General features: G+C 39.5%; 6 protein-coding genes across 6 annotated transcripts in view; all 6 read left to right on the top strand.

Annotated features, from left to right (window-relative positions):
• Positions 1 to 8,693: 8,693 nt before the first annotated feature.
• On the top strand, positions 8,694 to 10,500 carry LOC128610597 (5-beta-cholestane-3-alpha,7-alpha-diol 12-alpha-hydroxylase-like). The gene has a single exon (XM_053630009.1). The coding sequence runs from the start codon at positions 8,834 to 8,836 to the stop codon at positions 10,370 to 10,372; it is 1,539 nt and encodes a 512-aa protein (XP_053485984.1). The 5' UTR covers positions 8,694 to 8,833; the 3' UTR covers positions 10,373 to 10,500.
• A 4,028-nt stretch (positions 10,501 to 14,528) lies between these two features.
• Positions 14,529 to 16,632, top strand: LOC128610595 (5-beta-cholestane-3-alpha,7-alpha-diol 12-alpha-hydroxylase-like). The gene has a single exon (XM_053630006.1). The coding sequence runs from the start codon at positions 14,670 to 14,672 to the stop codon at positions 16,206 to 16,208; it is 1,539 nt and encodes a 512-aa protein (XP_053485981.1). The 5' UTR covers positions 14,529 to 14,669; the 3' UTR covers positions 16,209 to 16,632.
• Positions 16,633 to 20,466: 3,834 nt separating this feature from the next.
• LOC128610596 (5-beta-cholestane-3-alpha,7-alpha-diol 12-alpha-hydroxylase-like) lies at positions 20,467 to 22,576 on the top strand. Its single transcript, XM_053630008.1, has one exon. It carries the CDS (start codon positions 20,609 to 20,611, stop codon positions 22,145 to 22,147), a length of 1,539 nt encoding a protein of 512 aa, XP_053485983.1. The 5' UTR covers positions 20,467 to 20,608; the 3' UTR covers positions 22,148 to 22,576.
• An 8,969-nt stretch (positions 22,577 to 31,545) lies between these two features.
• LOC128610762 (5-beta-cholestane-3-alpha,7-alpha-diol 12-alpha-hydroxylase-like) lies at positions 31,546 to 33,487 on the top strand. The gene is given in 3 exon segments (XM_053630178.1): positions 31,546 to 31,762; positions 31,765 to 32,249; positions 32,291 to 33,487. Coding segments are annotated over 3 exon segments (1,062 nt in total). The 5' UTR covers positions 31,546 to 31,668; the 3' UTR covers positions 32,774 to 33,487.
• Positions 33,488 to 41,127: 7,640 nt separating this feature from the next.
• LOC128610594 (5-beta-cholestane-3-alpha,7-alpha-diol 12-alpha-hydroxylase) lies at positions 41,128 to 43,168 on the top strand. The gene has a single exon (XM_053630005.1). It carries the CDS (start codon positions 41,178 to 41,180, stop codon positions 42,714 to 42,716), a length of 1,539 nt encoding a protein of 512 aa, XP_053485980.1. The 5' UTR covers positions 41,128 to 41,177; the 3' UTR covers positions 42,717 to 43,168.
• Positions 43,169 to 56,790: 13,622 nt separating this feature from the next.
• Positions 56,791 to 60,948, top strand: part of gjc2 (gap junction protein gamma 2) — a 21,117-nt gene continuing 16,959 nt past the window's right edge. Inside the window, exon 1 of the mRNA XM_053630001.1 lies at positions 56,791 to 56,805. The gene's annotated coding sequence lies outside the window, so the exon portion shown is untranslated. The remainder of the gene's footprint in view (positions 56,806 to 60,948) is intronic.

Below are 60,948 nucleotides of genomic sequence, written 5' to 3'. Positions count from 1 at the left end.
GGAAGGACAGGGAGAGGAGACACAGTCGTATGAGCAATTTACTGCCATGTTCAGAACTGTATTTGATCAGCTCTCACAGGGCAGGGTGTCAGGGGAAGAAGTTTTTTAATTAAGTCAGGGAAACCAGTCAGCAGCAGACATTCACTAACCTTTGGCACTCTGGCAACTCAATCTGGTTTGAATGAGATGGCACTTATCCCAGCCTATTGCCAGGGCCTAAAACCAGAGCTACAAAGGAGATATCCTGATGTGATGATGACCTGACCCTGGACCAGCTGATTACCCTTTTGATCTGCCTTGACCAACTGTTACTGGAACGCATCTCAAGGACATCAGCAATGGAGCCACTCTGTGAGTTCTGGAATTACCACATCTCTTCTAATTCCCTAACAGTGGATGTAAGGCTAAACTGGAATAAACTTTTTGTAAATGTTGCAGGACTGATTGATTCTGGTGCAGTGGGGAGCTTCATAGCTGAGCACCTGGTATGAGCATACAACACCCCTGTCTGTCCCTATATGCCCACACTTTGAGTAAAAGGGTTAGATAGTCAACCTTTGGGTTCTGGGAGGGTGACAGAGATAACCATACCACTGTCACTACAAACTTGTAAGAATCATATTGAAAACATCTCCTTATATGTGTTTGGGTCACCTGAACATTCTGTGGTTTTAGGATTTCCATGACCCCAACAACATGATCTAATTATTAACTGGTCAATCATCAGCTGGTCCTCCAAATTCTAAGACCATTGTCTCCAAATGCAGTGTGGCTCTACAGCCAGAGAACTCTGCAGCCCAGGGGATGGAGTGTGTGCCTAAAGAGTACCAACAACTGGCAACTGTGTTCAGCAAACAATTGTGTCCACCAAACTCCCACCTCATCGATCATGGGACTGTGCCATTGACCTGTTGCCTGGGACCACTCCTACGAGGTCTATAATTTATCCCCCTGTCCATCTAAAAGACTCTGACCATGGATGAGTACGTTCAAGAAGCCCTTGTGCAGGCATTCATCAGACCCTCTACATCGCTAGTCTCCACAGATTTCTTCTTTGTGGCCAAGATGACAGAGGGTTAAGGCCATTTATAACAATAGAAGACTGAATGAAATCAGTAAGAAATTCCACTACCCCCTGCCTTTGGGTTAACCCATGCCATAGCAGTGTTCCAATCATTCATTAATGAGGTACTACGAAACATGCTCCACAGGTACTATATGTGATAGTCTACATTGATGACAACTTAGTGTATTCTCACAACTTGGAGGAACATGTTTTTCAGGTGAGTTCTGTGTTGGTGAGACTTTGGGAACACAGTTTACATGTGCAGGTAGAAAAATGGCAGTTCCATCTCTCCTCTGTCTCCTTCCTAGGATATGTGATTATGGCAGAAGGTATACACATGGAGGATGGGAAGGTGCAAGCCATTCTGGGTTGGCTTCCACCCAAGACAATTAAGGATCTTCAAAGGTTCCTTTGGTTTGCCAACTACTGCCAGGTAGTAGGTTCGTCAGGAACTTCAGCATGGTGGTAGCACCTTTCACCTCCCCAAAAGGGTGCTCCATGTCAACTTGGCTGGTTGTCTGCTGCTGAACAGGCATTCATGCCATTTGCACGTCAGTTGGACTTTACTTCCTCGTTGTCTATTTGCATTTTACACGTAATGCAACTTGCTGTTTGCACTTCTGCTTGGATGCTAAGTGAATAAATATAATATATATAATGCTAATGGCATTTCTCTGGCAGTTGGCAGTTCACTAACTTTAGTTGGTACACATGGTACTGGGTAATGTCAAATTGAACAGCTGATGAAGTGGAGCAATAAGTGATGGTGTCATCAGCCTAGAAATGGTACTGTTCATTAGACAGCTTGTTCAATTCAATTTTATTTGTATAGCGCTTTTTACAATAGACATTGTCTCAAAGCAGCTTTACAGAAATATCAACACGGTATACAGATATTAAAGTGCGAATTTATGCCAACTGAGCAAGCCGGTGGCGACGGTGGCAAGGAAAAACTCCCTAAGATGTTTTTAGAGGAAGAACCTTGAGAGGAACCAGACTCAGAAGGGAACCCATCCTCATCTGGGTAACAACAGATAGTGTGAAAAAGTTCATTATGGTTTTATATGCAGTGTGTTTGGCTTTAGAAGCAGCCGTAGTCCCAGCAATCTGGAATTGGAGTAGATGAGAGCTCCATCCAGAGGTAGGACATCCGAAATGGATCAGGCAGGTCCGGAGAGCAGAAAGGATCAGGATCTCTAGTATCTCCATAAAATCGTGTGTGGCTTGACAGAAGGAGAGAAAAGATTATTAGGACTGTGCTTAGTGTAACAGAAAGTCTAGTCAGGATAGGCTTGAGTAAACAAATACGTTTTAAGCCTAGACTTAAACACTGAGACTGTGTCTGAGTCCCGAACACTAATTGGAAGACTGTTCCATAACTGTGGGGCTCTATAAGAGAAAACTCTTCCTCCTGCTGTAGCCTTCGCTATTCGAGGTACCATCAAATAGCCTGCATCTTTTGATCCAAGTAGGCGTGGCGGATCATATAAAACCAAAAGGTCGCTTAGATACTGTGGCGTGAGACCATTTAGTGCTTTATAGGTTAATAAAAGTATTTTATAATCAATGCGAGATTTCACTGGGAGCCAATGCAGTGTGGATAAGATCGGGGTGATGTGGTCGTATCTTCTGGTTCTAGTTAGGACTCTAGCAGCTGCATTCTGGACTAACTGGAGTTTGTTTATGCTCCTACTGGAACATCCAGACAGGAAGGCATTACAGTAATCTAGTCTAGAGGTGACGAAAGCATGAACTAATATTTCTGCATCATGTAGTGACAATATATTTCTTATCTTAGAAATATTTCTGAGATGAAAGAAGGCTATCCTAGTAATATTATCTACATGAGCATCAAATGATAGGCTGGAGTCAACAATTACTCCAAGGTCTTTTACTGCTGCACATGACGAAACGGAAAGTCCATCCAGAGTAAATATGTGATCAGAAAGTTTACTTCTAGCTACATGCTGTTCTAGTACAAGTACTTATGTCTTATCAGAATTAAGTAAAAGGAAGTTAGAAAGCATCCAACGTCTAATGTCCTTTACACATTCCTCAACTTTATTAAGCTGCTGTCTGTCCTCTGGCTTCGCTGAAACATACAGCTGTGTATCATCAGCATAACATTGGAAGCTAATTCAATGTTTACGAATGATTTGACTAGAGGTAGCATATATAAAGTAAAAAGCAGTGGGCCTAAAACCGAACCTTGTGGAACACCAAATTTAACCTCAGTATGCATGGAGAAGTCTCCATTTACATCTACGAACTGATAACGGTCGGTCTAATAAGACCTGAGCCAGGAGAGGACTGTTCCCTTAATGCTAACAACATTTTCTAATCTATCAAGGAGAATAGTATGATCTATAGTATCAAAAGCTGCACTAAGGTCAAGTAACACAAGCAGCGGGACACAACCCTGATCAGAGGCCAGTAGTAGGTCATTTACTACTTTAACTTACGCGATCTCTGTGCTATGATGAGGTCTAAATCCTGACTGATATATTTCATGAATGTTGTTCCTATGTAAGTACGAGCATAACTGCGGTGTACAACCTTTTCTAAGATCTTAGAGAGGAAGGGGAGATTTGATATAGGTCAATAGCTGGACAGTTGAGAGGGGTCAAGGTCAGGTTTTTTAATCAGCGGTCTAATAACTGCTAATTTAAGTGATTTACGTACATAGCCAGTGCTAAGGGAAGAATTGAATATATTTAAAAGTGGTTCAATTACTCCAGGACAAATCTGTTTAAAGAAACATATAGGTACAGGATCTAGTATGCAAGTTGATGATTTCGCTGAAGAGATTAATGAAGTTAGTTCGGTCTCTCTAAGGGGAGTAAAACATTATAAACATTGATCTGATATTGCTATATTATCATCTACAGGGTTAGTTATAATACTGTCTGGTTTTAATTTAATAGCCTGAATTTCACATTAATATTTTCACTGTTACCAATGAAAAATTTCATGAAATCTTCGCTGCTATGTAATGATTGAGTGCTTCTTTCTGTAGTGGTTTTATTCCTAGTTAATTTTTCACAAAGTTTGTTAATATATAAACATTAAAACAGTATGAGAAATGGCCACTCAGCCATGCAACTTACCCCTTTCCAATGTCTGCTTGGGTACTAGCCCCTGTTGCTCCCCTGGAACTCTAGCCCCACTGACTCACCAGCTGTGGACAACTGGTTTCATTGGAGCAAGTCTGGGAGAACACACATCAATTTCTCAAGCAGGTCGTCCAAACCTATGAGGCGATTACCAACTGACGCAAGGGTAAGACCCCTCTACCAACCAGGACACCGAGTCTGGCTTGCCACCCAAGACCTGTGACAACCCCACGCCTGCAGAAAACCCAGCCACAGATGCAACGGTCCCTTTAAGATCCTTAAACAAATCAAAGAAGTCACCTATAAACTGGACCTACCTTGGCACTTGGGGCCACATAGCCCCATATTTCCACATGTCCCACTTGTAGCCAGGTGGTCTCCTAGCCCAGCCTGCCACCCCACCTATTTCAGTCGAGCTCAAGGGCTAGCCTGCCTACCTAGTCAATCCCTCCTGAGCTCCCTGAACCTCATTGAGTGGGAAGAGTACGAGCCAACTTAACAATGCTGGATCCCAGCGCACAACATCCTCCACCCCAACGTACACCGCAAATTCCATGTATGTCACCCTGAACACCCTGGTCCATGACCAAGGAGAATACTGAAGAATAAACCCTGTTATTGCTGTAAAAGGAAATGAATTATGGAATGTTACTGAGGCCAATAACATAATGCATAGTCAATTGTATTCAGTAATAGAAAGTGCCAGGTTTATACAATATTAGAATATGTTGATGATGTATTTGGAGACTAGATTTTTAATATAGCCAGACTTTTGGACTTGGTAAAAATGACTGGTGTAGATATTTGGTATTCTTTGTCTCCTGCATTCCTCAATCTTAGTTTTGTTTTATATGTCCATATGTGCGTGTGTGTGTGTGTGTGTGTGTGTGTGTGTGTGTGTGTGTGTGTGAGTGTGTGTGCGTGTGTGTGTGTGTGTGTGAGTGTGTGTGCGTGTGTGTGTGTGTGTGTGTGTGTGTGTGTGTGTGTGTGTGTGAGAGAGAGAGAGAGAGAGAGAGAGAGAGAGAGAGAGAGAGATTCTGGTTTGTAAGCTTTATATACAGCATAAAAAGCAGATGTTTGAATCGTTTTTTATGTTATTTCACTAGAACTAATATAATTAGTTCAATAATGCCTTCTAGAGGTTACTGGAACTTTAAACAGGTTTTATTGACCATCTGATTTTCTGTCTGCTATTTAGAAAGTTCTTACCATCAGGTAAATCATGATTCCCAGCAGCTCTTCTTTGTGGCTTAAAAAAGTTAAATTTAGGGGTTTATGGAAACTTAGGGATAGGTCCAATTCAAAATGGACCTACAGTAGTTGATAATTTATCCAAATCACATGAACATTAAAACCCTGAGGTTAATGTGTAACAAGAGCAAACAAAGTGCTTTCAGACTCTCTTAATTTTTTAAAATAATGTTATCTGTAAAATGAAACACTATATAGAATATAAAATTTAGGGATGCACCGAATGTTTGGCAACCAAAATTAGTGAATAAGTGAAAAGGCCGAATAAATTTGACCGAACAATGACGCGTTTGATGACGCGACCAAATAGCCTAGCAACCAGAGTGAGACGCGCGAATGTCACGACCTTGATGAGGGGGCACGCATGCACGAGCTGCGTGCACGAGCTACGTGCTCTTCATATGTTGATGGAAGTTTACTGTGGACACGTGTTTGTTTTGTTTCTGTCACGTCGCGAGATGTAAGGGAGTAGAGTACGGAAGCAGGTGAAGACGTATTTATTTAAGGGCAGGCAGACAAATTCTATATCTACTCTAATACTCGGTGAGGTGTACAGGGATGCGAGCGGTATATATCCACAATATAATCAGCCGTATAGAAACCAAGAGAACCATTTTCTGCACTCCTGTCAATGTACTTTTTAATGCTCTTTTTTGTTGTAGGCTACAGAGTGTTCCATTCTTTCAGCAGTCAGTTATAGGCCTAACATCGGCTATTCAAGGGGCTCAAAGATGACCACATAAAAATATTTTTATTTTACTCATTTATTTATTTAAAGTCATATTGTGCCTTGTTGGTAGCCTATGACTGCTGGAATTTAAAAAAAAATGTTCAGTGTTAAATAAATATTTTGAAATTGTAGTTTTTGTAATTTATTTTTTTCTTTGAAAAGCAAGACAAAATAGTAAAAAGCAGATTTTGACTATTTATGCAATGGTGAAAAAAATGACAAAATAAATGGAAAAAACATGTTCGGTATTCGGCCTTCTTGAAAAGCAAGACAAAATAGTAAAAAGCAGATTTTGACTATTTATGCAATGGTGAAAAAAATGACAAAATAAATGGAAAAAACATGTTCGGTATTATAGCAATCAAAGGAGATTAAAATTAATCTGTCTGCCAAGATTGGTGTGAAAATGTCAAAGCATAGAGAGCATAAAATTTTTAAATAGTGGACGGTAAAAATCAGATGACACCAGAATAATGAATAAAATTAGAATTTATTCCAAATGGTTCCAGAGTAAATAGCAAAAACAATTTCTTTTCGTGCCCCCTAGTGCTCAAATATCTCAAATGTTTAACTTTATAGTTAAAAGTTTCATGTCAATCCATTAAGTCGTTGTCAATATAAAACCTCACTTCCTGTTTGGAAGCTTCGGCATCATTCTACAGAAGAATATCTTAACAATTTCTGATAGCTTTTGTGGAGTCTCCAGATCATCTCAGCTAAATTTGGTGAAAGTTGAAGAAAAATTGTGAGCTGTGAAAACTTTTACATGCTTTTTCAAAAAAAACAAAACAACAACAAACAAACCTGAAAATGTTGGAAAATCCAGAATATGACGTCATAGAGTTCCTATGTCAAATGCTTCTAAAGTTATAAGTAAAAATGTACCTAACCCAGTGGTGACGCTAAAAGCTAGACTTTTGCCCAGTCAGTGTGCCAAATTTCAAAACTATTTACCATACGGTTCTAGGGGCTGCCATAGACTTTCAGCATAGAAGAAGAAGAGGAAGAAGGACATGAACAAAGGTAATAGGGTTCCAGCACCTTCTGAACTTCAACCATAGTACTACTACTACTACTACTACTATTATATTTCTTATTATTGTTAATAATTATAATAATAATAATAATAATCATCATCATCATCATCAGAAGAAGAAAACAGTCACTACAGGGTGCCTACACACCATTGGGGTTTGGCCCCCTAATTATAAGCAAAAGAACTTCTTCACTGGGAGAGCTGAGATAATAAATCAGGACGAGTTCTCCTCATGCCTGAAACAGACGTCACGACCAACCAAGTTCTGTTCACTTCTGAAACTGACATCACAACCAACCAAGTTATGCTCACGCCAGAGTCTGCTGACATGGACAACCAAGTTTTGCTCACACCCGAGTCTGCTGACACGGACAACCAAGTTCAGCCTGCAGAGTTGATGGAGGATGATGCTCTGCTTTGATGCTCTGCTGAGGACGTCGCTCAGCCTTCCGGCCCCTGTTTCAGCTGTCTTATGTTTCACCCCTGATTATGTTTGTGATTTGAACCCCTCATGTCTCTTTGCACTTCACATAGTATTGAGTGTTATCACCATACCAAGAGTTTGTACCCTGTTCCTCGTTTTGATTCATGTTCTTTGATCTTGTTTCTGGTTTGTCGTTCTCAATTCTTGCCTTGCCTCGTTTATGCCTGTTTGCTGATCGTCTGACCCATTGCCTGTTTGTGACCATGCTATTGTCTTATGATTTGGATTTGTTTACCTGTCTCTTTTTATTAAATGCTCTTATCTGCACTTGCATCTGTCCTAACCTTCAATATGTGGAATACGTGACAACGACCTTAGTGTTAACAGATGAAAGGATTTTTTTTAAAACTGTACCTCATACAGTAAGCACTTCATAAAGAAATGTTACACTTGAAAATAAAGCACAGAGAAATATAATGTATACATTTTGTAAGTTTTCCTTTGCAATTAACATTTATTTCTGAAGTAAGGCAAGTTCTTTGCTCTTGCAATATTCAGTTGGTTTTGTTCCTTTTAATGTTTCCGGTAATTTACTGATTCATACACATCCGGAAGTGCACAGGCAACATATTTGTCTTATTTCCCCCGACTCCTTTTTTTGAGGGAGTAATTCTGCACAATGTATGTTTCATCCATGCATTAAAAAATCCCATCTGGGTAGATACAAAAGCTCAGACAGGTAGAACATTTTAATCAGGGTTATACATGTGAAAGCCTTTACCATTCAGTACCATTCATTACCTTTCAGTGCCATTCATTAATGTGCTGTGATGTGCCTCTGTTGAGGAATTCTTCTCTAAAAGAAAAAAAAAATTCACAGTGAAACTATTTTAAAAGACTAACAATAATGAGGTTTGAGATTAAAAACACTGATTTTCTGAGTAATAATTATGAGAGCGGTTCAAACGGATTGTCCCTACTGGTAGGTCAGAGATTTTCCAATTCTCACTTGAATGAAGAAATGTGGGTTTGCACACACAAAAAAACCGGAACATCTTGTTTTCATACCTGAGATGATAGGATAGCACTGCACTGGAATTCAAAGTACAGTAGAGGGGCGGAGTCTGAACACAGAGTTTAAACAGGGAGAAGCTGGAGGAAGTGTTGAGAGTACACACACCACACAAAGAGAGAGAGAGAGAAAAGAAACAACATGAGCTTTGTGCTTCAAATTCTTTTTGCTTTGTTTCTCTGTCTGCTTGGGGGACTTTACCTCCTTGGAGCCTTTCGTCGTCGAAGGTCTGGAGAACCTCCTCTGGATAAAGGCCCTCTTCCATGGCTGGGACACGTCCTGGAGTTCAGGAGGGACACTGCAAAGTTTCTAGAGAGGATGAGAAAGAAGCACGGGGATATTTTCACTGTTCAGCTGGGAGGGTTTTATTTCACTTTCCTCACAGACCCACTGTCCTTCGGCTCGGTGGTTAAAGAGGCCCGGGCCAAACTGGACTTTAATGAGTTCGCTAAGCACCTGGTCCAGCGTGTTTTTGGCTACCATCCCTTAGAAGATGACCACAAGCTCATTCAGGCATCCAGCAACAAGCATCTGATGGGTGATGGCCTGGTGGTGATAACACAAGCCATGATGAACAACCTACAGAACCTCATGTTGCACAACATTGGGCCTGGAAATGATGATGACCGACCGTGGCAGGAGGATGGGCTCTTTGCTTACTGCTATAACATCGTGTTTCGAGCCGGATATCTGGCGCTTTTTGGAAATGAAGTAGGCAAAACTGCAGGAAGCGTGGATAAAGCAAAGGAAGTTGACCGAAAGGAGTCAAATGAGCTCTTTTATGAGTTCCGTAAATATGATCAACTTTTCCCAAAGCTGGCCTATGGAGTTCTGGGACCTTCTGAGAAAATGGAAGCAGAGAGACTGAAGAGGCTTTTCTGGAAAGTCCTTGCTGTGGAGAAAATGAACACTAAAGACAACATTAGCGGCTGGGTATCTGAATCACAGCAGATGCGTGCTGAGCATGGAATGCATGAGTCCATGCTGGACAGACACATGTTTCTGCTCCTGTGGGCGTCCCAGGGTAACACAGGTCCTGCCTCATTCTGGCTTCTTCTCTTCCTCATGAAGCACCCAGAGGCCATGAAAGCGGTGAAGAGCGAGGTCGATGAGGTTCTGCATGAAACCGGACAGGAGGTGAAGCGTGGTGGCCCGTTGATTAACCTGACCCGAGACATGCTTCTCAAAACCCCGGTTCTGGACAGTGCAGTGGATGAGAGCCTGCGCATGACGGCTGCTCCTATGCTCACACGAGCAGTTCTGGAGGACATGAGCCTGAAAATGGACAACGGCCACGAATACAAGATCCGCAAAGGTGACCGTGTGTCCCTCTTCCCCTACACCGCTGTCCAGATGGACCCAGAGGTGCACCCTGATCCACTCACCTTCAAATACAACCGCTTCCTCACACCCGATGGCAGAAAAAAGACAGAATTCTACAAAGGAGGAAAGAAAGTGAAGTACTACAACATGCCGTGGGGTGCCGGGGTCAGCGTGTGTCCCGGGAGGTTCTTCGCCATCAACGAGCTCAAGCAGTTCGTCTTCCTCATGCTCACATATTTTGACTTTGAGTTGAAGAACCCAGATGAAGAGATCCCAGACATCGATGTGAGGCGGTGGGGATTCGGGATGATGCAGCCAACGCAGGACATCCCGTTCAGATACAGGCTCAGGTTTTAGACAATGCAACTGTTTGAATTATTAACATCTCGCATTTTACCTTCATGCTAGGTCAGTGTTTATTACTAGTATTATTTTTAGCATTATTAATAGCTTTGCTAATCATTCATATTCATATTCATGTTTAAAGAAAGCCTTAGTTGTAATAATCTGTCTTTATTGGTGATCAAGATGAATGTATAAATATTTTCCCTAGATTAAACAATTTCCTGCTTCAGGCTGTATACTGTATGAATATTACAACGAGTTTTATTTTGATCTGTTCTACGGAAAGCACTTTAAGACTTGGGATAAATAAAATAATATGAAAGATGAAATAGAAATATTGACTTATTTACTGCCTCATGTGTGTGTATATGTCTCAGAAAGTTTCAGAAACTCGTTACAGCATCAGATCCTCTGAATAAACAGTTTCTCATCAGTTTTGTTTAATTAATTTAATTTCACACATCTTTCAAAACTCAAAGCAGTTATCCTCACCTCCAAAATGCACTAAAAATACTGAAACACTTCACACACATCTCAAACTTAACTCATTCTAACAGAACAACAAACAAAAGGTTCTCTCTCAACAAGAACATGACCTTGACCTCAGTCCAATTACCTGAAAAACATTACATCAGGAAACATTACATAAGACTGTGTCTTTGATTTTTCTATGAAGTCTCAGAAATAGTGCAGAATTATTTGTTATTTAGTTTGTTTAGTATTTTGATTTGTTTATTAGGAGTTGTATGTGAAATCTCTTTAAAGCAGAAGAAATTACAAAACTGAGAAAAATGGATTTCTGCCTCTCCCTCTCTCAGTGAAAGACAAGTATTTATGACAAAGAATAGCAAACGTTCAGCTTATTCAGTGTGTTGAGTGCAGGATGTTTAGTCATTCTTCCTCCATTATTATTAATAGCTTTATTTGTGATGTGTATATTAGTTATCTCTCTGATGGAGAAGATTGCAGCATTAGAGGTGCACATCCAGACTCTAGAGAGGGTTAGTGAGAGTGAGACCAGTGCAGTTTCTGTAGATAAAGCATTTCATACCATGATGAAAATGACTTTCACACCAAATGATGTGAGCCATTTGTTAAAATATCAGGCTACAGAGCTCAATGTGCTTTGTATGCTGTGCATGCCTGGTAGGCCCCAGCATTGCTTTTTCAACTGTGCTACATGCATGTATGGTATACCACTGGACTCGTGCATGACCAGTATCTGAAGCTTGTGTAGCATCATGCCTATTTATAGGCCTGCCCTGATCAGGTGATGTGGCAATTAAGCACGTCACGTGATATATAAATGATACCTGTGAACCACGCAGTCCGCCTCTTATCTGAAGTGAAGACGCAAGTCACAGGCACGCCCCAGTATGACAAAGCTACGCAATGTCTCATTCCCTTCTCAGGGAACAGGGTTCAATGCGTAACCTAGATGTTCCCTTTCAAAGGGAACTCCACGTTGCATTAGCTCAACGCTGTGGGAACGAGAATACCCACTCAGTCATATTGAGGGTACGGCCTGTTCAAAAGATCTGAGCCCAAGGGTCACTGCAAGACACTCGAGCCCGGGGTGGAATCTACATCCAGGCTGTAAAATCGAATGGTGTGTGTGGCGTATCCACCCCGTTGCAGCACACACATCCTGTAAGGGTACCCCTTTGCACAAAGCCTTTGAGGAGGTGACACCCAGTCAGTTATAGGCCTAACATCGGCTATTCAAGGGGCTCAAAGATGACCACATAAAAATATTTTTATTTTACTCATTTATTTATTTAAAGTTATATTGTGCCTTGTTGGTAGCCTATGACTGCTGGAATTTTAAAAAAAAATGTTCAGTGTTAAATAAATATTTTGAAATTGTAGTTTTTGTAATTTATTTTTTTCTTTGAAAAGCAAGACAAAATAGTAAAATGCAGATTTTGACTATTTATGCAATGGTGAAAAAAAATGACAAAATAAATGGAAAAAACATGTTCGGTATTATAGCAATCAAAGGAGATTAAAATTAATCTGTCTGCCAAGATTGGTGTGAAAATGTCAAAGCATAGAGAGCATAAAATTTTTAAATAGTGGACGGTAAAAATCAGATGACACCAGAATAATGAATAAAATTAGAATTTATTCCAAATGGTTCCAGAGTAAATAGCAAAAACAATTTCTTTTCGTGCCCCCTAGTGCTCAAAAATCTCAAATGTTTAACTTCATAGTTAAAAGTTTCATGTCAATCCATTAAGCCGTTGTCAATATAAGACCTCACTTCCTGTTTGGAAGCTTCGGCATCATTCTACAGAAGAATATCTTAACAATTTCTGATAGCTTTTGTGGAGTCTCCAGATCATCTCAGCTAAATTTGGTGAGAGTTGAAGAAAAATTGTGAGCTGTGAAAACTTTTACATGCTTTTTCAAAAAAAAACAAAACAACAACAAACAAACCTGAAAATGGTGGAAAATCCAGAATATGACGTCATAGAGTTCCTATGTCAAATGCTTCTAAAGTTATAAGTAAAAACGTACCTAACCCAGTGGTGACGCTAAAAGCTAGACTTTTGCCCAGTCAGTGTGCCAAATTTCAAAACTATTTACCATACAGTTCTAGGGGCTGCCATAGACTTTCAGCATAGAAGAAGAAGAGGAAGAAGGACATGAACAAAGGTAATAGGGTTCCAGCACCTTCTGAACTTCAACCATAGTACTACTACTACTACTACTACTATTATATTTCTTATTATTGTTAATAATAATAATAATAATAATAATAATCATCATCATCATCATCAGAAGAAGAAAACAGTCACTACAGGGTGCCTACACACCATTGGGGTTTGGCCCCCTAATTATAAGCAAAAGAACCTCTTCACTGGGAGAGCTGAGATAATAAATCAGGACGAGTTCTCCTCATGCCTGAAACAGACGTCACGACCAACCAAGTTCTGTTCACTTCTGAAACTGACATCACAACCAACCAAGTTATGCTCACGCCAGAGTCTGCTGACATGGACAACCAAGTTTTGCTCACACCCGAGTCTGCTGACACGGACAACCAAGTTCAGCCTGCAGAGTTGATGGAGGATGATGCTCTGCTTTGATGCTCTGCTGAGGACGTCGCTCAGCCTTCCGGCCCCTGTTTCAGCTGTCTTATGTTTCACCCCTGATTATGTTTGTGATTTGAACCCCTCATGTCTCTTTGCACTTCACATAGTATTGAGTGTTATCACCATACCAAGCGTTTGTACCCTGTTCCTCGTTTTGATTCATGTTCTTTGATCTTGTTTCTGGTTTGTCGTTCTCAATTCTTGCCTTGCCTCGTTTATGCCTGTTTGCTGATCGTCTGACCCATTGCCTGTTTGTGACCATGCTATTGTCTTATGATTTGGATTTGTTTACCTGTCTCTTTTTATTAAATGCTCTTATCTGCACTTGCATCTGTCCTAACCTTCAATATGTGGAATACGTGACAACGACCTTAGTTTTAACAGATGAAAGGATTTTTTTTAAAACTGTACCTCATACAGTAAGCACTTCATAAAGAAATGTTACACTTGAAAATAAAGCACAGAGAAATATAATGTATACATTTTGTAAGTTTTCCTTTGCAATTAACATTTATTTCTGAAGTAAGGCAAGTTCTTTGCTCTTGCAATATTCAGTTGGTTTTGTTCCTTTTAATGTTTCCGGTAATTTACTGATTCATACACATCCAGAAGTGCACAGGCAACATATTTGTCTTATTTCCCCCGACTCCTTTTTTTGAGGGAGTAATTCTGCACAATGTATGTTTCATCCATGCATTAAAAAATCCCATCTGGGTAGATACAAAAGCTCAGACAGGTAGAACATTTTAATCAGGGTTATACATGTGAAAGCCTTTACCATTCAGTACCATTCATTACCTTTCAGTGCCATTCATTAATGTGCTGTGATGTGCCTCTGTTGAGGAATTCTTCTCTAAAAGAAAAAAAAAAATTCACAGTGAAACTATTTTAAAAGACTAACAATAATGAGGTTTGAGATTAAAAACACTGATTTTCTGAGTAATAATTATGAGAGCGGTTCAAACGGATTGTCCCTACTGGTAGGTCAGAGATTTTCCAATTCTCACTTGAATGAAGAAATGTGGGTTTGCACACACAAAAAAACCGGAACATCTTGTTTTCATACCTGAGATGATAGGATAGCACTGCACTGGAATTCAAAGTACAGTAGAGGGGCGGAGTCTGAACACAGAGTTTAAACAGGGAGAAGCTGGAGGAAGTGTTGAGAGTACACACACCACACAAAGAGAGAGAGAGAGAAAAGAAACAACATGAGCTTTGTGCTTCAAATTCTTTTTGCTTTGTTTCTCTGTCTGCTTGGGGGACTTTACCTCCTTGGAGCCTTTCGTCGTCGAAGGTCTGGAGAACCTCCTCTGGATAAAGGCCCTCTTCCATGGCTGGGACACGTCCTGGAGTTCAGGAGGGACACTGCAAAGTTTCTAGAGAGGATGAGAAAGAAGCACGGGGATATTTTCACTGTTCAGCTGGGAGGGTTTTATTTCACTTTCCTCACAGACCCACTGTCCTTCGGCTCGGTGGTTAAAGAGGCCCGGGCCAAACTGGACTTTAATGAGTTCGCTAAGCACCTGGTCCAGCGTGTTTTTGGCTACCATCCCTTAGAAGATGACCACAAGCTCATTCAGGCATCCAGCAACAAGCATCTGATGGGTGATGGCCTGGTGGTGATAACACAAGCCATGATGAACAACCTACAGAACCTCATGTTGCACAACATTGGGCCTGGAAATGATGATGACCGACCGTGGCAGGAGGATGGGCTCTTTGCTTACTGCTATAACATCGTGTTTCGAGCCGGATATCTGGCGCTTTTTGGAAATGAAGTAGGCAAAACTGCAGGAAGCGTGGATAAAGCAAAGGAAGTTGACCGAAAGGAGTCAAATGAGCTCTTTTATGAGTTCCGTAAATATGATCAACTTTTCCCAAAGCTGGCCTATGGAGTTCTGGGACCTTCTGAGAAAATGGAAGCAGAGAGACTGAAGAAGCTTTTCTGTAAAGTCCTCGCTGTGGAGAAGGTGAACACCAAAGAGAACATTAGCGGCTGGGTATCTGAATCACAGCAGATGCGTGCCGAGCGTGGAATGCATGAGTCCATGCTGGACAGATACATGTTCATCCTCCTGTGGGCATCCCAGGGTAACACAGGTCCTGCATCATTCTGGCTTCTTCTCTTCCTCATGAAGCACCCAGAGGCCATGAAAGCGGTGAAGAGCGAGCTCGATGAGGTTCTGCATGAAACCGGACAGGAGGTGAAGCGTGGTGGCCCGTTGATTAACCTGACCCGAGACATGCTTCTCAAAACCCCGGTTCTGGACAGTGCAGTGGATGAGAGCCTGCGCATGACGGCTGCTCCTATGCTCACACGAGCAGTTCTGGAGGACATGAGCCTGAAAATGGACAACGGCCACGAATACAAGATCCGCAAAGGTGACCGTGTGTCCCTCTTCCCCTACACCGCTGTCCAGATGGACCCAGAGGTGCACCCTGATCCACTCACCTTCAAATACAACCGCTTCCTCACACCCGATGGCAGAAAAAAGACAGAATTCTACAAAGGAGGAAAGAAAGTGAAGTACTACAACATGCCGTGGGGTGCCGGGGTCAGCGTGTGTCCCGGGAGGTTCTTCGCCATCAACGAGCTCAAGCAGTTCGTCTTCCTCATGCTCACATATTTTGACTTTGAGTTGAAGAACCCAGATGAAGAGATCCCAGACATCGATGTGAGGCGGTGGGGATTCGGGATGATGCAGCCAACGCAGGACATCCCGTTCAGATACAGGCTCAGGTTTTAGACAATGCAACTGTTTGAATTATTAACATCTCGCATTTTACCTTCATGCTAGGTCAGTGTTTATTACTAGTATTATTTTTAGCATTATTAATAGCTTTGCTAATCATTCATATTCATATTCATGTTTAAAGAAAGCCTCAGTTGTAATAATCTGTCTTTATTGGTGATCAAGATGAATGTATAAATATTTTCCCTAGATTAAACAATTTCCTGCTTCAGGCTGTATACTGTATGAATATTACAACGAGTTTTATTTTGATCTGTTCTACGGAAAGCACTTTAAGACTTGGGATAAATAAAATAATATGAAAGATGAAATAGAAATATTGACTTATTTACTGCCTCATGTGTGTGTATATGTCTCAGAAAGTTTCAGAAACTCGTTACAGCATCAGATCCTCTGAATAAACAGTTTCTCATCAGTTTTGTTTAATTAATTTAATTTCACACATCTTTCAAAACTCAAAGCAGTTATCCTCACCTCCAAAATGCACTAAAAATACTGAAACACTTCACACACATCTCAAACTTAACTCATTCTAACAGAACAACAAACAAAAGGTTCTCTCTCAACAAGAACATGACCTTGACCTCAGTCCAATTACCTGAAAAACATTACATCAGGAAACATTACATAAGACTGTGTCTTTGATTTTTCTATGAAGTCTCAGAAATAGTGCAGAATTATTTGTTATTTAGTTTGTTTAGTATTTTGATTTGTTTATTAGGAGTTGTATGTGAAATCTCTTTAAAGCAGAAGAAATTACAAAACTGAGAAAAATGGATTTCTGCCTCTCCCTCTCTCAGTGAAAGACAAGTATTTATGACAAAGAATAGCAAACGTTCAGCTTATTCAGTGTGTTGAGTGCAGGATGTTTAGTCATTCTTCCTCCATTATTATTAATAGCTTTATTTGTGATGTGTATATTAGTTATCTCTCTGATGGAGAAGATTGCAGCATTAGAGGTGCACATCCAGACTCTAGAGAGGGTTAGTGAGAGTGAGACCAGTGCAGTTTCTGTAGATAAAGCATTTCATACCATGATGAAAATGACTTTCACACCAAATGATGTGAGCCATTTGTTAAAATATCAGGCTACAGAGCTCAATGTGCTTTGTATGCTGTGCATGCCTGGTAGGCCCCAGCATTGCTTTTTCAACTGTGCTACATGCATGTATGGTATACCACTGGACTCGTGCATGACCAGTATCTGAAGCTTGTGTAGCATCATGCCTATTTATAGGCCTGCCCTGATCAGGTGATGTGGCAATTAAGCACGTCACGTGATATATAAATGATACCTGTGAACCACGCAGTCCGCCTCTTATCTGAAGTGAAGACGCAAGTCACAGGCACGCCCCAGTATGACAAAGCTACGCAATGTCTCATTCCCTTCTCAGGGAACAGGGTTCAATGCGTAACCTAGATGTTCCCTTTCAAAGGGAACTCCACGTTGCATTAGCTCAACGCTGTGGGAACGAGAATACCCACTCAGTCATATTGAGGGTACGGCCTGTTCAAAAGATCTGAGCCCAAGGGTCACTGCAAGACACTCGAGCCCGGGGTGGAATCTACATCCAGGCTGTAAAATCGAATGGTGTGTGTGGCGTATCCACCCCGTTGCAGCACACACATCCTGTAAGGGTACCCCTTTGCACAAAGCCTTTGAGGAGGTGACACCCAGTCAGTTATAGGCCTAACATCGGCTATTCAAGGGGCTCAAAGATGACCACATAAAAATATTTTTATTTTACTCATTTATTTATTTAAAGTTATATTGTGCCTTGTTGGTAGCCTATGACTGCTGGAATTTTAAAAAAAAATGTTCAGTGTTAAATAAATATTTTGAAATGGTAGTTTTTGTAATTTATTTTTTTCTTTGAAAAGCAAGACAAAATAGTAAAAAGCAGATTTTGACTATTTATGCAATGGTGAAAAAAATGACAAAATAAATGGAAAAAACATGTTCGGTATTCGGCCTTCTTGAAAAGCAAGACAAAATAGTAAAAAGCAGATTTTGACTATTTATACAATGGTGAAAAAAAATGACAAAATAAATGGAAAAAACATGTTCGGTATTATAGCAATCAAAGGAGATTAAAATTAATCTGTCTGCCAAGATTGGTGTGAAAATGTCAAAGCATAGAGAGCATAAAATTTTTAAATAGTGGACGGTAAAAATCAGATGACACCAGAATAATGAATAAAATTAGAATTTATTCCAAATGGTTCCAGAGTAAATAGCAAAAACAATTTCTTTTCGTGCCCCCTAGTGCTCAAAAATCTCAAATGTTTAACTTCATAGTTAAAAGTTTCATGTCAATCCATTAAGCCGTTGTCAATATAAGACCTCACTTCCTGTTTGGAAGCTTCGGCATCATTCTACAGAAGAATATCTTAACAATTTCTGATAGCTTTTGTGGAGTCTCCAGATCATCTCAGCTAAATTTGGTGAGAGTTGAAGAAAAATTGTGAGCTGTGAAAACTTTTACATGCTTTTTCAAAAAAAACAAAACAACAACAAACAAACCTGAAAATGGTGGAAAATCCAGAATATGACGTCATAGAGTTCCTATGTCAAATGCTTCTAAAGTTATAAGTAAAAATGTACCTAACCCAGTGGTGACGCTAAAAGCTAGACTTTTGCCCAGTCAGTGTGCCAAATTTCAAAACTATTTACCATACGGTTCTAGGGGCTGCCATAGACTTTCAGCATAGAAGAAGAAGAGGAAGAAGGACATGAACAAAGGTAATAGGGTTCCAGCACCTTCTGAACTTCAACCATAGTACTACTACTACTACTACTACTATTATATTTCTTATTATTGTTAATAATTATAATAATAATAATAATAATCATCATCATCATCATCAGAAGAAGAAAACAGTCACTACAGGGTGCCTACACACCATTGGGGTTTGGCCCCCTAATTATAAGCAAAAGAACTTCTTCACTGGGAGAGCTGAGATAATAAATCAGGACGAGTTCTCCTCATGCCTGAAACAGACGTCACGACCAACCAAGTTCTGTTCACTTCTGAAACTGACATCACAACCAACCAAGTTATGCTCACGCCAGAGTCTGCTGACATGGACAACCAAGTTTTGCTCACACCCGAGTCTGCTGACACGGACAACCAAGTTCAGCCTGCAGAGTTGATGGAGGATGATGCTCTGCTTTGATGCTCTGCTGAGGACGTCGCTCAGCCTTCCGGCCCCTGTTTCAGCTGTCTTATGTTTCACCCCTGATTATGTTTGTGATTTGAACCCCTCATGTCTCTTTGCACTTCACATAGTATTGAGTGTTATCACCATACCAAGCGTTTGTACCCTGTTCCTCGTTTTGATTCATGTTCTTTGATCTTGTTTCTGGTTTGTCGTTCTCAATTCTTGCCTTGCCTCGTTTATGCCTGTTTGCTGATCGTCTGACCCATTGCCTGTTTGTGACCATGCTATTGTCTTATGATTTGGATTTGTTTACCTGTCTCTTTTTATTAAATGCTCTTATCTGCACTTGCATCTGTCCTAACCTTCAATATGTGGAATACGTGACAACGACCTTAGTTTTAACAGATGAAAGGATTTTTTTTAAAACTGTACCTCATACAGTAAGCACTTCATAAAGAAATGTTACACTTGAAAATAAAGCACAGAGAAATATAATGTATACATTTTGTAAGTTTTCCTTTGCAATTAACATTTATTTCTGAAGTAAGGCAAGTTCTTTGCTCTTGCAATATTCAGTTGGTTTTGTTCCTTTTAATGTTTCCGGTAATTTACTGATTCATACACATCCAGAAGTGCACAGGCAACATATTTGTCTTATTTCCCCCGACTCCTTTTTTTGAGGGAGTAATTCTGCACAATGTATGTTTCATCCATGCATTAAAAAATCCCATCTGGGTAGATACAAAAGCTCAGACAGGTAGAACATTTTAATCAGGGTTATACATGTGAAAGCCTTTACCATTCAGTACCATTCATTACCTTTCAGTGCCATTCATTAATGTGCTGTGATGTGCCTCTGTTGAGGAATTCTTCTCTAAAAGAAAAAAAAAAATTCACAGTGAAACTATTTTAAAAGACTAACAATAATGAGGTTTGAGATTAAAAACACTGATTTTCTGAGTAATAATTATGAGAGCGGTTCAAACGGATTGTCCCTACTGGTAGGTCAGAGATTTTCCAATTCTCACTTGAATGAAGAAATGTGGGTTTGCACACACAAAAAAACCGGAACATCTTGTTTTCATACCTGAGATGATAGGATAGCACTGCACTGGAATTCAAAGTACAGTAGAGGGGCGGAGTCTGAACACAGAGTTTAAACAGGGAGAAGCTGGAGGAAGTGTTGAGAGTACACACACCACACAAAGAGAGAGAGAGAGAAAAGAAACAACATGAGCTTTGTGCTTCAAATTCTTTTTGCTTTGTTTCTCTGTCTGCTTGGGGGACTTTACCTCCTTGGAGCCTTTCGTCGTCGAAGGTCTGGAGAACCTCCTCTGGATAAAGGCCCTCTTCCATGGCTGGGACACGTCCTGGAGTTCAGGAGGGACACTGCAAAGTTTCTAGAGAGGATGAGAAAGAAGCACGGGGATATTTTCACTGTTCAGCTGGGAGGGTTTTATTTCACTTTCCTCACAGACCCACTGTCCTTCGGCTCGGTGGTTAAAGAGGCCCGGGCCAAACTGGACTTTAATGAGTTCGCTAAGCACCTGGTCCAGCGTGTTTTTGGCTACCATCCCTTAGAAGATGACCACAAGCTCATTCAGGCATCCAGCAACAAGCATCTGATGGGTGATGGCCTGGTGGTGATAACACAAGCCATGATGAACAACCTACAGAACCTCATGTTGCACAACATTGGGCCTGGAAATGATGATGACCGACCGTGGCAGGAGGATGGGCTCTTTGCTTACTGCTATAACATCGTGTTTCGAGCCGGATATCTGGCGCTTTTTGGAAATGAAGTAGGCAAAACTGCAGGAAGCGTGGATAAAGCAAAGGAAGTTGACCGAAAGGAGTCAAATGAGCTCTTTTATGAGTTCCGTAAATATGATCAACTTTTCCCAAAGCTGGCCTATGGAGTTCTGGGACCTTCTGAGAAAATGGAAGCAGAGAGACTGAAGAAGCTTTTCTGTAAAGTCCTCGCTGTGGAGAAGGTGAACACCAAAGAGAACATTAGCGGCTGGGTATCTGAATCACAGCAGATGCGTGCCGAGCGTGGAATGCATGAGTCCATGCTGGACAGATACATGTTCATCCTCCTGTGGGCATCCCAGGGTAACACAGGTCCTGCATCATTCTGGCTTCTTCTCTTCCTCATGAAGCACCCAGAGGCCATGAAAGCGGTGAAGAGCGAGCTCGATGAGGTTCTGCATGAAACCGGACAGGAGGTGAAGCGTGGTGGCCCGTTGATTAACCTGACCCGAGACATGCTTCTCAAAACCCCGGTTCTGGACAGTGCAGTGGATGAGAGCCTGCGCATGACGGCTGCTCCTATGCTCACACGAGCAGTTCTGGAGGACATGAGCCTGAAAATGGACAACGGCCACGAATACAAGATCCGCAAAGGTGACCGTGTGTCCCTCTTCCCCTACACCGCTGTCCAGATGGACCCAGAGGTGCACCCTGATCCACTCACCTTCAAATACAACCGCTTCCTCACACCCGATGGCAGAAAAAAGACAGAATTCTACAAAGGAGGAAAGAAAGTGAAGTACTACAACATGCCGTGGGGTGCCGGGGTCAGCGTGTGTCCCGGGAGGTTCTTCGCCATCAACGAGCTCAAGCAGTTCGTCTTCCTCATGCTCACATATTTTGACTTTGAGTTGAAGAACCCAGATGAAGAGATCCCAGACATCGATGTGAGGCGGTGGGGATTCGGGATGATGCAGCCAACGCAGGACATCCCGTTCAGATACAGGCTCAGGTTTTAGACAATGCAACTGTTTGAATTATTAACATCTCGCATTTTACCTTCATGCTAGGTCAGTGTTTATTACTAGTATTATTTTTAGCATTATTAATAGCTTTGCTAATCATTCATATTCATATTCATGTTTAAAGAAAGCCTCAGTTGTAATAATCTGTCTTTATTGGTGATCAAGATGAATGTATAAATATTTTCCCTAGATTAAACAATTTCCTGCTTCAGGCTGTATACTGTATGAATATTACAACGAGTTTTATTTTGATCTGTTCTACGGAAAGCACTTTAAGACTTGGGATAAATAAAATAATATGAAAGATGAAATAGAAATATTGACTTATTTACTGCCTCATGTGTGTGTATATGTCTCAGAAAGTTTCAGAAACTCGTTACAGCATCAGATCCTCTGAATAAACAGTTTCTCATCAGTTTTGTTTAATTAATTTAATTTCACACATCTTTCAAAACTCAAAGCAGTTATCCTCACCTCCAAAATGCACTAAAAATACTGAAACACTTCACACACATCTCAAACTTAACTCATTCTAACAGAACAACAAACAAAAGGTTCTCTCTCAACAAGAACATGACCTTGACCTCAGTCCAATTACCTGAAAAACATTACATCAGGAAACATTACATAAGACTGTGTCTTTGATTTTTCTATGAAGTCTCAGAAATAGTGCAGAATTATTTGTTATTTAGTTTGTTTAGTATTTTGATTTGTTTATTAGGAGTTGTATGTGAAATCTCTTTAAAGCAGAAGAAATTACAAAACTGAGAAAAATGGATTTCTGCCTCTCCCTCTCTCAGTGAAAGACAAGTATTTATGACAAAGAATAGCAAACGTTCAGCTTATTCAGTGTGTTGAGTGCAGGATGTTTAGTCATTCTTCCTCCATTATTATTAATAGCTTTATTTGTGATGTGTATATTAGTTATCTCTCTGATGGAGAAGATTGCAGCATTAGAGGTGCACATCCAGACTCTAGAGAGGGTTAGTGAGAGTGAGACCAGTGCAGTTTCTGTAGATAAAGCATTTCATACCATGATGAAAATGACTTTCACACCAAATGATGTGAGCCATTTGTTAAAATATCAGGCTACAGAGCTCAATGTGCTTTGTATGCTGTGCATGCCTGGTAGGCCCCAGCATTGCTTTTTCAACTGTGCTACATGCATGTATGGTATACCACTGGACTCGTGCATGACCAGTATCTGAAGCTTGTGTAGCATCATGCCTATTTATAGGCCTGCCCTGATCAGGTGATGTGGCAATTAAGCACGTCACGTGATATATAAATGATACCTGTGAACCACGCAGTCCGCCTCTTATCTGAAGTGAAGACGCAAGTCACAGGCACGCCCCAGTATGACAAAGCTACGCAATGTCTCATTCCCTTCTCAGGGAACAGGGTTCAATGCGTAACCTAGATGTTCCCTTTCAAAGGGAACTCCACGTTGCATTAGCTCAACGCTGTGGGAACGAGAATACCCACTCAGTCATATTGAGGGTACGGCCTGTTCAAAAGATCTGAGCCCAAGGGTCACTGCAAGACACTCGAGCCCGGGGTGGAATCTACATCCAGGCTGTAAAATCGAATGGTGTGTGTGGCGTATCCACCCCGTTGCAGCACACACATCCTGTAAGGGTACCCCTTTGCACAAAGCCTTTGAGGAGGTGACACCCAGTCAGTTATAGGCCTAACATCGGCTATTCAAGGGGCTCAAAGATGACCACATAAAAATATTTTTATTTTACTCATTTATTTATTTAAAGTTATATTGTGCCTTGTTGGTAGCCTATGACTGCTGGAATTTTAAAAAAAAATGTTCAGTGTTAAATAAATATTTTGAAATGGTAGTTTTTGTAATTTATTTTTTTCTTTGAAAAGCAAGACAAAATAGTAAAAAGCAGATTTTGACTATTTATGCAATGGTGAAAAAAATGACAAAATAAATGGAAAAAACATGTTCGGTATTCGGCCTTCTTGAAAAGCAAGACAAAATAGTAAAAAGCAGATTTTGACTATTTATACAATGGTGAAAAAAAATGACAAAATAAATGGAAAAAACATGTTCGGTATTATAGCAATCAAAGGAGATTAAAATTAATCTGTCTGCCAAGATTGGTGTGAAAATGTCAAAGCATAGAGAGCATAAAATTTTTAAATAGTGGACGGTAAAAATCAGATGACACCAGAATAATGAATAAAATTAGAATTTATTCCAAATGGTTCCAGAGTAAATAGCAAAAACAATTTCTTTTCGTGCCCCCTAGTGCTCAAAAATCTCAAATGTTTAACTTCATAGTTAAAAGTTTCATGTCAATCCATTAAGCCGTTGTCAATATAAGACCTCACTTCCTGTTTGGAAGCTTCGGCATCATTCTACAGAAGAATATCTTAACAATTTCTGATAGCTTTTGTGGAGTCTCCAGATCATCTCAGCTAAATTTGGTGAGAGTTGAAGAAAAATTGTGAGCTGTGAAAACTTTTACATGCTTTTTCAAAAAAAACAAAACAACAACAAACAAACCTGAAAATGGTGGAAAATCCAGAATATGACGTCATAGAGTTCCTATGTCAAATGCTTCTAAAGTTATAAGTAAAAATGTACCTAACCCAGTGGTGACGCTAAAAGCTAGACTTTTGCCCAGTCAGTGTGCCAAATTTCAAAACTATTTACCATACGGTTCTAGGGGCTGCCATAGACTTTCAGCATAGAAGAAGAAGAGGAAGAAGGACATGAACAAAGGTAATAGGGTTCCAGCACCTTCTGAACTTCAACCATAGTACTACTACTACTACTACTACTATTATATTTCTTATTATTGTTAATAATTATAATAATAATAATAATAATAATAATAATAATAATAATAATCATCATCATCATCATCATCATAAGAAGAATTAAACAGTCACTACAGGGTGCCTACACACCATTGGGGTTTGGCCCCCTAATTATAAGCAAAAGAACTTCTTCACTGGGAGAGCTGAGATAATAAATCAGGACGAGTTCTCCTCATGCCTGAAACAGACGTCACGACCAACCAAGTTCTGTTCACTTCTGAAACTGACATCACAACCAACCAATTTATGCTCACGCCAGAGTCTGCTGACATGGACAACCAAGTTTTGCTCACACCCGAGTCTGCTGACACGGACAACCAAGTTCAGCCTGCAGAGTTGATGGAGGATGATGCTCTGCTTTGATGCTCTGCTGAGGACGTCGCTCAGCCTTCCGGCCCCTGTTTCAGTTGTCTTATGTTTCACCCCTGATTATGTTTGTGATTTGAACCCCTCATGTCTCTTTGCACTTCACATAGTATTGAGTGTTATCACCATACCAAGCGTTTGTACCCTGTTCCTCGTTTTGATTCATGTTCTTTGATCTTGTTTCTGGTTTGTCGTTCTCAATTCTTGCCTTGCCTCGTTTATGCCTGTTTGCTGATCGTCTGACCCATTGCCTGTTTGTGACCATGCTATTGTCTTATGATTTGGATTTGTTTACCTGTCTCTTTTTATTAAATGCTCTTATCTGCACTTGCATCTGTCCTAACCTTCAATATGTGGAATACGTGACAACGACCTTAGTTTTAACAGATGAAAGGATTTTTTTAAAATTGTACCTCATACAGTAAGCACTTCATAAAGAAATGTTACACTTGAAAATAAAGCACAGAGAAATATAATGTATACATTTTGTAAGTTTTCCTTTGCAATTAACATTTATTTCTGAAGTAAGGCAAGTTCTTTGCTCTTGCAATATTCAGTTGGTTTTGTTCCTTTTAATGTTTCCGGTAATTTACTGATTCATACACATCCGGAAGTGCACAGGCAACATATTTGTCTTATTTCCCCCGACTCCTATTTTGAGGGAGTAATTCTGCACAATTTATGTTTCATCCATGCATTAAAAAATCCCATCTGGGTAGATACAAAAGCTCAGACAGGTAGAACATTTTAATCAGGGTTATACATGTGAAAGCCTTTACCATTCAGTACCATTCATTACCTTTCAGTACCATTCATTAATGTGCTGTGATGTGCCTCTGTTGAGGAATTCTTCTCTAAAAGAAAAAAAAAAATTCACAGTGAAACTATTTTAAAAGACTAACAATAATGAGGTTTGAGATTAAAAACACACTAAAAATTACTACAATGTAAAATATTTTCATCCACCGCTCACTTTATTAGGAACCCCTGTACACATGCACATTTATGCAGTTATCTAGTCAGCCAATCATGTGACAACAGCGTAAAGAATAACAATCATGCAGATGCAGATCAAGAGTTTCAGTTAATGTTCACTGCATCGTGTGATCTCTGTGACTAACTGTGGCATGGTTGTTGGTACCAGATGGACTGGTTTGTGTACTTCAGAAACTGCTGATCTCCTGGGATTTTCACACACAACAGTCTCTAGAGTTTACACAGAATGGTAATAATTGTAGCTCTTGAAACTGATCAGTATTATTAATCCATTATCAAATATTCTGATTGAGATTTATCAAAAATATTAAGGATATATTTTCATGAAATAAACTTATTTCACAAACAAGATGTAAATTTTAGACAAAATTAACTGTTGGATTTTTAGGCATTTATTTTGGTATAATTTTTTTTATTGTTGTGATATTTAAAAAATAATTCAGTGGCTTTATAGAGTGCAAGCAACACAAGCAAGGAGACAACCCTGATCAGGTCAGTAGAAGGACATTTACCACTTTAACCAGCACCGTCTCTGTGCTATGATGAGGCCTATATATCTGACTGATATATTTTATGAATGTTGTTCCTATGTAAGTACAAGCATAGCTGCTGTGTACAACCTTTTCCAAGATCTTGGAGATGAAGGGGAGATTTGATATAGGTCTACAGCTGAACAGTTGACAGGGGTCAAGGTCAGGTTTTTTAAATCAGGGATTTAATAACTGCTAGTTAAATGATTTAGGTACATAGCCAGTGCTAAGGGAAGAATTTATTATTTTTAGAAGGGGTGTGATTACTTCTGTTATTATCCGTTTGAAGAAACATGTAGATAAGGGATCTAGTATACAAGTTGATTTTGATGAAGTAATGAAATTATTTCAGTCTCTCAAAGGGGAGTAAAACATTCCAGTTGTTGATCTGATATTAATCTATTATCTACATGGTTAGTTATCAAGTTGTCCGGCTGATATTTAAAATTCTCAAGAGTTAGATCCCTACTGGGTGTCATGTAATGCGGATGGAGGAGAGTTGAGACGGATGCAATTGCAATAAAAGGGCAAAGGCAGGGAGACAAATCTAAGTCGTGAATCAAAATACATAAACTAGAAATAGATGGAGGTCAGGTGATCTACAATCAACTGTGGCAGGGATAATACAAAAGCACAAATGAGGGAACAGAACGAGATCAAGAACCGGGATGCATAAACTCAGAACAAATGTGTGTTCCATGTGATTCATTATGTGGAACGTAAATGGATGTGCAGTATTGTCTGATAAGATATATTTTTTATGCCAGTGTCAAAGATTAATTTCTGTCCAGGAAATCTGAACAGACAATAAAGTCAAATAAACCCAAACCTAAAACAAACAAAGCAGACTGAAAATCTGAACACGCCAACAATTTCTGCGTTGCATAAATATCTCATGGTGAACATATCATGATGCTGAATGTGTATTTTCTAATCTCTGTTATGTTTCAATCCAATCAGTCAGCGTTACCAAGATCAGCTGAATGAGGTGAATTACAGCAGACATCTAACATTACTTAGAAAATTCTGAGATCAGACGACTTTACTGCAATTAGACAACATTACTGTGATAAACTAACAAGGTGCCAGGTACAGCTATGAGTTCTGCACATATCTCCAAATATATGTGAGTGTGAGGTTTGTGTGGAGGTTTAAATGTTTGGCCCCGTAGCCTGACTTTTGCAAAGATATTCATCCGCATAAAATTTTTTCCGATTGTGCCATGTTAGAGAGAGACTCGAAGTCACCTTAACACGTGTTAATTACTATGCATTTCAACTCTGATTTGGCTTCAGAACACATTAATTTACACGGTGTCATTGCATGGATTACTCTGATGTGGCCTTTATCTGCTGTTTGGACTGAAAGCTCTGGCACCCATTCATTTGCATTTTATGGACCCATGTTTGTGTTCAGATGAAGACAGAAAGGCATACATATCATGGATGACCTGAAGGTGAGCAAATCAGCAAGTTTTCATTTTTGGCTGAAATATCCATTTAACCATTTTATCAAATGTGAAAGTTCCAAATTCTATGTAATCAAGATCTAACCCCCAAGCTTCATGTGAAAAAAAAAAATCTGAACAATAAGGTTGCATTGCACCATTTTTACATCACTGCATTAATTTATTTTTTAGATTGTGAACTCTTGCTGTGCAGCTCTCCAATTTTCATGAAAATTCTTTGAAGTACCTCAAAAGGTATATCGTAGTTCTTTGGGATACTCAATGTTCAGAACACAGTAGTCCAAGCAGTATAGCAAGAGCATTAGGAACATCTGCGTTCTGAAACAATCTCCCTTTCCAGTATCACAGCAACATTCAGGACATCAGCTGGGAAGAAACCATCATGTCTGGTATCCTCACTCAGTCAGGACACCCACCTTAACTCCCCTAACTGACTTCCACATCATCAGTTAGCTAAAGAGACAAGAAAAGAAAGAGAGGACTTAGTAATTTATTGTACTTCTACAAAGTAGGAATACAATACTGCTACTGGGATAAAAAAATAATAATAATAATAAAAAAAATAGCTGCAAGCAGCAATTGCGGATTCCTCAAGATTGCGGACCATTTCAAAATTGACATGGTGGAGAAATGTATCCCACAGATGTAACATTTCAACGCATTTGGATCAATGGCAGATTTTAAGTTCATTTTTGTAGTTTTCCACAAATGATAATTGTCTAGAACAAATCAGGAGTCTGAGAATTTTGGAGAATTATTTCATGCTGATACAACACTAACATTTTGAATTTATTCCTGATGCAATAACAAATCTGAATGAAGTGTTGTTTGACTGGATCCAAGACAGTGCCATCTAGTGGACGATAAAGATAGTTAAATATAATGTAACTATTAAAGATACCTTAGTGTCCTTTTTGTGTGTGCCACAGATGAAGTCCAAAGTTTAATGTTCCATTGATTTATGGACAAGAAATATGCACAACAGATGTCAATTCACCAATATGTAAATAGTTCAGCAAATTTTTTATTTGATTCCTTATTGCTCATCACCCTATAGAAAGACATGCATCACAGTTCAAGTCAATCGGACCTACAGTACAAAAGGAGATTTTTGTAGTTTTGAACAAAGTACATCATGGTGTACGTTATGGGTCCCAATGGAATTTTTTTGTTCCCGATAAGAAATAAGGCACATATACCAATTTTCAGACATTTTGGACTTGTGGGACCAAGGGAAAATCATGTAGATTTGGGCATGGCCTGTAGTGCCACCTATGGACTCATGTGGGCCATTTGTTTTGTGGCAGTTACTCGTGGCCTGTAGTATCAATGTGCCAAATTTCACAACTTACCATTCATATCTTGCATTATTGGGCACCTTAGGGAGAGAAGGAGGAGAACAACAACAACAACAACAACAACAACAACAACAACATCCTCCAGACAGAGGAATCCTAAAAATAAAAATATTTACCATCCCACCTCAAAAACTTTATAAAAATAAATAAAGTAAAAAAAAATTGCTTGGATTTTCTCTCATGAAATAAGGTAGGCCCTGAAGAACTCCTTCCCTTTTCTTCTGATTAGAGATCTGCCAATAAATTACATAACTGTTATTCAAAAACAAAGTGATAAAAGTCATATAAAGGACCAACAGAAGACGCAGAAGCACAAAAGTGCAAAGGCAAGTAAGGATAATTACAGAAACAAAGTCACATTACAGAGATCGCCACAATGTAACATGAAGCTTCACCTCAAACCAATCACCAAGTGTTGTAGGAAGGTGAAAGTGGCTTCCTTAAAATGTTTTTACCTCAAAGTGATTTGTAGCACACACACACTGGAAATGGTGTAGCAAAAGTTCAACCAATGTGAAAAAAAGAAAAGGAAAAAAAAAAACCCTGATACTTTGTACCCGATGTGTCATCTTTCATAATTGTGATTAATGGTCCTTTAAAAAAAAAAGGAAGCAGTTAATTACATTCATAGATTACTTATTTGGCATACACTGAATCTTCACACTTTCCACATTTTCAAGGCCATGTGGAACAATTTCCAAAATTCATTAAAATGTGGAAAACGGAACTGAATCTGAGAGTATAAGACATGTTTGCTAAAAGCAAAACAAAGGCTTTATTCACAGTTCAGGAATTTTATATTGTGTGTTTAGATTTTTTCTTTTAGACAGACTGATCAACTGCAAATTTGTTCTGGTGAATAACAGGCATTCAAAATCTTTCTGCAGAACTCTGTTGTTGACACATTAGCAATACTTCTGCTCTGTTTAGACCCAGAAATTATAAATTACTTACTTTAGTATGAATTTTCTGTCAAGTGTCTACAGCGGGCTCGGGATTTATGGTCTGTGAACACGTGCTGATCAATCAACCAACACGTGCAACCCTGACCGAGTGAGAACGACTCAAACGATTCAAGAAGAGGATTCTGATTCGGTTCATTTAAAGAATCATTACCAAAGCCGCTTATCCTATTTCGATAGTATGAATGAACCAAATCAGTTGAACCGACTCATTTAACCAAATCGCTCAGTAAGCCAATGCCGACAAGAATTTCAGGCTTATTTTAAAACTTCGTTAAAAACGAATGGGACACGAATTTACACTTCCAATACACTTATATTTTAAACACACACCTACATTAAGCACCACATTTCAAACACGTTCACAAGAATCAACTGCAACCAATCGGTGTGATTAGCATCAGATGCTCAGAGACCAAAATGAGGCTTGAGAAGTGACGTCGGCAGCATTTTATTGACAAATCACACATACAAACAAGTACACAATATTCTCTAAAATGACAAGTTACCTCAAAAACGTGGCATAAATTACCTCAAAATGTTTTGCATAGAAATACATTCGGCGAAGCAGTTTACTTCCTACAAATGCCTCTACAAATGCACCTCACCAGCAAATTGTCAAAAAAAAAGCTTAAACATTTTGAAAATAATATCAAATACATATTAATATTGAGATTAATATCAAATAAAATGAATTACCTGACTTGGACGCATCCAACATGTCCACCGATAAAAAAGAGCACAATCTTGCTTGTGAAGGAAACTTAATGTCTTGCGGAAGTGACGTACACAGTAATGTAATTGGTTGATAATTAACACATTGTGTTGGACACATGTGATTCCATATAAATAATTAAATGTTGCGCCAACTCGTTTAAATAGAGAGAAGCTGGAGAAAGTGATGAGAAAGAGAGAGAAGAAGAAGAAGAAAAAACCCCAACACACACGACATACACAACACACACAACACACCTCTGGATAAAGGCCCTCTTCCATGGCTGGGACACGTCCTGGAGTTCAGGAGGGACACTGCAAAGTGGAATTCAGGAGGGACACTGCAAAGTTTCTAGAGAGGATGAGAATGAAGCACGGGATATTTTCACTGTTCAGCTGGGAGGGTTTTATTTCACTTTCCTCACAGACCCACTGTCCTTTGGCTCGGTGGTTAAAGAGGCCTGGGCCAAACTGGACTTTAATGAGTTCGCTAAGCACCTGGTCCAGCGTGTTTTTGGCTACCATCCCTTAGAAGATGACCACAAACTCATTCAGGCATCCAGCAACAAGCATCTGATGGGTGATGGCCTGGTGGTGATAACACAAGCCATGATGAACAACCTACAGAACCTCATGTTGCACAACATTGGGCCTGGAAATGATGATGACCGACCGTGGCAGGAGGATGGGCTCTTCGCTTACTGCTATAACATCGTGTTCCGAGCCGGATATCTGGCGCTTTTTGGAAATGAAGTAGCCAAGACTGCAGGAAGTGTGGATAAAGCAAAGGAAGTTGACCGAAAGGAGTCAAATGAACTCTTTTATGAGTTCCGTAAATATGATCAACTTTTCCCAAAGCTGGCCTATCTCAAATGCTTCACATGCTTCTCAAAACCCCGGTTCTGGACAGTGCAGTGGATGAGAGCCTGCGCATGACGGCTGCTCCTGTGCTTACACGAGCTTTTCTGGAGGACATGAGCCTGAAAATGGACAACAGCCACGAATACAAGATCCGCAAAGGTGACCGTGTGTCCCTCTTCCCCTACACCGCTGTCCAGATGGACCCAGAGGTGCACCCTGATCCACACACCTTCAAATACAATCGCTTCCTCACACCCGATGGCAGAAAAAAGACAAAATTCTACAAAGGAGGAAAGAAAGTGAAGTACTACAACATGCCGTGGGGTGCCGGGGTCAGCATGTGTCCCGGGAGGTTCTTCGCCATCAACGAGCTCAAGCAGTTCGTCTTCCTCATGCTCACATATTTTGACTTTGAGTTGAAGAACCCAGATGAAGAGATCCCAGACATCGATGTGAGGCGGTGGGGATTCGGGACGATGCAGCCAACGCGGGACATCCCGTTCAGATACAGGCTCAGGTTTTAGACAATGCAACTGTTCGTATTATTAACATCTCGCATTTTACCTTCATGCTAGGTCAGTGTTTATTACTATTATTATTTTTAGTATTATTAATAGCTTTGCTAATCATTCATATTCATATTCATGTTTAAAGAAAGCCTCAGTTGTAATAATCTGTCTTTATTGGTGATCAAGATGAATGTATAAATATTTTCCCTAGATTAAACAATTTCCTGCTTCAGACTGTATACTGTATAAATATTACAACGAGTTTTATTTTGATCTGTTCTACGGAAAGCACTTTAAGACTTATGATGAATAAAATGATAATAATATGAAAGGTGAAATAGAAATATTGACTTATTTACTGCCTCATGTGTGTATATGTCTGTGACTATATAAAAAATTGTTTCAGTAACTCAGTTACAGCATCAGATCCTCTGAATAAACAGTTTCCCATCAGTTATTTTAAATAATTAATTTCACACATCTTTCAAAACTCAAAGCAGTTATCCTCACCTCCAAAATGCACTAAAAGTACTGAAACACTTCACACACACCTCAAACTCAACTCATTCTAACACAACAACAAAAAAAGGTTCTCTCTCAACAAGAACATGACCTTGACCTCACAACACACTTACCTGAAAAACATCACATCAGGAAACATTACACAAGATTGTGTCTTTGATTTTTCTATGAAGTCTCTGAAATGGTGCAGAATTATGTTATTTATTTTGTTTAGTATTTTGATTTGTTTATTAGAATGTGTGTGTGAAATCTCTTTAAAGCAGAAGAAATATTACAAAACTGAGAAAAATGGATTTCTGCCTCTCTTTCAGTGAAAGACAAGTACTTATGACAAAGAATAGCAAACGTTCAGCTTATTCAGTGTGTTGAGTGCAGGATGTTCAGTCATTCTTCCTCCATTATTATTAATAGCTTTATTTATGATAAGTGTATATTAGTTATCTCTCTGATGGAGAAGATTGCAGCATTAGAGGTGTGCATGCAGACTCTAGAGAGGGTTAGTGTGTGTGAGATCAGTGTAGTTTCTGTCGAGGAAAATCTGGATGCCTCAGGCGGAGATAACAATCCCCCAACTCCATCATTAGATCCCTCACAGTGGGGCGAATGGGTGACGACTCAGTGGCATAATCGCAAAGCCAAAGCTAACGCTAAGTCTTGCCCACGGGAGCACCACTCTTCTCCGCTTCACGTGTCCAACAGGTTTGCTCTCCTCAGTGAAGCACCCACTGAGAAGCCTGAAAGAGCTCACAAAAACCTAGTCATAAATTCAAGGCCATATTCTAAATTCCTTTGTGAATTTGCAGATTTCATCTCAAACCTGGTTGTTTCTGTAGATAAAGCATTTCATACCACGATGAAAATGATTTTCAAAACAAATGAGGTGAGCCACTTGTTAAAATATCAGGCTACAGAGCTCAGTGTGCTTTGTATGCTGTGCATGTCTGGTAGGCCCCAGCATTGCTTTTTCAACTGCGCTTCTACAAGCATGTATGGTATACCGTTGGATTCAGAGACATCATTTTGTACATGATTTTGTCTATTTATGTGTTTTCAAAATATGACCTCACTTACTGTTTTACAACATTACTGTCAACATGTATTGCATGCAGTAGATAAACAGTTTTGAATATAAAATAATAATAATAATAATAATTTTTGTGTTTAAAGGTGAGGCTTGGACAAAAATTGAAGGTTGTGAAAAGTTTTAAAGGGTTTTTAAGAAATTTAGATAAACTGACCTTAGAAGCTTCCAAACAATCAGAATCATGATAATAAACTTTAAACAAATTAAAAATACTGTGGGGGAAAAACACCTTTTTCCTGATTATAGCAATCAAATGAAATTAAAATGAATCTGTCTGCCAAGATTGGTGTGAAAATGTGAAAGCATAGATAGCATAAAATTTTTAAATGGTGGACGGTAAAAATCAGATGACACCAGAATAATTAATAAAATTAGAATTTATTATTTTCTTTTGGTGGTTTAGTGGTTAGCACGTTTGCCTCACACCTCCAGGGTCCAGGGCTCAAGTCCCGCCAGGGCCATGTGTGTGCAGAGTTTGCATGTTCTCCCCGTGCTGCGGGCGTTTCCTCCAGGTACCCTGGTTTCCTCCCCGAGGTCGAAAGACATGCATGGTAGGCTGAATGGCGTGTCTAAATTGTCCGTAGTGTATGAATGGGTGTGTGAGTGTGTATGTGATTGTGCCCTGCAATGGACTGGCTGTCCAGAGTGTATCCTGCCTTGTGCCCGATGCTCCCTGGGATAGGCTTCAGGTTCCCCGTGACCCTGAAAAAGGAGTAAGCAGTAGAAGATGGATGGATAGTTTTTTTTTAGTGACCCCTAGTGCTCAAATATCTCAAATGTTTATCTTTTTAGTTAAAAGTTTCATGTCAATCCATTAAGCTATATGTCAACATAAGACCTCACTTCCTGTTGGATGTATCGTTCTACAGAAGAACGCTTTTGAATATCTTAACAATTTCTGATAGCTTTTGTGGAGTCTCAAGATCATCTCAGCTAAATTTGATGAAGGTTGAACAAAAATTGTGAGCTGTGAAAACTTAAATGCTTTAAAAAAACAAAAACAAAAAAAACTCAAATTGGTGGAAAATCCAGAATATGACGTCATGGAGTTCCTATGTCAAATGCTTCTAAAGTTATAAGTAAAAATGTACCTGACCCAATGGTGACACTAGACGCTAGACTTTTGCCCAGTCAGTGTGCCAAATTTCAAAACTATTTACCATACAGTTCTAGGGGCTGCCATAGACTTTCAGCATAGAAGAAGAAGAGGAAGAAGGACATGAACAAAGGTAATAGGGTTCCAGCACCTTCTGAACTTCAACCATAGTACTACTACTACTACTATTATATTTCTTATTATTGTTAATAATAATAATAATAATAATATTAATAATACTCAGAAGAAGAAGAAGAAAACAGTCACTACAGGGTGCCTACATACCATTGGGGTTTGGCCCCCTAATTATAAGCAAAAGAACTTCTTCACTGGGAGAGCTGAGATAATACAGTGCATCCGGAAAGTATTCACAGTGCTTCACTTTCTCCACATTTCGTTATGTCACAGCCTTATTCCAAAATGGATTAAATTCATTATTTTCCTCAAAATTCTACAAACAGTACCCCATAATGACAACATGAAAGAAGTTTATTTTAAATTTTTGCAAATTTATTAAAAATAAAAAACAACAAAAAAGCACATGTACATAAGTATTCACAGCCTTTACTCAATACTTTGTTGACGCACCTTTGGCACCAATTACAGCCTCAAGTCTTTTTGAGAATGATGCTACAAGCATGGCACACCTATTTTTGGGCAGTTCCTCCCATTCTTCTTTGCAGGACCTCTCAAGCTCCATCAGGTTGGATGGGGAGCGTCGGTGCACAGCCATTTTCAGATCTCTCCAGAGATGCTCAATCGGGTTCAAGTCTGGGCTCTGGCTGGGCCACTCAAGGACATTCACAGAGTTGTCCTGTAGACACTCGTTTGTTATCTTGGCTGTGTGCTTAGGGTCGTTGTCCTGTTGGAAGATGAACCTTCGCCCCAGTCTGAGGTCCAGAGCGCTCTGGAGCAGGTTTTCATCAAGGAGGTCTCTGTACATTGCTGCATTCATCTTTCCCTCGATCCTGACTAGTCTCCCAGTTCCTGCCGCTGAAGAACATCCCCACAGCATGATGCTGCCACCACCATGCTTCACTGTAGGGATGGTATTGACCAGGTGCTGAGTATTGCCTGGTTTCCTCCAGACATGACGCTTGCCATTCAGGCCAAAGAGTTCAATCTTTGTTCAATCTTTGGTCTGAGAGTCCTTCAGGTGCCTTTTGGCAAACTCCAGGTGGGCTGTCATGTGCCTTTTACTGAGGAGTGGCTTCCGTCTGGCCACTCTACCATACAGGCCTGATTGGTGGAGTTCTGCAGAAATGGTTGTTCTTCTGGAAGGTTCTCCTCTCTCCACAGAGACAAGCTGGAGCTCTGTCAGAGTGACCATCGGGTTTTTGGTCACCTCCCTGACTAAGGCCCTTCTCCCCCGATCGCTCAGTTTGGCCGGGCGACCAACTCTAGGAAGAGTCCTGGTGGCTCCAGACTTCTTCCATTTATGGATGATGGAGGCCGCTGTGCTCATTGGGACCTTCAGTGCTGCAGAAATGTTTCTGTACCCTTCTGTACCCCAGATCTGTGCCTCGATACAATCCTGTCTCGGAGGTCTACAGACAATTCCTTGGACTTCATAGCTTGGTTTGTGCTCTGACATGCATTGTTAACTGTGGGACCTTATATAGACAGGTGTGTGCATTTCCAAATCATGTCCAATCAACTGAATTTACCACAGGTGGACTCCAATCACGTTGTAGAAACATCTCAAGGATGATCAGTGGAAACATGATGCACCTGAGCTCAATTTTGAGTGTCATGGCAAAGGCTGTGAATACTTATGTACGTGTGCTTTTTTTGTTTTTTATTTTTAATAAATTTGCAAAGATTTCAAACAAACTTCTTTCACGTTGTCATTATGGGGTATTGTTTGTAGAATTTTGAGGAAAATAATGAATTTAATCCATTTTGGAATAAGGCTGTAACATAACAAAATGTGGAGAAATTGAAGTGCTGAGAATTTCCGGATGCACTGTAACTCAGGATGAGTTCACAATGCAGCAAGTTGAAGACACAAACGTTTCTTACTTTGCTGCTGAGTTCCTTAAACAAACCAAATATTGTGTTTCTTGGCTGATTTCATGTCAGTCATAAGAGGGCAGTGTACTCAAACAAATTCATCACAGTGTGTCAGGTTTCCCTCACTGTTATCTTGGGCTTGTGTAGACAATCTGCCACACAGAGATAATGTTCTTTCTTTATTTTATACTAACTATAAACTCCTAAACTTTATATATTTGATTCTTCCCCTTAAAACTCCTTAACAAATTATATATATATATATATATATATATATATATATATATATATATATATATATATATATATATATATATATGTATGTGTGTGTGTGTGTGTGTGTGTGTGTGCACTGAGGGAATATATAAGGCAGTAAGTGTACAGTCAGTTCTCGAAGTTGATATGTTGGAAGCAGGAAAAATGGGCAAGCGTAAGGATCTGAGCAACTTTGATAAGGGCAAAATTGTGATGGCTAGACGACTGGGTCAGGGCATCTCCAAAACAGCAGGAATGCAGTGGTTAGTACCTACCAAAAGTGGTCCAAGGAAGGACAACTGGTTAACCCGCGACAGGGTCATGGGCCCCCAAGGCCCATTGGTGCGTATGGAAAGCGAAGGCTAGCCCATCTGGTATGATCCCACAGAAGAGCTACTGTAGGAAAAATTGCTGAGAAAGTTAACGCTAGCTCTGATAGAAAGGAGTCAGAACACACATCCTATCCACACTCTAAAAACTTAAACTATGATGTGCTCCATTTTTTTGGTGAAACATTTTTACACTTTAATAAAAATATTGAGTAAATTTTAAAGCTGTGAAATCTAATTAATTTTTTTTTTAAGTAGATCTGAATAACTATATTTAGTGCCATGACACCTAAAATTGAGTAGATATCATTAAAAACCTGTCAATGCAACAGAAACCCACAAAAGTGAAACAAACAAAAATGAGTAGATATAATTGAAAAACTACGGAGATGTAACAGAAAATGAGAATATTATTTAACAGAACAAATATGCTACATTTACTAAATGTTTTTAACTGAATTTAATTCATACTGGACTTTTAATTACATTTGAAACAATGTACAAAACCAGTGGGCTGAACAGACCTGTAAGACTTTAATCTTCAGTGGGACACAAAAGGAGACGTCAGGCAGAACGTCAGAAGAGACTGATACCCTCAATCACCATTCACTATCACTGCATCTTTTTTATATAAAATAAATGAATAGTGAGTGAGTAAATACTCGGTCTCTCTTTGTGTTCCGTAAAGAAAAGACATACAGGTGTGGATGACTGTCACAATTTCCCCTCGAGCTAGTGCTGTAGCATGCAGTGTGCTCGGTAACCCCAAGTGCGAGTTCGACACAAGTTCAAGTTGAGGTTCAAGTGGTTTTATTGTCATTTCAGCCATATACAGTTGGTACAGTACACAGTGAAACGAAACAATGTTCCTCTAGAACCATGGTGCTACATAAAACAACAAACTAACCACATGAGGCACAGAACTAATTAGATCAACAAACATTCTACATAAAGTGCTCGTGCAGACGTGTGCTAACACCGGACAGTACAGTACTACTAAAACAGGACAATAGGTACAGTAAGTGACAGTGTAACGATGAACAGTACACAGTCTTAGTGTGGAAGTGTCTGATATAACAGGTAGTGCAAAAGATAGGTGCCAAGGAGTAACAATATAATGTAAAAATGGTATAAATGTAAACATAACATGCTATGACTGAGTATTCAATAAATTAACTTATACCAAATATGCACATTGCAGTTATAGTGGTAGCAGCCAGGTAAAGTGTATATAAATTGTAAATAGTGACAATAAATTAGATACTATATTTTTGTAATGCAGTAGCAGCAAAAAATTCAACAATTTTGTAAGAGTTTGATGTGCGAGCTCTTAGCAAACGCACGCTTTTGGGTCTTTAGTGACACTGACTTTGTTTACTTTCGACACGTGCTTTTGGTTTATGTCCTGTCTCCGCCCCTGTATTGTCATTGGTTGTTTCCCGTATGTGTGCCATCATTGTTTTCAGCCGTTTTGTGTTTCACCCCTGATTACGTTTGTCATCTAAACTCCTCATGTCTCTTTGCACTTTGCGTAGTATTGAGCGTTATCACCATACCAAGCGTTTGTACCCCGTTCCTCATTTTGATTCATGTTCTTTGATCTTGTTTCTTGTTCTCAATTCTTGCCTTGCCTCGTTTATGCCTGTTTGCTGATCGTATGACCCATTGCCTGTTTGTGACCATGCTATTACCTTATGATTTGGATTTGTCTACCTGTCTCGCTTTATTAAAAACTCTTATCTGCACTTGTATCTGTCCTAACCTTCATTACGTGGAATACGTGTCAACGACATTAGTGTTAGTAGATGAAAGGGTTTTTTAAAACTATACCTCACACAGTAAGCACTTCATAAAGAAATGTTACCTTTGAAAATAAAGCACAGAGAAACATAGTGTATAAATAGCTTTCCTTTGTAATTAACATTTATTCCTAAAGTAAGGCAAGTTCACCAGGAAGTGCACAGGCAAAATATTTGTCTTATTTCCCCTGACTCCTGTTTTAAGGGAGTAATTCTGCACCATGTACGTTTCATCCATGCATTTAAAAATCCCATTTGGTTAGATACAAAAGCTCACAAAAGGTGGAACATTTGTGAACGCCTTTACCATTCATTAACATGCAGTACCATTCATTACCGTTCATTAATGTGGTGTGACATGCCTCTGATGAGGAGTTTTTCTCTAAAAGAAAAAAAACAATTTCACAGTGAAACTGTATTTTAAAAGACTTACAATAATGAGGTTTGAGATTAAAAACACTGATTTTCCGAGTAATAACTATGAGAGCGGTTCAAACGGATTGTCCCTACTGGTAGGTCAGAGATTTTCCAATTCTCACTTGAATGAAGAAATGTGGGTTTGCACACACAAAAAAATCGGAACATCTCGTTTTCATACCTGAGATGATATGATAGCACTGCAACATATTTCTCTTATTTCCCCTGACTCCTGTTTTGAGGGATTTATTCTGCACCATGTACATTTCATCCATGCATTTAAAAATCCCATCTGGTTAGATACAAAAGCTCACAAAGGTGAACATTTTAATCAGGGTTATACATGTGAAAGCCTTTACCATTCAGTACCATTCAGTACCATTCATTACTATTTAATACCATTCATTACCATTCATTAATGTTCTGTGATGTGCCACTGTTGAGGAGTTCTTCTAAGTCAGGCAACGGTGCCAAAGATATTCATCAGCATAAAAAATGGTCAGATTGTGCTATGTTAATTAGAGGGACTCAAAGTCGCTTTCATTAACACGTGTTATTTACTGTGCATTTCAACTCTGAGAAGTCAGCGCTCTTGAGAATCTCTGATTTTCCGAGTAGGAGTTATGAGTTGTTCAAATGGATTTTCCCTACTGGTAGGTCAGAGATTTTCCAATTCTCACCCACATAATTCACCAATTCACCCACAGAAATGTGGGTTTGTACACACACAAAAAAAAACCGGTACATCTGGTTTTCCTGTATGAGATCATCTAGCATTACTGGAATTCAAAGTACAGTAGAGGGGCGGAGTCTGAACTCAAAGAGTTTAAACAGAGAGAAGCTGGAGGAAGTGTTGAGAGTACACACACCACACAAAGAGAGAGAGAGAGAGAAAAGAAACAACATGAGCTTTGTGCTTCAAATTCTTTTTGCTTTGTTTCTCTGTCTGCTTGGGGGACTTTACCTCCTTGGAGCCTTTCGTCGTCGAAGGTCTGGAGAACCTCCTCTGGATAAAGGCCCTCTTCCATGGCTGGGACACGTCCTGGAGTTCAGGAGGGACACTGCAAAGTTTCTAGAGAGGATGAGAAAGAAGCACGGGGATATTTTCACTGTTCAGCTGGGAGGGTTTTATTTCACTTTCCTCACAGACCCACTGTCCTTCGGCTCGGTGGTTAAAGAGGCCCGGGCCAAACTGGACTTTAATGAGTTCGCTAAGCACCTGGTCCAGCGTGTTTTTGGCTACCATCCCTTAGAAGATGACCACAAGCTCATTCAGGCATCCAGCAACAAGCATCTGATGGGTGATGGCCTGGTGGTGATAACACAAGCCATGATGAACAACCTACAGAACCTCATGTTGCACAACATTGGGCCTGGAAATGATGATGACCGACCGTGGCAGGAGGATGGGCTCTTCGCTTACTGCTATAACATCGTGTTCCGAGCCGGATATCTGGCGCTTTTTGGAAATGAAGTAGGCAAGATTGCTGGAAGCGTGGATAAAGCAAAGGAAGTCGACCGAATGGAGTCAAATGAACTCTTTTATGAGTTCCGTAAATATGATCAACTTTTCCCAAAGCTGGCCTACGGAGTTCTGGGACCTTCTGAGAAAATGGAAGCAGAGAGACTGAAGAAGCTTTTCTGGAAAGTCCTCGCTGTGGAGAAGGTGAACACCAAAGAGAACATTAGCAGCTGGATATCTGAATCACAGCAGATGCGTGCCGAGCATGGAATGCATGAGTCCATGCTGGACAGACACATGTTCCTGCTCCTTTGGGCATCCCAGGGCAACACAGGTCCTGCATCATTCTGGCTTCTTCTCTTCCTCATGAAGCACCCAGAGGCCATGAAAGCAGTGAAGAGTGAGGTCGATGAGGTTCTGCATGAAACCGGACAGGAGGTGAAGCGTGGTGGCCCGTTGATTAACCTGACCCGAGACATGCTTCTCAAAACCCCGGTTCTGGACAGTGCAGTGGATGAGAGCCTGCGCATGACGGCTGCTCCTGTGCTTACACGAGCCGTTCTGGAGGACATGAGCCTGAAAATGGACAACGGCCACGAATACAAGATCCGCAAAGGTGACCGTGTGTCCCTCTTCCCCTACACTGCTGTCCAGATGGACCCAGAGGTGCACCCTGATCCACACACCTTCAAATACAACCGCTTCCTCACACCCGACGGCAGAAAAAAGACAGAATTCTACAAAGGAGGAAAGAAAGTGAAGTACTACAACATGCCGTGGGGTGCCGGGGTCAGCATGTGTCCCGGGAGGTTCTTCGCCATCAACGAGCTCAAGCAGTTCGTCTTCCTCATGCTCACATATTTTGACTTTGAGTTGAAGAACCCAGATGAAGAGATCCCAGACATTGATGTGAGGCGGTGGGGATTCGGGACGATGCAGCCAACGCGGGACATCCCGTTCAGATACAGGCTCAGGTTTTAGACAATGCAACTGTTTGAATTATTAACATCTCGCATTTTACCTTCATGCTAGGTCAGTGTTTATTACTAGTATTATTTTTAGTATTATTAGCTTTGATAATCATTTGTAGAACATCTTCTACATCCAACTCCTTTTAATGCAAACAGATCATTGTTTCAGAAAGAAAAATAACACATTGTTTATTATTTTTATTATTATTATATTCTAAGCCTTGTTTAAAGAAAGTCTTAGCCACAACAATCCATCCTTATCGGTGCTCGAGGAATATATTTTCCCTAGATTAGACAATTTCCTTCTTCAGTCTGTATATAAATGCTACAACATTTCAGTTTTATTTTGGATGATGAGTTTTGGATGAATAAAGATAATACTATCATCATTTTTACTCTAGATGTTTATTATAACAAATATGATTTGGAAAAGGTGAAATAAAAATATTGACTTTGCACTAACCAGGACTATAAACTAATTGTTTGCTTATTTATTGCCATATACATGCTAAACACTCATAATTTCCATAGTGTGATATGTTTCAGAAACTCAGTTTCAACATCAGATGCTCTGACTACACATTTCCCCATCTTACAGGGTTTTTAAAAATAATTAGTTACACACAGTTATTTCTCAGTACTGAGCTCACTTTTTGATGATGCAGGAATGAATCTGAAATACTGCAGTGTACTTCATTGTGCTTTATATTTTGCTTCATTCCAAAATTTAACAAATAATAACATAGTATATTCTGTATACATACATAGACACACATGTAGTTGTAAGATACAATATATGCCCAAAAGTATGTGAACCCCTGACCATCACACCCATATGTGGTTCTTCAATTCAATTCAAATTTATTTGTGTCGAGCTTTTCACAATGGACCATGTCACAAAGCAGCTTTACATAAATGTAAGAGGGGTTGAGGAGAACTTGTGAAGGTCCAATCTCTAAACGGGTTCGAATAATGCAGGCATGCACACTTAGAAATAAAGCTTTTACTAACTTTATTGTCAAAGCTACATTTCCTCATTGAGTCACTGACATGAACTTTTCGTGCTCTTCCCTTGCGCAAGTCCCCCGACCCCAACATGAACTCCGTGCGTCACTCGCACAAACGCCACAGCACTACTTCTCATACTCAACACAATGATACTGAAATATAAATGACTCATAACATAAATTAGACTAATCACACAAACATTTAAAATAAAGTAAAGCATTTTAAAAACTCTTATACAAAATATAAAACAGAGAAATAAATCTCACATAAATATATAATGTATGAATTTATCTCTAATGAGCAGCCAGAGGTGACGGTGGTGAGGAAAAACTCCCTGAGACGATATGAGGAAGAAACCTTGAGAGGAACCGAACTCAGAAGGGAACCCGTCCTCATCTGGGTGACAAATACACCCCTTCTATAAATGTGCTAATACTACATGATCAAATAGTGCAGATGTGTAAGCAGGAAATTCATTACAGTTTCTACAGGAAGTCTGTTGTGTTGAACTTCTCCACTGTTCACTGATGGCGACTCGAGTGCAGAACTGTTTGTGGTAATTGTAGTGCTAAAGCTATCACAGCATAACTGTTCATATGAACTGAGGTCCAAAACATCTTTATGGTGTTTAAGTGGAACCATCCTCAGTAATCTCAGTGATCTTTAGTCTGCACCATGTGGGGACATTCTCAGCAGCAGCATGTGACCTCCAACTGATGAGAACTCCAACAAGAAGAAGGACATCAGGATGGATCAGGCAGGTCCGGAGAGCAGAAGCGGTCAGGATCACTGGCATCTCAGGAGTATCATGTGTAGTGAGAGAGAGAGAGAGAGAGAGAGAGAGAGAGGGAAAGAGAGAGAGAGATTATTAGGTATGTTTATTGTCCCGTAATGGTTAAGACAATGTACTGTGTGTGAGTGAAAGCAGGGACTTCGACAAGACTAGCTATGACAGTGTAACTAAAAGGGAGAGTCAGAAAGTAACATAGACATGAGGACTCCCTGGAACATAAGGCGGCCAGCCTCTCCACCAACACACCTGGGTGAAGGTGTGAAAGTGGGGGAGACAGCATCCAAACATCCCAGTTCACCACAACACTCTATACCTGTGAGCCTCTAGATCGGCTCCTTTACCTAAGAACAAAACTATTCACAAAAAGCTTGAGTAAACAAATGTTTTCAGCCTGGACTTAAACACTGAGACTGTGTCTGAGTCCCGAACACTAATTGGAAGGCTGTTCCATAACTGTGGGGCTTTAGTTTCTTAGTTTTTACTGCTTTATACTGTAGGTCAATAGTAATATTTTAGAATCAATGTGAGATGTTATTGGGAGCCAGTGTACATGACCATAACTCAGGCACTGAAGTGTACACGACCATTATGACCTCATCCTGAACTCAGACGCTGAACTTTACATCCCCATTCTGACCCATGTAAAGAATAATATTCTATTGTACAATGATAATATTAATATTTAATGTCTGTTGTCATTTACACTACCATGGTGCTTACCTTTACACCTCGTTCTCAACCTTGCCTTTCTGCACATTACTGACTGATTACTACATGACTCCATCTGCATGTTTACCTGATGGTCATCAGACATATATACCTCATTTCTCTATACAATGCACTTTCTATATTTGCACACCTTGTTGTTTGTACTGAGCTGGTCTCTAATTTCTCTACCTCATACCTTTGCACTTTTTATAGAACATAATATTTTATGAATATATATATATATATATATATATATATATATATATATATATATATATATATATATATATATATATATATACACACACACACACACACACACATATATATTCAAGTCAAGTGGGTTTTTATTGTCATTGCTCTATATAGCTTGTATACAAAATGTAAAACAAAATGTATATACACTGGGGGAAATAAGTATTGAACGTGTCAACATTTTTTTTAGTAAATATATTTACAATGAGGTTATTAACATGAAATTTTCACCAGACATCAGTATTAACTCAAGAAATACACATATATAAAGAAATCGTTCCTTGCCTTGGAGAACTGCTTTTTCTTAGCATGTTCAATACTTTTTTCCCGTGTCATTCCTCTTTATTACTCATAACTTCATTTATAGACTTTAATGTTGTGAATTCTTTATATTTCCGGATTTCTTGAGTTAATACTGATGTCTGGTGAAAATTTCATGTGAATAATCTCATTGGAAATATATTTACTGATAAAAATGTTGAGGCGTCCGAAAGAGAGGGACATATTGCTATTTGCACTTCCTGTTAGATGATAACTGCATTTCATTGGCTCTCTATTTGTATTCTGCACAATTGCAATAAAGTTTAATCTAATCTAATCTAATAAAATAGAGGTGATGTGGTCATATCTTCTGTTTCTAGTAAGAACTCCGGATGCTGCATTCTGAACTAACTGGAACTTGATTATACACTTATCCTGTTTCTTCCCTAAACTGTTACCATAGTGTTGGAAGCACACAATTGTATAGAATGTCTTTGTATGCTGTATCATTACAATTTCCCTTCACTGGATCTAAGAGTCCCAAACCTGTTCCATCATGATCATGCTGATCGAGCTCCATGAAGACATGGTTTGTTAAGTTTGGAGTGGTTTTTGAAAAAATTATTATTATTTATTTATTTTTCCCCATTACATTTATATAGTGCTTTTCTATGCACTCAAAGCACTTTACATGGGGGGGAGGGGGGTTCCTCCTCAACCACCACTAGTGTGTAGCCTCCACCTGGATGATGCGATGGCAGCCATAGTGCTCCAGAACCCCAGATCTGAATGCCTTCCTTACCCTTCCATTGAAACTAATTCAGTTAGTTTTGTGTTCCATGCTGAAGGGGCAGCATACTTATAACCTTTTCTGACCCAGTTCTGTCCTGAACTGAAACCTGTTCTTACAGTGTAGGATATATTGGCCAATCCTGGTGCACCTCTTTAGAAATGGCCTGGACTGAGGAAATACACCCAGCTATCTGTACACATTTGTGTTCTAGCTGAGAGGTAATTAACAAACCATGTAACAGCCCCATTAGACAAACTAGTGTTGAACAATCTGCTTAAAAGTGTACAATGATCAATTGTGTCAAAAGCCTTTCAAAGATCAATGAATAAAGCAGCACAGTATTTCTTACAGTCCAGTGCCTTAGCAATGTCATTCCCAACTTTGAACACAGTACTTGTGCTGGGTTTTTTTCTTCTAAAACCAGATTTAAAAACAGTTTCTAAATATTTTCTAAATTCCTGTAGTTGCTCATTGATAAGCTTCTCTAGAATTCTTGTGAGGATACAAAGTTTAGAGATTGGCCATTAGTTGTTCATATATCAGGATTCTCTTCTTTCAGCGGAGGGAGTGATAGTGAGAGTAAGATAAAAATGAGGGGAAAGGGGCTCAGCAATAAAATCAGCATATAGCTTATAAGGAAAATAAGAATCTAATTTGTCTGGTCCTGCTGAGTTATAACTATCAAGATTCTTTAAAGCTCTGTGTACCTCAGTAGCAGAAATCTCAGGAAATGAAAATAATTGATTGTGTGTACACTCTAAAAAAATAATTCTTTGTAAATATCACAATAATAAAAAGCTATACTACCTTAATAAAATCTCTGAATAGCAATTAAGTGATTTTTTGAGTTGGCCATACCAAAATAAATGCCTGAAAATCCAACACTTAATTTTGTTTAAAATTGACATCTATTATTTAAGTTTATTTCATGAAAAGAAATTAGCATTTGGCTAACAAATGATATTTTTATCCATGTTTGACCTCAAGCAGTTCGCTACCCCAGCAACTCACAAGGCCGGTAAACAGCTCGACCTCATCCTCACACGTAACTGCACCACACATAATCTTCTCATACTCCTCTCCATACCTCTGACCATTTCTTTATCCAGTTTTCTATTTCTCTCCCCTCACCCCCTCACTGTCTCCACCTTCGCTCCCTTTCCCCCTCACACTTCTCCTCCGTTGTCACAACCTCACTTCCCTCTGATAGCCACCTCTCCTCACTGGACTTAAACACTGCAACTGACATGTTATGTTCCACCCTAACATCTTCTCTTGACAGCATCTGCCCCCTAACCTCCAGACCTGCTCGCACATCACCCTCTAGCCCTTGGCTCTCAGAAGCTCTGTGTAACAACCGGGTCAAACTAAGAGCATCTGAAAGGAAATGGCATAAATCTAACGATCTGACTGACCTAACCAATTACCAGACACTTCTCTCCTCTTTTTCCCATAGCATCTCCACTGATAAAGCCACATACTACCAGGAGAAGATTCTTAGTTCTCCCAACACCTGCACTCTGTTCAAAACCTTTTCTTCTCTTCTCTGTCCCCCTCCTCCACCTTCCCCTCCCTCTCTCACTGCAGATGACTTTGCCACTTTCTTTTCCAACAAGGTTACATCAATCATCAATAACCATCAGTTACATCAATGAACCAGTTCTCAAACCCAGACATGCACAGACCGGCTCCTCCTCCATGTAACTCCCAACTGATTTCCTTCTCTCCTCTCTCAGAGTCTGATGTCTCTAAACTCCTGCTCTCTAGCCATCCCACCACCTGTCCTCTTGATCCTCTATCCTTTCTCACCTTCTTCAGTCCATCTGTCCCACACTATTACCTGCACTCACACACATCTTTAACACATTGCTCTCTACTGGCACATACCCTATCTCATTTAAGCAGGCCCGAGTTACCCCACTGCTTAAAAAACAATCACTTATCCCTGCTGTAGTTGACAACTACAGGCCTGTTTCCCTCCTCCCTTTTCTTTCCAAAACTCTTGAAAGAGCCATTTTTAATCAACTCTCCAATTTTCTCACACAGAACAACCTCCTGGACACCAAGCAGTCTGGCTTCAAGAGCAATCACTCCACGGAGACTGCTCTGCTTTCCGTCACTGAAGCCTTACGGCTAGCAAGAGCAACCTCTAGATCATCTGTCCTCATCCTACTCCACCTCTCTGCTGCTTTCGACACTGCCGATGCTCCTGTTAACTCTCTCCAGCCTGGGCATCACTGGAACGGTTCTGCGCTGGGTGGAATCCTATCTCTCAGACAGATCCTTCAAGGTATTGTGGAGGGAAGGATCTTCTGAAACTCAGCAACTCACAACTGGCGTTCCACAGGGGTCAGTCTGCTCATTTCTGTTTACACTACATCTCTAGGGCAGGTGATTGAGTCTCATGGCTTCTGTTGTGGATAAAAATGACATGAAATAAACATGAGGGAGACCTAGTATGAGTAATATGTAATTTTATTGAAAATTCACAGGACTGGTGGGTGCGTAATCTTGAGGAGAGCGGTAGGGGGAAGAAAATGGGGTGTGTCCTGGGGACATGGGATAGTCAGCAAAGGTGAAATAAGAAGACCACTGAGAGTAGGGCGGACTGACAGGTGAGAAGAGGGAAGAATGGTTAGATTCAAATCCAGCCCCTCCAGTAAAGGAGAGAAGGAAAAATGACGACGGGCACCTAGACACACAGAAGCGGTATTAGGCAAATTGGATTCACACTTTAAGAGTAACACACTATGGTATATTAGTCAAAAAGTCAAAAAGAAGTATAAGAGCTGAGGAGTGCAAACACACACACACACTCTCGTACAGTCAAGGGCGGGCATGTAGACATAACACATACACACACTCTCTCTGTCTCTCTCTCTCTCACACACACACAACATTATAACTTTATAAGAATAATAAAAAGAAGTATTAAGATATTATAAGGGTAATATAAAGAGTAGTAGGATATGTAGGATATTAGAAGGGTAATATAATGATATTATGAAGTTGGAAGTACAGTAAACCATTTGCAAGCAGTATAACTATATATAATATAGAGATATAGAGCAAATATGAAAGTAAATTATAAACCAGAAATACAGAAAAATGTAAAAGAAACTTACTCATAATTCAGATGGTGAAGATTCTTGTCTCGCAAGGAAGGCCTTAATTTTAAGAGAAAACCATGAGGAGCCATTTATAAGGGTAGCTGAGTCAAGCTGACTCCATGAGATAATAGTGAGACCAAGGTCACTCTAAATTGTTTTGTCTCTCTCCACTTTCGAACCTAATGGTAAATTGGAAAGTCCTTTTTCAAAACATAATGGTAAATTTGATAAGCCTTTTTCAGAACCTAATGGTAATGTAGATGAGCTCTTTTTTTAACCCTATTGGTATTGATATCATAGTCTTTCTGAAATATATTGGTTATCTACTGTGTAAATACAGTATAAATACTGGAGCTTGAGCTCCGGGTGTCAGATCACTTCTGAGAATTCTCATCGGTGTGGATCTCGTGTGGTGGAACGGAACCAATAAATCTGGACCCTTGCTTCTTCTCACTCACGGCTGGTGTCTTTTTTTCTATCTCCAACTGGGTTTACAGATGTGAGTATTTGCTTCTATGTTGAATTTTAAGTGTTTTTGGGTAATAGGCTAAATTTGGGCCAGCACTTCTCATATCATTGCTATCCTGATGACGCCCAGCTCTATTTGTCCTTCCAGCCTGACGATCGATATGTCACTACACGAATCTGTGCTTCCTGTCTGACATCTCAGTCTGGATGAGGGAACACCACCTTAAGCTCAACTTGGAAAAAACTGAAAAAAAAACTGTCCTTCAATCAACCACAACCTCACTGTACAGCTCGGCTCAACCACACTGAAGTCACCCAGGATGGCCAGGAACCTTGGGGTGATTCTTGATGACAGCTTGACCTTTACAGACTACATCTCAACAACTGCACGGTCCTGTAGGTTAATCCTGTACAACATCAAGAAAATCCGACCCTACCTCACCGAACAGGCTACACAGATACTAGTCCAGGCTCTTGTTCTCGCTAAACTGGACTACTGCAACTCACTACTCTCGGGCCTCCCAGCAGCTCCATCGATTCAGAATGCAGCAGCACGCCTTGTATTCAACCGGCCCAAAAGAACCCATGGTACACCCCTCTTCATCTCCCTCCACTGGCTTCCTGTATCCGCCCACATCAAATTCAAGGCCTTGATGCTCACCTACAAGACCTTGTCTGGAACAGCACCCTCCTACCTCAACTCTCTCCTGAAGGCTTACGTTCCCTCACACAATCTGCGATCAATCAACGACATAAGCTTGGTAATTCCCACTCAGTGTGGCTCAAGGTCCCTTTCCAGAACTTTCACACTAACTGTCCCTCAGTGGTGGAATGAACTTCCAACCTCAATCTGGACTGCAGAATTACCATCTCCTAAATTAATAAATGTAAATGCCTAATCAAATTAAAAATATTATAAGAAATATATAAGAAAGGTTATAAGAAAGGGTTTAATCCATCAAAGGCCTAATAATGACTTTAAAATGTATTTCAATCGTGATGAGAGAGTGGCTTAATGTTAAATCAGCATTTAAACATGATTACATTGTAATAGTACATGGAGTACTTTATTAATCAGAAAATAATAAGTGAATGTTCATGTAAGTGAAACTTGGACAAACTGATGTAAGTCCTGCTTGTGGGACATCACCGAACACACAGTTCTCACTCACAGTTTGTATCTTTTTCTTCCTAGCTCGATAATTTGTTATCTCTCATTTCTTAGCGTGTATGCACTATTATTGCCAAGCTGTATGAGTGGACTATTGCTCAAACGGCTGAAGTTAGATAAATACAGAACGTTGTACACAAAGGCCTGTGTATGCAAATGTGCAAGTACTGATAAGGCCACCTGTGTTAGAGAAGATGCAGCAATGTGTGTGTTAGTATGGTATATTTTCAAAAGCAAATGGTGCATAGAAGAAATCAATTGGTATATGTTAAGAAATCAAAATGAGATCTAATCATGAGTTACCAAATGTTTGAAATATTACAGAAGAATCAGTATATTATTCAGACAAACTAAAATCAAAGTAGGTCAAGCTGGTGTGACGGACATGTGAAGTCACTGAGTGCACATTCCTCCACTGGAAAACTTATCTTTTTCTTCTAGGCTTGCTCTGACATATCTCAGAACCATCTGTATGCAAATCAGTAAAATGTAAACTAAAAAAAAAAAAAAAATGAAGCTGACTGAGTGTGCTCCTCAGTTATAGATAAGATATAAAGAAAGGAATATATGTGTGCTGAGATGACAGAAATGCGATTAGAAGAAAACATGGAAAAACCCCACTCAACAAGGTCAACAATGATTGTCTCAAGGCATTTGCTTTGCAAACCGACTCGGCTCTTGTTACCATGGTAATCAAAATCTAATCTCTTTTTGCCATCAAAAACCTCGAGACTCAGACATTTTTGTTTTTGCTGAAGAGGATTCCACTACATGATGTTTTATATTTTGAAGCTTTAATAACATTTCTGCTTCATAATTTTGTCATTTATCGCCGTGAGCTAAAGCAGCAGGTAGATTTAAATTGGCAACTTCAACACCACAAACTTAACATTTATAACTTTATAACTTTATTATTTTCTAAACTTTAAGATAATAAGGTCATTTCAAAAGCTCCATGAAGCCTGCGCAAGGCTGCGATGGTGTATGATCAAGGGCGTAGCAACCTTTATAACTGGGGGGGGGGTCTCGCTCACATTTAGAGAAATAATAATGACATTTTAATAAGTTTATTTTGATTAATCGCAATGTAGCTGTTCGCATAAAACAAAGGCTTTAAGACCACACAGAAGTCTTTACCAGCTGATGGCAACTAATTTGCAAGTGGCAATCCCATTGGCTAGTGCTCACCATCTCGGGTGTACGCATACCACGTGATTAATATTCATAAGCTGAACGCCCTACCAGGTATTAGCATGACAGACACTGCCCTGCTGACAATATGTACAATATCTACCTGAGGGAAGATGTGAGCAAAAAGAGAAGTCTTCTTCGATCATTTTAAGTTAATGTTGATAAATACACTCACTGTCCACTTTATTAGGAACACCTGTAAACTTGCACATTCATGCAGTTTATCCAATCAGCCAGGTCAAGAGCTTCAGTTAATGTTCACATCGCTCATCAGAAGGGGGAGAAAAGTGTGACTTTAACTGTGGCATGGTTGTTGGTACCAGATGGGCTGGTTTGAGTATTTCAGAAACTGCTGATGTCCTGGGTTTTTCATACTCATCAGTTGCTAGGGTTTGTACAGAATGATGCAAAAAAACAAAAAACACTGAGTGTGCAACAGTTCTGAGGGTGGAAAAGCGTTGTTGATAAGAGAGGTCAGAGGAAAATGGACAGATTGGTTTGAGCTGGCAGGAAGGATATAGCAACTCATATAAACACTCTTTACAACCGTGGTGAGCAGAAAAGCATCTCAGCATGCACAAAACATCGAACCTTGAGACTACAACAGTAGAAGTTCACATTGGGTTCCACTCCTGTCAGCCAAGAACAGGTTATCGTGGGCACAGACTCATCGAACCTGGACAGCTGAAGATTAGAAAAAAAATTTGTTGGTGAGTCTATGCCCATGATCGCCTCAGATTCTTGTTCTTGGATGACAGGAGTGTAAGCTGATGTAGTCTTCTGCTGTAGACTTCCTGTCAGCTCAGACCAGTCTACTCATTCTCCTCTGACCTCTCTCATCAACAAGGTGTTTCAGCCTGATGATTGTTAGGCATTATGCTGCTGCCACATGATTGGCTGATTAGATAACTGCATGAATGTGCAGGTGTACAGGTGTTCCTAATAAAGTGTCCGGTGAGTGTAGACGAAAATATTTTACATTCTAGTAACTTTTAGTGTGTTTTAAAGGTATGGATGAAACGTACATGATGCAGAATAACTCCCTCAAAACAGGACTCAGAGGAAATAAGACAAATATGTTGCCTGTGCACTTCCTGATGTGTATGAATTAGTCTACTGTTGGAACAAAAATGACTTAAAATATTTTTATCACATGTTACAGACTAAATAAATTATTTTTTTCTCTTTAAAATGCTTCTTTTATTTTTATTTTTATGAAAATTACATGTAAATTAAAACATGGGAAGGTCAGTGGACTTCTCACAAAATGCCATGTTAAATTAATATTCAGAACCTTTGTTGGAGTTTATAGGTATTATAAGAGTTACTGTGATGGGAATACTCCTGAGATAAGGTGAGACACTGTGTAATGGGTATGACTGTTTCTGAATTGTATTATTGTTATTGCAGGTTTTCGGGGAACCCCAGTTGAAGTCGTCGAGGTCTTACAGATGTTGGCCTTCACCCGTCAGCATGGACAGACGTGTATTCCAGTCCTAGCTACTGTACACCACACCAGACGTCTGTCTGCCTTATCTGGATGGCTGACTAACACCAAGTTCTCTTCAGAATTAAATATATGGAAACATAAAAAAGGGACAAAACCAACTGAATATTGCAAGAGCAAAGAACTTGCCTTACTTCAGAAATAAATGTTAATAAATGTTAATTTATTAACATTTATTTAACTATTTATACACTATATATTTCTCTGTGCTTCATTTTCAAAGGTAACATTTCTTTAGGAAGTGCTTACTGTGTGAGGTATAGTTTTAACAATCATGTCATCTAATAACACTAATGTCATCCACACCTGTATATCTTTCTTTTACGGAACACAAAGAGAGACCGAGTATTTACTCACTCACTATTCATTTATTTTATATAAAAAAGATGCAGTGATAGTGAATGGTGATTGAGGGTATCAGTCTCTTCTGACGTTCTGCCTGACGTCTCCTTTTGTGTCCCACTGAAGATTAAAGTCTTACAGGTTTGTTCAGTTCAACAAAAGTAAGCCAGGTTGAATTTAGACTTAATCTCATGTTATAAGGGTCAAATTTGACATATAAATGTTTAAATAAAATGTTAATGTGTATCAGTTGCTTTATGTTTAAAATTTAGTTTCATTAAATATATCAACCTCAAGTAAAGTACTCCTGGAGTAGAGGATAAATACAGTTTACAAAAAAGAAGACGTAAATGTAACATTACTTTTGATAATTAAAAGTCCAGTATGAATTAAATTCAGTTTAAAACATTTAGTAAACATTTGTTTTGTTAAATAATATTATCATGTTCTACTCAATTTCATGTGTCATGACACTAAATGTAGTTATTCAGATTCACTTAAAATTTTTCTTACATTTACTCAATTCATACGGTATATTTCAGTGATTTCACAGCTTTAAAATTTACTCAATATTTTTATTAAAGTGCAAAAATATTTCACCAAAAAATGTGGTACATCATAGTTGAAGTTTTTAGAGTGCATTGTCTGAACATAAAAAGTTCAGGATTTATAGAATCACATAAAAATCCAATTAAAGCGTGGCTAGTTTATCAGACAGAATGCAGGAATCTTTGACAATGTACGGAGGAAAATCAAACACGTCTATGTTGTGGAATTGGATATTTTCCAAAATTTCAAAAGATTTTTTTCTTAATACATTGATCCCATCAACTATCGATTGTTTCTCCACCTGTGCCTGTCGTCCTTCTTGGCTTAAACTCTCTTCATGCTGATATTTACAGTAATAAAAGTGAGTTATTCTATCTGTAATCATTTCCTTTGTGTCTATTTCTGGACTCATCACCACCACTGCTTCAGTTTGTCTGCATTTATGATGGAATTTATCACATTTTTTGTAAATACTTAAAGAGTTAGCCATGACCAAAGACGACTTCTTTCTCTTTCCCCTGAATAGAGTCAGGGGAAATCAAGCATTTCTGGCTGCAACAATCACAAAAAAAAAAACCCTCCACATAATCCTGTACGGACTGAAAAGTGAACCAGAGAATTAGTAAATTGTGTTCACTGAATGTTCTGTTCAAATAGAGTGGTCATAAAAGAGAACTCCGTACTGAAAATGCTTCTTGGCTTCTTTTGTGAAACAACTAACTAACTAACTAACTAACTAACTAACTAAATAATCATCTGCTCTTAGATAGATGACAATGAAGTGAAAATATCCAGCAGGTTACTCAAGTGTGTGTGTCCTCATGAATTTTCCAAGTGTTGCAACAATTTTCAGGATAGCATCAGGACAATGTCCTCTGACCTTTTACCCTTATTACTCTAATACTGCGTTTCACTTATCAGTTGGTGCTGATTTTCACCTAAAGAACCAGGAACCTGCTTAACATTGTATTATGATGGACAAAATGGGTACAAATTCAGAAAATAACCCTAATCGAAATGAGCAACTCTTTCTGAACATTAGGGTGAAAAATGAGCAGTTGTAGTTTTTAAATGTTTTTTTTTTGTGTGTGAGAGTGTCTCTGATTTAATGGTGATAATACAAAGCTGAGCTTAATCACACTAATCACACTAATCACTGGATTCTTCCACACTGCACCAGTAGAATGTGTGTGTTCAGGAAACCAGTGATCTGAGGTGATGGTGATGTAAAAGTCTCCTTTATACGATATAACACAATTTTATCTCTGAACTGGAGTTACCCTGGATTAGACTTTGTTCTCCTGCAATGTCCTTCACCCACCCACACACACACACACACTCACTCACATACATGCATTGACATCCATCAAGGAGATAAATGAGCAGCATTCATGATTTATTATCTCAAAGGCTTTTGTAAAATTAAACAGTGTAATTAAACAGGCTGTTATATGTTATTTTATTTCTTTATCTGACTTATTATTATTATTATTATTATTATTATTATTATTATTATTTGTAGTAGTATTAGTACTACTGGTAATTATTTATTATATTAAGTATTAATAATAGTAGTAGTATTCATTGTTGAGTATGGAAAGTATTAGAATCAGCAGTATCAGTAGTAGTGTCTGTTACATGATTATAGAGCTTAATTTGTATGAATGGAGAGGAACAGCAGTGCTGATGGATGCCATGGAGGGAAACGGCGGCTCAGCAGGAAGAACAATGGTTCCATTGGACATTCATGTGATGTAACCCACTTGGCCTGTACTTGGCGGTGCAGGGTTTGGACATAAGAACATCCCTTTGTTCTCCTCCATTCTGTTTCCTGTATACAGTGGTGGTGGTCAGGTTCGGGTCTGAGGAGCAGCGCTGGACCCTCTCCTCTACAGGAAGAGGAATCACCAGCAGGAGCATGGAGCAGAGGAGGTGATGGAGAGGTAGGTGATGTGATGGTGCGGGGTTTGGTTACTTCAGTGGAGAAGGACAGGTGCTCTGGATTGGGAAAATTGTGTGCGGGGCTTTAGATTTCTTTTACCTGGAGTAGGCATGGTCTAAACTTGGCTTTGACAGTTCCTCAACCTCAGCTGCATCACTCCAATTCAGAATCGGTCATTTAATGCCGGCTTATTCAGCAGTTTTGTGGCCTAAGGAATGAAACTGCAATGTGAACAGCTGACAGTAATAACAACACGGCATGGTGCTGGCTAACACACACTAACATGGACACCCTGCTATTCATTACACAGTGAGCTGAAAAACACCATCAGCTATTGTTTGCATATTTTCTTTACAATACGGCTCTCGCTCATACTCATAGCATTCCAGTCAACAGAAAAATGTAACCCATGGCAACATGTCGTCTGTATATTCCAAAATGTACATTGGAACATTCTTATCTATGCCCTGGCTTCTGGTTATCTAAAAATCATTCCAAATATTTCCTCTTTTGTAAATCTTTTGTAAAGCAGTAGAAAACAAATCACTTGGGTAGAGCTTCAGCTAAAATATTAATCTGGAAATGATGTTTTTTCATTCATTATGATTATATTTCTGTAGAAATGACTGTGTAGTACAGTTTTGTACATTGTCACTCCTGAGAGCCATGCGTTCACACTCACGAGCGACAAAGGCATGATGTGGCAAAGCAACAAATCGATTGCAGTGTTTTATCAGCTCTAAACAGACAAACGGCACGTTTATGCCTGGACTTTCCTCCACACACGGCTTGTTCTGGTTGAAAATTAACCCCACGGTCCTCTTTATAGTGATGAGTAGAATTTTAGGACAAGGACAGGGTCATTGGACTCTTCCAGCATACTGTAGGCTTTATGGATCTTGCCAAGGACAAATGATGACATCAGAAGGGGGTGTTGATCTGAGGAATATACAGTGCTGTGTTTAATAAGGCAACATGGCTGATTCAGCTCATAAACTGCTTGATCAAATGTTTAAAATGAGGGAGTGTGGACAAGAGTCCATGCAGCAAGCTGAATTTTCAAGCTGAACTTCCTTTGCACACAAGTTTTTTTTTATTCTTTTTATTTATTTTTTTTTATCAAAGGAGCCTCTTTGTACATTCTGAACACATACACTCAGCAGATGTGACTCTGGAACAAGCCTAGGTCTATGAGAACTCACTCACTGGCAACAAACAGGAAAAGGATTTTAAACCAGACCCGTGTGTTTCTATAAATACCTTTTTCCATCAAACTGGATTAACTCAAACACATAAACACTTATGTTAACACTGTCTCCATTTTCATGACACTGTATCTGGTATATATGTATATGAACATAAACCCCATCGTCAGTCCACTGTGTATACAGTGTACCGTATAGTGAATATATAGACAGTGTTAACATAAGAAGTGCTTATTAGTGTCCACTGTGGATACATTCCAAACCACATGCCCTATTCACTATACAGTCCACATAAACACTGACCCACTGCAATCAGTGCACCCTCACCAAAATCTACCTTGAACTGAGAGAGGTTACATGCCAACACTCGGTCACCAGAAGGCAGCTAGACCTAGCGCAGTGAGACAGCAACAGACTGACGGGTCAGCTCTACACACTCCATTTTGACTCTCTATATTCAATTCAATAAAGTTTCATTTGTATAGCGCTTTTAATTATGAATTTTGTCCCAAAAGGAGCTTTACAGAGAAATTTATTATAATAAATTCAGGATATAGATTTTAAATGTATGAATTTATCCCTAATGAGCAGCCAGAGGCGACGGTGGTGAGGAAAAACTCCCTGGGACGATATGAGGAAGAAACCGTGAGAGGAACCGGACTCAAAAGAGAACCCGTTCTCATCTGGGTTACACTGGATAGTGTGATTATAAATAAATACACCCCTTCTATAAATGTGCTAATGCTACATGCTCAAATAGTGCAGTTGTGTAAGCAGAAAATTCATTACAGTTTCTACAGGAAGTCTGTTGTGTTGAACTTCTCCACTGTTCACTGATGGACACTCGAGTGCAGAACTGTTTGTGGCAATCCTAAAGATAAAATAGTAATTGTAGTCCTAGCCATTATAGGATAAGTGTTCATATGAATTGAGGTCCAAAGCATCTTTATGGTGTTTAAGTGGAACCATCCTCAGTAATCTCAATGAACTTTAGTCTGCACCATGCGGGACATCCTCAGCAGCAGCATGTGACTTCCAACTGATGAGAACTCCAACCAGAAGTAGAGCATCAGGATGGATCAGGCAGGTCCGGAGAGCAGAAGGGGTCAGGATCACTGGCATCTCAGGTGTATCATGTGTAGTGAGAGAGAGAGAGAGAGAGAGAGAGAGAGAGAGAGAGAGAGGGACAGATTATTAGGTATGCTTATTGCCCTGTAATGGTTAAGGACAATGTACTGTGCGTGAGTGAAAGCAGGGACTCCAGCAAGACTAGCTATGACCGGATAACTAAAAGGGAGAACCAGAAGGGAACACAGACATGAGGGTTGAAAAGACCAAAAGTTCTCTCAGGTACTGTGGCACGGGACTATTCAGTGCTTTATAGGTTAATAATAGTATTTTATAATCAGTGTGAGATTTCACTGGGAGCCAATGCAGTGTGGATAAGATCAGGGTGATGTGGTCGTATCTTCTAGTTCTAGTTAGGACTCTAGCAGCTGCATTCTGGACTAACTGGAGTTTGTTTATGCTCCTACTGGAACATCCAGACAGTAAGGCATTACAGTAATCTAGTCTAGAGGTGACGAAAGCATGAACTAATATTTCTGCATCATGTAGTGACAATATATTTCTTATCTTAGAAATATTTATGAGATGAAAGAAGACTATCCTAGTAATATTATCTACATGAGCATCAAATGATAGACTGGAGTCAATAATCACTCCAAGGTCTTTTACTGCTGCACATGATGAAACACGAAGTCCATCCAGAGTTACTGTGAGATCAGAAAGATTACTTCTAGCTACACGTGGGCCTAATAACAGTATTTCTGTTTTATCAGAATTAAGTAAAAGGAAGTTAGTTAACATCCAACGTCTAATGTCCTTTACACATTCCTCAACATGGAAGATAATTCCATGTTTACGAATAATTTGTCCTAGGGGTAGCATATATAAAGTAAAGAGCAGTGGGCCTAAAACAGAACCCTGTGGAACTCCAAAAGTAACCTCAGTACGCATGGAGAAATTTCCATTTACATCTACGAACTGATAACGATCGGTCAGATAAGACCTGAGCCAGGAGACAACTGTTCCCTTAATGCCAACAACATTTTCTAATCTATCAAGGAGAACAGTATGATCTATAGTATCAAAAGCTGCACTTAGGTCAAGTAACACAAGCAGCGAGACACAACCCTGATCAGAGGTCAGTAGAAGGTCATTTACTACTTTAACCCAAACATACAGCCACAATAACTGAAGAAGGCCTTGCTTCAGTTATCAGCCAATCTCCTGATTCAAATCGCATTGAAAATTTGTCCATCAGAGGGGTAGTCGATTTGTCAAGAGCAATGGGCCAGAACTGAACCACAATAATCACAAAAAAGAAGAAAATTTGGAACGCCTCCACAGTGGACTGAAAACGATGTTTATATAGTGAACATGGGACAGTGACAGTGTCTAAGGGCCCGAATGAATATTGACTGCCACCTAGTGGCTCAGAAATCAAGTACAACAGTTATCTAAGGATTTAATTTTCTGTGTTTTTAACAGAAACAGGTTTTTAAGTATTTTGTTGTATTTTACTGTGTTTGAACATGTAATTAAACCAGGAAATGCACTAAACGATGTGAAAGATGTGTAAAGAAAACCCCTGATAGTGATATGAACGGTACTTGTGACACATTACTTATAACTTCAGGGCATCTGTAGAACATTTTAAATGTTGTGTTATTCTCCTGTTGTGCTCAGAAAAGAATGAGTTCATTCATGATTTAGGACATCGGAAAACCAGGGCAGCCATGGTCACAGTTTAAAGCTGACAGAACACTGTTGCTAGGCAACTGGATCTACGAATGTTGAGCATAACCTAACTACAGATTGAAAGATTAAGCTAACAAGCACATAGTCATTAGGACTTTATACAAACAGAGTAAAGA

The sequence above is a fragment of the Ictalurus furcatus genome, chromosome 7 (assembly GCF_023375685.1).
Source record: "Ictalurus furcatus strain D&B chromosome 7, Billie_1.0, whole genome shotgun sequence".
NCBI lineage: Eukaryota > Metazoa > Chordata > Actinopteri > Siluriformes > Ictaluridae > Ictalurus > Ictalurus furcatus.
This window is presented reverse-complemented; position numbering and strand designations above follow the sequence as displayed.

Coding starts and splice junctions, on each gene's coding strand:
- LOC128610597 (XM_053630009.1), top strand. CDS start 8,834: ATGAGCTTTGTGCTTCAAATTCTTTTTGCTTTGTTTCTCTGTCTGCTT.
- LOC128610595 (XM_053630006.1), top strand. CDS start 14,670: ATGAGCTTTGTGCTTCAAATTCTTTTTGCTTTGTTTCTCTGTCTGCTT.
- LOC128610596 (XM_053630008.1), top strand. CDS start 20,609: ATGAGCTTTGTGCTTCAAATTCTTTTTGCTTTGTTTCTCTGTCTGCTT.
- LOC128610594 (XM_053630005.1), top strand. CDS start 41,178: ATGAGCTTTGTGCTTCAAATTCTTTTTGCTTTGTTTCTCTGTCTGCTT.